The 55,584-nt window shown below is 43.5% G+C and overlaps 4 protein-coding genes and 1 long non-coding RNA gene across 9 annotated transcripts; 2 read left to right on the top strand and 3 right to left on the bottom strand.

The window, feature by feature from the left end:
* Window positions 1-16,654: 16,654 nt before the first annotated feature.
* LOC112890303 lies at window positions 16,655-17,155 on the bottom strand. The gene has a single exon (XM_025957217.1). It carries the CDS (start codon window positions 17,153-17,155, stop codon window positions 16,655-16,657), a length of 501 nt encoding a protein of 166 aa, XP_025813002.1.
* A 7,116-nt stretch (window positions 17,156-24,271) lies between these two features.
* LOC112888598 lies at window positions 24,272-32,338 on the top strand. 3 transcript variants are annotated; one of them, XM_025954851.1, is made up of 9 exons: window positions 24,272-24,607; window positions 25,360-25,411; window positions 28,159-28,232; window positions 28,356-28,445; window positions 28,741-28,884; window positions 29,589-29,640; window positions 30,458-30,531; window positions 31,823-31,912; window positions 32,039-32,281. In XM_025954851.1, the coding sequence occupies exons 1-9, from the start codon at window positions 24,480-24,482 to the stop codon at window positions 32,046-32,048; spliced, it is 714 nt and encodes a 237-aa protein (XP_025810636.1). In that variant the 5' UTR covers window positions 24,272-24,479; the 3' UTR covers window positions 32,049-32,281. The 3 variants fall into 3 exon arrangements, with proteins under 3 accessions (XP_025810636.1, XP_025810635.1, XP_025810634.1); XM_025954850.1 differs by having other exon boundaries at window positions 24,273-24,607; window positions 31,823-31,959; window positions 32,043-32,281; XM_025954849.1 differs by having other exon boundaries at window positions 24,277-24,607; window positions 31,823-31,959; window positions 32,039-32,338.
* Window positions 32,339-32,487: 149 nt separating this feature from the next.
* Window positions 32,488-36,767, bottom strand: LOC112888593 (receptor kinase-like protein Xa21). Its single transcript, XM_025954841.1, has 2 exons — window positions 33,485-36,767; window positions 32,488-33,352 (listed from the first exon to the last, which is right to left on the bottom strand). Exons 1-2 carry the CDS (start codon window positions 36,534-36,536, stop codon window positions 32,967-32,969), a joined length of 3,438 nt encoding a protein of 1,145 aa, XP_025810626.1. The 5' UTR covers window positions 36,537-36,767; the 3' UTR covers window positions 32,488-32,966.
* Window positions 36,768-38,178: 1,411 nt separating this feature from the next.
* On the top strand, window positions 38,179-40,527 carry LOC112888600. Its single transcript, XR_003227863.1, has 3 exons — window positions 38,179-38,442; window positions 39,615-39,870; window positions 40,427-40,527. It is a non-coding gene; the product is annotated as an uncharacterized LOC112888600 (long non-coding RNA).
* A 7,880-nt stretch (window positions 40,528-48,407) lies between these two features.
* LOC112888596 (histone deacetylase 1) lies at window positions 48,408-54,348 on the bottom strand. Of its 3 annotated transcripts, XM_025954847.1 has the most exons (8): window positions 53,659-54,348; window positions 53,127-53,567; window positions 52,061-52,291; window positions 50,748-50,839; window positions 50,581-50,644; window positions 49,923-50,003; window positions 48,976-49,033; window positions 48,408-48,544 (listed from the first exon to the last, which is right to left on the bottom strand). In XM_025954847.1, exons 1-8 carry the CDS (start codon window positions 54,196-54,198, stop codon window positions 48,537-48,539), a joined length of 1,515 nt encoding a protein of 504 aa, XP_025810632.1. In that variant the 5' UTR covers window positions 54,199-54,348; the 3' UTR covers window positions 48,408-48,536. The 3 variants fall into 3 exon arrangements, with proteins under 3 accessions (XP_025810632.1, XP_025810631.1, XP_025810630.1); XM_025954846.1 differs by lacking the exon at window positions 48,408-48,544 and having other exon boundaries at window positions 48,838-49,033; XM_025954845.1 differs by lacking the exons at window positions 48,408-48,544; window positions 48,976-49,033 and adding an exon at window positions 49,243-49,734 and having other exon boundaries at window positions 53,659-54,347.
* Window positions 54,349-55,584: the final 1,236 nt, after the last annotated feature.

Raw genomic sequence — 55,584 nt, 5'->3', positions numbered from 1 at the left:
AATAAGGCCATTTTGACACCATCATAATATTCAATGTAACTAGTGATTTAAACAAAATAATGTCAAAATATATAGAAAAAGTTAAATATCATGGAAACATCTTTCTGATGAATATATATTATATATATAACAACAACAATCTGGTGGTGGTGCGTGTCAGTTGTCAGTTCATATCAAATTTGATATATTGATGGCTAAAGCTAAAAAAGATGATCCACAACAAATCCTAAATTGTCGCATATGCTTACAGTTACAGAAAGTAGTATACATATATAGTAGGTTGGAACAAACGGACCAGCAGCCATGCTTGCTTGGTCGAGCGGACGACACACATCCAACAGACATGCACATTCTGTGCGATGGAACCATCTGGGCATCGGGTTTCATGGTCATCTCATAACGAGGAACACTTCCCCCTAACTGACCAGGCAGAGACTCTTGGCTCACAAAACAACACTTGCTCCTGCTCCTCTTACAGCCAGCCACTCCTCATGAGGTTATAAGCAAACCAACCAAGAACCTTTCGGATGCGTACTTGGTTGGGTGACTGACTCATGAGGTACAAGCAGCAACAGGTGCTGGACACTTGGGGTCCTCGCTCTCACCACTTGCACGGGTGGATCGATCACTAGCCGGTGGTCGTCGTTTACTAGTTTAATCCATTTTACTGCAACTGTGGCGTGTTTTGTGTGGCCATGCATCATGTTTTGGACACTGCTAATGGGTACGGGATAAATGCAAAGAGTGGAACTAATGAGGTTATTCTGGATGGGTCTTCCTTTCTGGTTAGTGGTTTGCATTCACTCCTCCCACCCCCTCACTATCAGAACTGGGGTGTGTTTTCTAGTGTGCCGGAAGCACAAGGGAAAGACCTGTAAATGCTCCTAAAATCACTTTCCTCGTGTATCTGCAGTTTTTTCCTTAAAAAACTTGTGTTTGTCTGAATAAATCTTATTGGGTTTTCAGGAGCCCTATATATCGACGTCTATCATTGACAATATGCGTCGAGGTAGTTTTCTCTAATAATAACAGCATATCAATCTTTCCAAGTGTCCTACACGCAGTCACACTTTTTAAAATTACAATGGTATAAGGTAATACATTTAGTCGCAAATTGGCATCTTATTGACTTTGAAAATTCAGAGCTGCGGAACCCCGTGTGGCAAAGAAACGAAAAAGGAATATTGTAGGGAAATGGATGGATACTTAATTCTTTCTGGACACAACTTTTTTCCCTTTCAAATGAGATGACTGCCCAGTTGAGTTAAATTTGCAAGCTACATGTCACCTCAACATTTTCAATGATTTTCATGCATGGGATACACAGACTTTTTTTTCTCTAAATAAAAGAATGACGACCTTTGATGTGCATTCAAAAAAAAAGTTGATGGCTTCCGCTTGGCTGCAGCTTGTCCCTGGTCGGTGCTGTCTTTGCTCCAAAATCCTTATCACTCGAGTTGTTTCCTAGACCAGTACAAGAGTAACTATTTTTTTTCTAACAATTTCTTCTTACAATGGCCAAAGGTTTTAGTATATTTGGTAATTAACTAACCATGAAACTGTGGGCAATGAGGTTGCGGATCGGAGGAGTATATGTTGTTGTTGGCAATTTGCCAAAAATGTTATTGTAGGGAAAAACTCTTAAATTAGCCAATTAAGAAAGTACTAATTGCTACCACTGTAGTAAGCCACTTTGTCAAAAGCTGACAACATCCTATACAATTTCAGGCGGGGAGGTGGCCATATGGCTGGGCATGGTTTGTCGAACAGTACCAGGCGAATACACACGACCATACAGATGTCAGGCGTGATCCTATCAACCGGCGTCGAAATGCCGAAGTGCACCAGATGGTTCCAGATGGGATCTACATGTGTCGCTCTACACATATTTCACGTAGTGGATCAGAAGAAAAGAAGGAACTGTGCTCTGCTCTCGTACGTTAAGACTCACTGTACATCATGTAGTCAATCAGCTCATTGTCGCCTCATGGAAACACCGAATATATATATGCGTCACATGAGCGACATGTGCAAATCTTTATCTTGTGTGTGCCTTGGTGTGCTACAGGAAAACAAAGATGCAGAAAAGGAGTGGTCGCAATGAATGGAGAATTGGAGATGCCTGCTATCAAGCTAGATGTCATGGGAGAATCCTTTGCAGTGTCCTCGGCAATTAGGTCACATCCAAGATAAGGGCATGGGAGGTATATTTCCAGGCATGTCGATAGATGGATCGGATATGCACCTGAATTTTTCAGTCATCTTTTTTTTTTCTCCAGCAAAAGGGAACTAACTCATCAGCTCATCATAAATGTAACGGTGTTGGTAGTTTCGTGCTGAAAATAAATGCATGCATGGTGTGCGCGTTCTACTATTCACACGCTGAGATGACAACACTGCCTGCTTAGATCATCTTCTTGCTGGTTGCTTGGATTGGTCATGCTCAAGCATGTGGTTAATACAGTAACAGTGATGCTATTGCATGGTGCAAAATGTGCCCCTGCAGCGAGGTAATCCGTTGCCTGGCCATGCAAACACCGTACCTATTTTTGCTCTGCCTGGCATGCACCAAGCTTTTAAGTACGTGCATGCATCCGATCCATCTGTCTCCAACCCCGGCCGAAAGCTAAACGTGTTAGGCGAGTAGCAGATTAGCAGAGACATTCAGTTGGTCTAGTCATGTTTCCACACCTAATGTGTCAACAAAGATACGGTTAAACTAATAAACACGAGACCGCTTTATCCCAGGAGAAACCTAGCCATAAACTAAGTTGAACCGTGGTCTTCCATGAATATACTTCTCTTTCCAAGCATATATAAAGGATATAGCTTTTGTGTTGACCTGGTCAAATAATAAAACTACGTTATGTTGCTAAAGGCAAATGCACATGAAACATTCAGCTAGCTAGACCAGAGAATTGCGTGTTTACTTTCCTGTACAATGTATAAGGAATGTTTATGATGTGTGGGGGCTAAGCAGGAGCCAGCGCCTTTCTAAGGGGGTGTTTGTTTCTCCCGAACTAAATTTTAGTTCCATCACATCGAATGTTTAGATACCAATTAGAAATATTGAATATAGGCTAATTATAAAACTAATTGTGTAAATAAAGGTTAGTTCCCGAGATGAATCCATTAGACCTAATTAGTCCATGATTTGACCATGTTGTACTACAGTAAACATGTAGTAATAATGATGGATTAATTAGGCTTAATAGATTTATCTTCTGAATTAGCACCGACTTATGCAACTAGTTTTATAGTTAGCTCATGTTTAATCCTACTATTTTAGCATCCAAACATCCAATGTGATTCGAACTAAAAATTAGGCTCTGTATCCAAATACCCCCTAAGCCACACTCAGAGGTATGCATGGGCGAGATGCCAGCAACTTTAGCTCACGAATAAGGTTCTCACAGCTAGCTGTGGCAGTTTCTCACTGCTTTCTTAATTCTATCTCCCCCAACATGTTTTGCTCTATCTTCTTTTCACCGTCACCGCCCGGAAGGATGGTGATGCCTGCCAGTACGTCTCTCCCTCCAGCCTCATTGGCCTTTCGCCATATACACACACATGTGCAGCACAGTTTGACAAATTTCGCACATTTTCTGTGCTATGAAAAAAGCACAAAACTGCTGCCAAACTGCAGGATTCTGTACTTGAGCTTTCTAGGAACTGTGTGCAGGCGTTTCCTCGAGCCCACTATATGTATTCAACCGCGCGCATTCAAATCCCAGGACGTACGTGCGTTGCGTCACGCTAGCATGTAGCCCACGATGATGCACGTCCGGCAGGCACCGTAATCTCCTCTTCGAACGGTTGTGGTCTGCCGATCGATTTGATTTGTGGCCAGGAGCACAGATGATCATCATGTGGTGAGAATATTATTCACCTTCATAATGCTATTGACTTGCATGTAGCGTCCAACAGTAGGCAATAGAAAATCGTGTGTAAATATTATTGATAAATCGGTTAGATATCTCCGTCTCCTACATATTTTTTCTAAAAACAAGTAAAAGAGCCGTCTATTGTACTAAAAAGGGAAGCGCAGCGCAGGATACATACTAAAACCGTTTAAAAAGGAAAATACAAGCTAAGAATACGTCTCTCTATCTTTTTTCTTAAAAAAATATAGTACAGATGCAGACACTTATAACACTTATAACATATACGCACACTCACCTCTAAGAATACACGCGCGCATATTTTCTTTGGGGCGTTCTTTGACTTCATAGACTTCGTCACTAATGCATGTAAAAGAGTTGTCTATTCCATTAAAAAAGAAAGGGCTGCGCAGGATACATACTAAAATCGTTCAAAAAAAAATACTCCTATCTTGTATTACTACTAGTGCTAGTTCAGCCCAAAAATATGGGGACACTTCGGCAAGCAGTATGGTAAGCAGCTACTGACCACCGACCCCATTTATTTGACTTCGCATGCTTGCAACCTCCAGTCTCCAGGTATTTTTAATTATTTATCATAGCAATCCCTTGAATTGCTGGCAGAAATCAGCAGAAAATCCTATAGGTTTGTACATATGCGCATGTGAGCTAGCTAGACTTTGATCCATGTTTTGTTCCATAACATACACGTTGTGGTTGAAGCAGTACACTTGTATTATTTATATACTCCCTCCATTTCAAATTGTAGGTCGTTATGATAAATTAAAATATATAAATTTTATTATGTATGTAAATATGATATACATCTAGATGCATAATAAAATCTATGAATCTGGATTGCAAATTAGAACGGAGGGAGTATATTCTTTGCGCTAGACAAGTACCTGTCAGCCAGTCAGCTAGTTGGAAGATGCCAGCCGGTTAACAGTCACTTCCGTGCACATGGTGATATCCCTGCAGGCCAAGACAAGCTTCGTTTTCAACGGAAGATGGAAGAACCAACAAGTTAAAAGATGGGAGTACACAGTCATGAGCATGCATGCTTCGTCTAAGACTCGTCGATTTTGCCGTTTGCTTCGATTTCTTTGGAATTACTCTCACTGCTACAAATGACCACCGGTTCAAAAATATCATCACAGCCGGTTCAATGATCCGTTGGATTAAGATCGATGGTGATAGGTTGAACTATCACCACCCGATCTAGAACTGACGGTGACGCTGTTTAAAAATAAAAAACTAAAAAATGTCCGCATGCCTCTGCCCACGCGCCGCTGCCAGCTCGCCCTGCTTGCCTCCGCCCACACGCTGCCGCTTGCTCGCCTCCGTCTACGCACCGCCACGTAATAGTAGATCATTTGATTCGTGGATCCTCAAAAAAGATAAGAAGCAAAGTTTCCCCTTTGAGTTTGAACAAAAATAAAAATTCAAAAAAAATTGTAATCCCTACCACGTAATAGTGCACATACACGCCTTCATCGACGTTGTTTTTTAACCGGAAAACCTAGAGCTAACTATCGAGACTTTGGACTATCCGGACACATACTTCGAGAAATGGTTTATGCATGTTTGTTATCGGGTGCAACAGGATCCAGTTGGTAAGGATAAAATACCCTTTATATTTCTTGAATTGATGACCGTAGAAGAGCTCTCTTTAACATTCTGTATAAATAGACTATTCTATTTGTATAGATATGGTAGAGGGGCGTATCCAACCCCCTTTTATCCACAAGTTCCTCACTCTTTAGTTTAAGAAGGTAGAGCAGTTTGGTAGCTCACAAAACTCATAACCTTGGGGTTACAGGTTCGATACTCACTATCCGCTCCATTTGTGTTCTTTATGATATATGTATCATCCATTTGTATATGGTATATGAATTTTTTTCTTTCCTAAAAGATTTTTGGTCTAACACTTTTTGATTTTTTCTCTTGTTCCTAGAAGAAAATTAAAAGAAAGAATAAAATACTAAAGAAAAACGTCCATTGTCTAATGGATAGGGCAGATGTGTTCTAAACCTTTGGTATAGATTCAAATCCTATTGGACGCAATCTTTTTTCTATCTATTCTTTAAATAACTATACTAAAAACTAAGAATTTTTTTTGCATGATTCAAATGAAAATTCTTTCTTAATGATTCCTCTTCTACTAACACGAGTTATACTAATAAGAGTAGACATGCTATATTTATGTTTGTTCCTGAAGGGAAAACCGTAAAAGCTGTTTCTGAATAGCTACCTTCAAAAGGGTTTCTGCTTGCTCGGTGAATATCTTGCTAGAATTGAGGTTTAGTATCTTTTAGGTGTTTACGTAACTCATCCAGAAATTTCTTTACCTGTTCAATTTCTAACGAATCAAGATATCCTCTCGTTCCGGTATAAATGGTAGCTACTTGCTCTTCCACTGGGAGAGGGTTTGGTTAGGATTGTTTAAGAAATTCCTGTAATCGTTGTAATCGTCGACCCCTTGCCAATTGATTCTGACTTGTTTTATCGAGAGCAGAGGTGAATTGTGCAAAGGCTTGTAACTCTGTGAATTGAGCTAATTCTAATTTTGATTTGCCAGCTACTTGTTTCATGGCTTTAATTTGAGCTGCGGATCCTACTCTGGAAATAGAAATACCCATATTAATAGCAGGTCGAATTCAGGCATTGAATAGATCTGCGGATAAGAATATTTGTCCATCTGTAATTGAGATTACATTTGTAGGAATATAGGCGGAAACGTCTCTGGATTGAGTCTCCACTATTGGTAAAGCGGTCATACTCCCTTCGCCTAAAAGAGAATTTAATTTAGCCGGTCTTTCTAAAAGACGTGAATGCAAATAAAAAACATCCCTTGGATAAGCTTCGCCGGCCGGGGGTCTTCTTAATAGAAGGGACATTTGGCGATAAGCTTGTGCCTTTGGAGAGATCATCATAAATTATTAAAGTATGCCATTCGCGATACATAAAATACTCAACCAGGACTGCTTCCGTATAAGAAGCGAGATATTGTAACGTAGCGGGTGAATCTGCCATTTCAGCTACTACAATAATGTATTCCATAGCCCCCACTCCGTGGAAAGTCGTTACTGCTTGAGCCATGGAGGATGCTCTTTGACCGATAGCTACGTAAACACATATTACATCTTGCCTTTTTTTATTGAGAATTGTATCTGAGGTTACTGCTGTTTTGCCGGTGTGTCTGTCCCCAATAACTAATTCTAGCTGGCCGTGCCCTATGGGGATCATTGAATCGATAGCAATAAGCCCTGTTTGAAGGGGTTCATGTACGGAATGCCTAGAAATTATACCCGAAGTAGGAGATTCAATTAAGCGAGATTCCGAAGCAACAATTTCGCCTCTCCCATCAATAGGTTTAGAGATAGCATTTATAACGCGACCCAAGTAAGCCTCGCTCACAGGTATCTGAGCAATTCTTCCTGTTGCTTTTACAAAACTTCCCTCTTGTATCATCAACCCATCGCCCATTAATACAATTCCAACATTTTTTTATTCCAAATTGAGAGAAATACCTCTCGTCCCTTCTGCAAATTCAACTAATTCACCTGACATTATTTCACCAAAACCTATAATACTAGCAATCCCATCCCCCACTTGAACTACGCGACTGATATTCTCAATCCCTACGTTCCTATTATATTGTTCAATGCGTTCGCGGAGAATTTATTAATTTTGTCAACTCGAAGGGTTGCCATTAGTGTTTCTCGAATTTTTTGAAGCAAGGGGAAAAATAATGCCTAAATTCTGAACGAAAGTAGAAGTTCAAAATCGAATAAATTTTTTTATATCTTCCATCACCGTCGGGTTGTATTATGACCCGGCGGTGATACCCACTATCACGGCCGGGTCTATTTGGAACCGGCGGTAATAGTAGACTATCACCACCGGTTTGCACCAAACCGGCTGTAATAGAGCGTTTGCTATAACAGGTTCGTTCTGTAGTAGTGTATGAGTCTATGAGAGGTGCTTTTCTTTGGAGGGCTATGTATTTGTCCGGGCTAACTCTCCCTGGTAGCTAGACTATGACCTTCGGACCACTAATAAGTAGTAAGTAATCAGCATGCGTTGGAGTATAACATGGTGAAAGGTAAAACGTATAGCTTATGGATGAAAGCAACACCTACGGAGCAAGAAAAAACGATGTTATTTCTTGAGGACGATACTACTCGTCATTTTCTTGAGGAGTGTTCATTGGAAAACCAATAGACTAATTCTCTCAAGACATAAGCTGACCCTACAAATGCATGTTCTGGGGGCGGCTAAGAGTGTGTTTGGTTGGGCTGTAGTTTTTGCAAAAGCTGTTATGAGCTGTGGGCTGTGGAAAATCTGCTGTGAAAAAACTGTTGTGCGAAAAGTAGAAGACTGTTTGTTAGAGCAGCTGTGAGCTGTGAAAAATTGTGTGCTGTGGGTGAAATACCTGTAATACCCCTGAAGATTTGTGAGACTGTCTATATACCAAAATATTCGTACAAATCTAATATGTTCACTATTTTGCATGTAAATGTATCTTTTGGAAAGGAAAATATTAAATTTTTTAAGTTTCTTATCCATATGGTCCACATAAATAGAACTGTAGCAATTACACAAGGTAAATGGCTCATAGAATTATAATATATGTCAACATAAGCTCAGTGTTTGACAATTTTGATTATTTTCGGCCGATTCTTTGAGGTGAGTGGTAAGATGTCTGAAGTGCCCCCGAGACTGATGATATCTTATTTTTTTACTAAATACAGGAAGATGTCAATAATTTCATCTTGAATAGGTATACAATACATTTACAAGAAATTAAAATAATAATTAGCAGCTAATCCATACATCAACTTTGCACAATGGTCCATTAACATATCTAAAATCTAATGAATCTTTACAGCACCAATTAAATGCAATAATCGCATCACAATATTGCTTGTATTGTCTGTTCAGGGAGGAGCAGCCAAGACGTGTTGGTGATTAGGGGATGAGCGGGCACAACAGGGCTGGGAGAGAGCATCCGGCCAGGGCTGACTGTGCGGGGTGGCGCCGGGGCAGGGTGGTGACAGACCGGGGCGGGGCGGGGCGGCGACGGACGGGCGGGGCGGCAGGTGGGGTGGGGCGGGAGGTGTGGGTGGGATGGGGGACGGGAGTCGGACGGGCGGGGGAATAGAAGAGAACCGGTTTTTTCATAACCAGAGGTAGGTGGGTAAATTTTTATCCTAAAAGCCACTGAAAGCAGGGGGAGAGGTGATTTTGCATTTGTACTACGGTGAAAGCTGCTTTTGGGCAAAAGCACTTAGGGCGTTTAAACCTTTTGGTTGGCTTTTGATTTTTGCAAAAGTAAAAGTAGGTTGGAAAGTCTAACCAAACACACCCTAAGCAGGTTCAAGAAAAGATTTTTATTTGCTGTAAGCAAGTTGCCATCTGAACTCCAGTACTTTGGGGGGAACCATTGACTTTCAGGCTGGAGTTGCCATTAGAATTTGGAACGTCTAAGATCGGACACATCATATCAGACAAGTCCTTGAAAATATTAATGGAACCGTGCAAAGGTGGCAAAATCAAAGTCATCTTCCCGTAGGAGCTAGATGAACTACAGAAAATGAGTTTTTTTCTGATTATATTTCTTTAATGCCTTTTGAATTGTCAATTTATTCTGTACTTGATACACAAATACAGTAAGTCAGAGATATATTCAGCCAGTAACTACAGATGAATCCTGCAGGCTGATATATGCATGCGCAGCCAGTCATTTCGTAATCGGTTGGCCCAAACGCAAGGTAAAACCCTTTGTGCGTCCACATGTTTTCCGGCAGGCGTGCGTGCGTGTTTCATCACCAGTGTTCGCACGGAAGATTGATTGGCTGGCTGGCTGGCTGGCTAGTCATGTGTAGTTTCGTTCGCGGTGAGATCTAATAGCTATCTAGCTTGAGCTGTCGATCTCCACCGCCGGTCAATTACCTCCGTCGACATCCGTGGAAAGTCGTCCGTCTTCACGAGCAATGCTCCCGCGTCCACAAATGAGATGCATGCATCAACTTGCATCGTGACCAACTTGTGTTTGACTCAACAGTACACCTACAGTTAGTGCCAAAGATTTACGGATGAACACGACATGATTTACACGTCGGCGTAAACCCTGGTCCAATGAATTGTGTTAATTTTAACCACGAGAGAGTTAAGTTAAATTAAAGGGCATGGACGATCACCACGACCACGAGGGAGAGACATGCGAGGTCGGAACAGGCGTCGTCGATCATACGGGAAGCGTGCGAGCCGGCAAGGTAGTGGTACGGTGGTAAGCCACCCTTGTCTGCACGCCACTGGCCTACACGTGTGCATGTTTCTGCTCGCTTTCCCTCCCCTTCCGGCCGGGCCGCCTCATTTGCCGCCTTTTGGGAAGGAGGATAGTAGTCTTTCCTATCGGTAAGTGGCTTCTCTTATCACGCGTCGATATAGAATGCGTACGGCCAGCAGCGGCAGTTATCTACCATCTTCACCGCAAGAGCTGTGAGAGAAGTGACACAAGAGAAAGAAATGTGGCTGCAGTTGATCGATCGGGATTGAAGTTACGTAGAGTAGCTAGCTACTGTAACAAATGGTGGTAGCTAGTTCGTTCAGTCCACAGTGTGTGCGCCAGTGCACGTGTGTTGACCACGGACCAGCAGCTAGCTAGCCTCGTCAAGAGCTACCTTAGCTACACGTTCGTGCCTACGTGTCCGGCGTACACGCGGCTCCCGTGCGTGACCTCTGATGACCTCACAGGCCCGCGATCGAGCTGGTCCAGTCCGGCTGGCCGCCTCAGCAGCCTTTTGGTCCAGCGGCCGTCGACGATCCGCGTACTATACGGAACCGAGGGAGGAGGTCGTGGTCGATCCGATCGGTCCTCCTCGACGCCACACCACGCGCGCGGACGTCGCCGGCGCCTTTCGGCACGAATTATCGCTTGATCGCCGCCGGTGTCGCCGGAGCTTGCTGGTCCGGATCACGCCCTGCATGCATGCGTGCTATGCTTTGGCCGTGGGCTCCCCAGGTGGCGGCCATGCGCTTGGCCAAATACGCATGGGCACCTGGGGTCCAGGTCCATATACCGAACGAAAGAAAAGAATGGGGAGCCCACCATTTTCTACGGCGTACTACTAGTAGCAATTAGCTAGCTAGGTGGTCAATAAGAACTAATAGCAATTAATCTAGCTAATGACTCCACCGAGACCCGTCTAGATCCTTCGAGTCCTCATCCGTGCATGTTTTCTCCTGATTCGATCCGCACGCATACATATATACAAGTCCAAAGGAGAAGCATAATTTCACCGCATACAATCATCCAGTGCATATACACATGCGTGACTCTACATTTTTTTTACAGTCTAGACCCGCCGGCCCCTTTTGAATTTTGTTACTTAAATTCATAGACACGCTCCTTCGCCGTCACTGCTACATAAACGATTTGCAGGGACGTCTCTTTTTTTCTAGGGGCGGACGAAAATATCACCCACTCCCAGTAAGAGGCGGCATGCACTGTAGCAAGCGCTCGCCCCTGGAAATGCCCACCCGCCCTGGAAACCACCTCCATTTCCAGGGGCGGGCAGTCCGCTGTACCCATCCTGAAAAGTTTTGAATGCAGCAAGCGGATTTAGAAAAATTTATGTGGGTCCCACAATGCACCTATCTTCTCCTCCTTATCCTATCTCATCCTTCTCACGTCCTCCATCCGGTACTTGTCCTCAGCTCTCTCTCAAACTCTCTGTCTCTCCTCTCCCCTCTTTCTCTGGAGAAGGTGGCACACGATCGCCCCCTGCCTAGCGAGCGTGGGCGGCCTCCTCCAGTGAGGGTGAGGCGCGGGACCGGCCCGGTGCACAGGCCAAGCGCCGCCTGGAGGCAGCCCCAGCCCTATCCCCTTGGCCGGCCTTGCCCCGGTGGCCACGCGCAGGAGGCAGCCCCCCAACCACCCCGGCGCGGAACTTCGGCGGCGGCGGCCTGCTCCGGTGGCCGCGCCCAGGAGGCAGTGGCTCGGCCGAGGGCCGGCCTGGGGGTCTCGGCCGGTGGAGCTGCTCCAGCGGCTGTGGGGTGCGGCTCGGTGGCCGGCCTCCTCCAGCGCGGGGGTGAAGTGCGGGCACCGGCTCCGGCACGCATGCAAAGCGCCGCCTAGAGGCAAGCTTGGAGCGAGGAGGCCGGAGCCCGCAGCTTTGGGGTGCGGCGGCGCGGCTTGCAGGAGCGGTGCACAGAGAGCCTGCAGCGGCAGCCCGTCGGCGTGGGGAGACTAAGCATGCGCAACGGCCCACCGGCGTGGGGAGACGGGGCCCACAGTGATTCTGCGTGTGGGGGCGCAGGCAGCGCCGCCGACGGCATGGCTGCGGCCGGCGCGGCGACCAACATTTTACTTTTTTTATTTTGTAAATCGGTTTTCAGGGCAGTTGAGAGTATTACCCCGCCCTTGAAAACGGCATTTGCAGGGCCGAACGTCCCGCCCGCCCCTGCAAACAGCTATTTTTAGCTGCGAAAAGTAAAGCGGGCGGGGCACCCTGCCCTGCAACTGCAAATGCCATTTCTCCCGACCCTCGAAACCTTTCGTGTGGTAGTGCGTGATACCGATTGATCGAAGCTAAGGCATCGGCCGACCTTGCTCCGTGGCGCTGTTTGGGGTAGCATCAATTCCTCCGACCGTGGACTATCACGTCAATACGGTGGCGCGGCGCTGGATGGATCACCCAGGCCCGGACAATAATAATAATCAATAGTAGCTGATGCGCTCGTACATACTGATGATGGTCCAAAAGGTATGAAGTGCTCCCGGTCGTGATTCCGATACCTTGCATGCAGCATTTGGTTCCTGTATGTAGCATCCATGTTACATATGCTACACGTATGTCCTTGGACAATGGTTAGTTGATAACCTATACCCGAGGTTGGTAACCTATACACATTGAAACAATAAACTAACTAAGGTCGCAGTTTTCTTTGAATTTAGTACTTATTCCCTCTGTCCCAAATTATATATAGTTCACTCGCTACCGGATTCAGGGGCTTTGCCGAGTGCCTGGGACACTCGGCAAAGCCCCGATTACACTCGGCAAAGGCTTTGCCGAGTGTAACACTCGGCAAAGGGTACTCGGCAAAGATTTCATCGGCAAAGACGTCTTTGCCGAGTGCCTTTTGTGGTAAAGGCTTTGCCGAGTGCCAAAAAGCACTCGGCAAAGAGAACCACTCGGCAAAATGTAAATCGGAAAAAATCCAAAAGATGAAACAGGAAAAAAAATATTTATTAGGAGAGGCATGCACAGCCAGCTAGTGACCCATCTATTGGGTTGCATATTTTTTTCAGCAATTTTTCATAAGTTGTCGATGATAGGATTTGAACTCACGACCTCCTGCACACAAACAACTCCTTCTACCACTGCACCATTGAACCACGTGTATCAATGTTACGTTTTTATTCTCCACATATTATAATTAACCGAGTGTAAATTATTTGTTTGAGATAGTAACTAAATTTAAATGAAAAAGTTGTTAACTACAAAGTGGCATAACTTTTCAAGATCTATAACTTTTATTTTGGTAGTTTCTTCATCCGAGATCGTTTACAAAATTTGAATTTCAAATTTGAAAACTTCAAACGTATTTTAATATGACACAATTATTACAAATTAAAAAGTTATCAACTACAAACTTTCACAACTTTTTGAGATCTACAACTTTAATTTTGATGGTTTTTCCATTCAAGGTCATTTGCAAAATTCGAATTGTAAATTTTCTATATTCAGATGTAGTTTTTGTTGATAAGATGACTTCAAATTAAAATGTTGCCAACTGTAAAATCTTATAACTTCTCAAGATCTACAAAGTTTATTTTGGTTGTTTTGTCATTTCTTCATCTAACATGATAATTCTAATATTGTTCACAAATCTTATATATCTCTCTTATAGTTTCATAAACTACGAGAGAGATATATATGTTTTGTGAACAAATTTATATTTATTTTGTCAAATGAAGAAATATCCAAAACAAGAATTGTGCATCTTGACGAGTTATACAACTTTGTAGTTGAAAATATTTTTATTTGAATTAATTTACTAATTCAAAATATGATTTGAAAATTATCTTTGTCGAGTGTCTGAAAAAGGCACTCGGCAAAGAGCTTCTTTGCCGAGTGCTTGAAAATAGACACTTGGCAAAGAGCTTCTTTGCCGAGTGTCTGAAAAAGGCACTCAGCAAATAAGCTCTTTGCCGAGTGTCTGAAAAAGGCGCTCGGCAAAAAAGTCTTTGCCGAGCGCTGAAAACGACACTCGGCAAAGACGCTCTTTGCCGAGTGCCCGAAAAAAAACACTCGGCAAAATACTTAACACTCGGCAAAGATCTTTTTTCCGGTAGTGACTTTATATTAGCTTGAACATGTTTCTACAAAAATATATTAGCATTTACAAGGTACCAAATATCAAAACATATTTCACGTTGTATTAAATGAAACTAATATGTACATCATCGGTCACTAAGGTTTCCAAATGCATCCTAATAATGCTGTTTTCTAATACATTAGAGAATTTCAAATAAAATTCTCATGTATATATAGATTGCAAGCGTTCAGTTTTTAAATAATTTTATGAATTTATATGTTTTTGTATTTTTAAAGAAGCACACATTTTAGGTTGACAAAAAAAGGAAATACAGTTTACCAAAATTATACCAGGCCGGATACAGGTGGCCAATAATTAGCATCACATGTTATATATTGTGAAGCTTATATTGTCTTTTAGGCGGCACAGGTTTAGTTCCTTCAAAGAGTATGCTCTAGACGTCCATCAGATCCCATTATTTAGGAACCCTATCTAGCTACCTGATAGATTAAGCTACAACGTAACTCTACATATACCACAAGATATTGCTTGGTCCTCTTAGTGTGGGCATACTTTCCTTTGATCCCCACATGTTTTGCTAACGGTTGCCGTCGAGTTGAGTTAGAACAGTGGAGAAACCCTGGATCTTGTTCCCCCCTTGTCCATACATGTAGGAGGAATATAATCTACTTTTCCGGGAGCTGTAAACGGAATGAATAAGGGCATGTGATTCTATTCCCACACCCTCCTTTAAGGATTACCATCCACATATAGAAGGGGCTAGCCTGCAAGGCTGAGGCCTCTCCGGGTAGGCTTAATTTAAGCGCGTCCTATCCCCGCGCAACAATATTCTTGGTAGGGTATGAGTTGTGTTACTAGAAACAAACCTGAAACACAGGTCTTTTGTGTAATCGATATCGTCAGCTACTATTCTTGGGACACCTAAAATGAGAATCTTGTGAAATATTGAATTCAGCTTGGGAATGTTTTTTTTTTCTTTGGGCGAATACAAACAGTTCTCATCTTTTCATTTTTGTAAGTGCTCTCCTTGGAAAAGGCAATACTATTGAACAAATTAGGTGCTTAACTGGATACACCGCAAATCTTTGGATATTTTTTCTTTTTTAAAAAAAACAGAACCTTTAGCTCCTATTCAAAACATAAAGGCAAGAAATTACGAAGTAAAAAGGATCTCTTTTAATTGCTATGGAAGAATATTGATAGTGCATCGAATCCAATCTATGTCATTGACAAGAATCTTATGTGCTGTTCTTCTTTCTGTAACTATGTTCAGATCACCACTCTCTTTTCAGTCCATAGGTGTAATAATCCTGCGCAAGTTATGAGAATATATGGTGAATGCTTTCCCCTCCACTCATCGACTCTCTTTATTATAGCCATCACTTTGATTTTAGGAAACTGTCTTGTAGTAGAAAGGTCTTCTAACTGCAAGCAATGGATAGCCAGAAAGTCTCTTTTGTACTAATCGTGATTTACTTCATTTGCATCAGGGTTGGCACCATCAGGTGTTGCATTATTGCAGCAAATCATTTGGATCACTAGTCGAAATCACGCAGATTTATTTGTTGACTATTGCACCCCTGTCTGGTCTTTCTTACCCTCAATTGCAAGTAGCCATCATATAGATGAGGTAGAGTTACTAACTTGGTAGTATAGGACAGAGCAAGGACGTACTAGTGAAGTAGTGATAGCTTTGCCCTACATGTAAACAGCACGTTCCCTTTGTAATAAACAACATAAAGGCTGTTCTTGGGAGAGGCAGCTAACCAAGCTATGATTGTTAGTGGCATCCAATGCACACACAACAAGATGGTCTCCTGGAATTGCTTTCATGAGCATTAGAAGAGTGGAGAAGGAGTTGTAGCTTTTTGTGCTATAGACTACTACAGCTTAAGGCTTAAGTTTCTAGCTTTCTTTTTCTTGTGAAAGCTATGTATAGGTGATCGAGTAAACTAGAGAAAACACAAGTGTACAACAGATGTAGTTATGTTAATCTTAAGATATAAGCAAGCAACTGAAGAGAGACTAGTTGAAATATATGGACATGCGTACAGTTTAACTTTTTTTTTGGGAACGAAACAGTTTAACTAATTTGTTTCTGGGTTCTCCGAATTCACATTTAGAAGTTAGCATAATTGATCATATGAAAAATTTGTTGTGGTCAGCAAGACTTTTTTTTTTGAGGGATGGTCAGACAAGACTTGAGAAAGAAAAGACACAGTAGGTCCTAATTATCAATCCAATCGTATAGTGAAGGCCGCAGCAGTTCACCTGTGGATATAGTAGCAGTCACACTGGAATCGGGTTGAGAGAGACAGGACTCACTTCAGTGGCGGAGGGCCCGGTATTGCTGGGTATTGCTCAGTCAATACCTCAGCCCAGCCCAACTTCACCCCGTAAAAAGAAAAATTAACCCTATCCGGCTATCCGCCGCCGGCCGCCGCACGACCTGCAGTCCTGCACGACGTCTTCGACCCGGACGACGCAGCACCGTCCTCGTCGGAGCCGTCCGCGACCGCCGCCGGCGCCTCGAAGCAGCACGACCGCGCGTCCTCGGCGTCGCCCTCGCAGCCACCGGTGGCCGCGCGGGGCGGCTGCAGGAGCTGCTCCAGCGTGGCGCGGAGGCCAGCTGCGACGGCCTCGTGGCTCCTGGCGACGCCCATCCACGCCTGGCACTCGGCGCCCGCCTGCTGGGCCTTCTCCTCCAGCTCCGCGTTGCGACGGAGCGCGCACCCCGCCTCGGCCTCCGCAGCGCGCAGCCGCCTCGACGCGGCGCGGGCATCGGCGCCGCTCCGGCTACCCCCGCCTCCAGCTCCAGCGGCTCCAGCCCGCCTCGCACCGTCGCACGCAGGCGCTGCTCCGCCTCCCCCCGCCTCCAGGGTCCAGCGGCTCCAGCCCGACGCCCGGCTGCCATCCTGCCGCATCCCGACTCGATGCCCAGCCGCCCTCCTGCCGCATCCCGGCGCCGCAGCTGCCGTCCGCCCGCATCCCGGTGCCCCGGCCGCCGTCCTTGCCGTCTTGCCGAGTGCCAGCGCCCCGCCGCCATCCTGCCTCCGTTCTTCTTCTTCTGAGACGCCCAGAGCCCCTGACCATGGTTGGAAATAGCAAGGGGAAGAAAAAAATTAACCAAAACGGTATATTTTTACTCATTGTCCAGTGTCTAGGCTCTAGGCCTCTAGCAATGTCTAGTAATTTATAGGTATATCTTGAACATCCGGATGACCAGTGACCATATTTAATTTCAGGGATCTATAGATATTTTACTTGTGGACAGAGTAGCACTCATGCTAGTGGAGTTCATCTTCATCATGAACCTGAAGTAGAAGTGGAAGCAAAAAATATTGCTCATCCAGATGTTCAAGATGACAACGGTGAAGCGGAAGAAGATGCACATGTTCAAGAGGATATTGAGGAAGAAAATGCACATGTTCAAGAAAACAATAGTGAAGAAGTTAATGGTCAAGAAGTGGAAGGTATAACTGAGTTCAACCCGGGCCACATTATTTCTAATCCAGGTCTTTGTATTCCAATTGATCGCTTTGTTTCTAATATTAGGCTATCTCCAGCGATATCCTCCAAATCCCATCCCCTATTTCCATCCTCCATATCAACTTCGTTCTCTATACTAAATTTTACTCCAACAACGTCCTCTATTTCCATCCTCTATACCCCACAATTTTATTTTTTTATCATTTCTTCCTAACCGTTTCCCCCGAGCGCCAATCCCCGCCGTGCCGCCCCGCGCGCCGCCCCGCAGCGCCCCTCCTCCTCCGCCCGCAGCGCCGGCCCTCCCCCGCCCCACAGCGCCGCCGCCCCGCCGCCCCGCGCCGCCCCGCCCTCCTCCTCCTCCTCCGCCGCCGCCCGCCTCCTCCTCCGCCTCCTTCTCCGCCGCCGCCCTCCCTCCTCCTCCCCCCTCTGCCGCCGCCCGCCCTCCTCCTCCGCCGCCGCCCGCCTCCTCCTCCTCCTCCTTCTCCGCCCGCCCCCCCCCTCCGCCGCCGCCCGCCCTCCTCCTCCCCCTCCTCCGCCGCCGCCCGCCCTCCTCCTCCCCCTCCTCCGCCGCCGCCCGCCCTCCTCCTCCCCCTCCTCCGCCGCCGCCCGCCCTCCTCCTCCCCCCTCTGCCGCCGCCCGCCCTCCTCCTCCCCCTCCTCCGCCGCCGCCCGCCCTCCTCCTCCCCCCTCTGCCGCCGCCCGCCCTCCTCCTCCTCCTCCTCCGCCGCCGCCCGCCCTCCTCCTCCCCCCTCTGCCGCCGCCCGCCCTCCTCCTCCTCCTCCGCCGCCGCCGCCCGCCCTCCTCCTCCCCCTCTGCCGCCGCCCGCCCTCCTCCTCCTCCTCCTCCGCCGCCGCCGCCCGCCCCCCTCCTCCCCCCTCTGCCTCCGCCCGCCCCCCCTCCTCCTCCGCCGCCGCCCGCCCCCCCTCCTCCTCCCTCTGCCTCCGCCCGCCCCTCCTCGGCCCCTCCTCCGCCCGCAGCGCCCCTCATCCGCCGCTCCTCCGCCGCCGCTCCCCCGCCCCTCCTCGGCCCCTCCTCCGCGCCCGCGCCGCCCCTCCGCGCCCCGCTGCCGCCGCTCCCGCGCCTCGCGCGCCCCACCGCGCCCTCCCGCGCGCGCGCCGCCCCTGCCCCGCCGGCCCGCGCCGCCCCTCCGCCCGCGCCGGCCCCCTCCTCCGCGCCCCGCCGACCGCGGCCCGCCGCCCCTCCTCCCGCGCGAGCCGCCTCCCCTGGCCGGCCGTTTCCTCCCGCGCGCGCGCGGAAGGGGCGACAGGCATGGAGGACGCCGGTCGCCCCTTCATCTGTGCCGGACGCAGTGGGAGTCCTCCATTTTAGCGATCCTTTTAGCGGGTACCGCTGGAGGTTTAGAGAAGCTACAGAATCCTCCAATTTACAGAATCGGGCCTTTTACAGGACACCGGTGGAGATAGCCTTAGAGATGAAGTTAGGAGGGATTTCATAGTTAAAGGTCCGATTCAACCAATTGGTCATAATTTTCCCAAATCCAATTATAAAAGAAGCTTTCAAAAACATTGGTTTAGACAACATAGTTGGTTGAAATATAGTTTGGAGAAGAATAAGCCTTATTGCTTCTATTGCTACCTTTTTAAACATGATCGAATGTGTCAGACCCGGGGCCACGGGACTGTTTACATAACGTAGTTTAAACAGGCTTGAGAGATAAAGTCCGTCTTATCTCTTATTTATCTTATTTATCTCATATGAATAGGAGATAAAACTAGTCGGTACAGAAGGAATCTAGTCGAGTTGTTTTCGGTTACGATTCCTTATCTAGTATTGATTAGGATTCTTGTAACCCTGACCTCTCGGATATATAAGGGAGGGCAGGGACCCATTCAAAATACAACATCAACACACAAGGCAATACAAACCACCACACAGAACGTAGGGTATTACGCACCTCGCAGCCCGAACCTGTCTAAGTTTTATGTTCCTTGCACCTTCGAGTTCCTGATCTCAGCGTCTCCTCACCTAAAACTTACCACCTTGGGCATATCTCTTGGTAGGCAGCCGGTTAAACACTGACAGAATGGATGATAAGTTTTGTTATGATGCATTCACAAAACTTGGCTTCTCACAGTGGAGGAATGCTTCCTTGGCATTTTCCAAACATGTTGGTGGGCCTAGTAGCATACACAATGTTGCAACAACAGCATTTTATGATTTTGATAACCAAAGGTAAAGTGTAAGACATAAGGTTTCAAGTTATAGTAGAGATGCATTGGTTAAATACGAGACTCGATTGGAAGCTTCCTTAAGTATTGTAAGTTATCTAGCATTGCAAGGTGAGCCATTTCGGGGACATGACGAGTCTGCTACTTCTTTGAATAAGGGAAATTTTTAAAAACTTCTTGATTGGTACAAACAAAGGAATGAGGAGGTCAGACAAGCTTTTGATAAGTTGTGTCCAAAAAATGCCAAAATGACTTCTGGAACAATTCAAAAAGAACTTGCAAACTGTTGTGCAGAAGCAGTCACAAAGGCAATAAAGGAAGAAATGGGGGACTGTCTATTTTCTGTTATTGCTGATGAATCCTGTGATATATCGGTCAAGGAACAAATGACAATAGTGGTGAGATTTGTCAACAAAAAAGGAGAAGTAATAGAAAGATTTTTGGGTATCAAGCATGTCAAGGACACAACATCAGAATCATTGAAGAAAGCATTGGTTGAGATGTTAAGTGACCATGGATTAGTTGTTGCAAGGTTTCGAGGGCAGGGGTATGATGGTGCTTCTAATATGAGAGGAGAGTTTAATGGTCTTCAGAAATTGATTCGTGATGAGAACCCATTTGCTTTCTATATACATTACTTTTCTCATTAGTTGCAATTGGTAGTTGCTGTCTCAAAATGTTGCTCATCTCTTGAGGATTTCTTCAACTACGTGACATTGATTTTGAGTAGCACTAGTGCTTCTTGCAAAAGGAAGGATTTACTGCTTCATAAGCATCGCTTAACTCTCTTGTCTAAGTTGGATAGCGGAGAAATTTCATCAGGAAGAGATAAACAACAAGAAACATCATTGGCAAGATACGGAGATACAAGATGGGGATCTCATTACAAGACTTTACTTCGTATTGACTCTATGTGGGATTCAGTAATTGAAGTTTTAGAAATTGTGCATCAGGATGAGCGCAATCCATCGGGTGCAGGAGGCTTGGTGGAAAAAATGGAGTGTTTCAGCTTTGTATTTAATATGAAGATGGTGTTGCAAATTCTCCGCATCACAAATGAGCTCTCTCTTCTCTTGCAAAAGAAGGATCAAAATATTGTTCAAGCTATGTCTTTGGTTGTTGATGTGAGAACACGTTTGCTTAATTTGAGAAGTGAAGGTTGGGAGCCATTGTTTGAAGAAACTAAAGTATTTTGCCTTGCAAATGATATCCCAATACCAAATATGAGTGATGCTTTACCACGATATGGTTGGTCAAGGAAAGGTGGGAGAAAAAATATCACTCAAGAGTATTATTATCGTGTTGATACCTTCTATGCTGCTATAGATTCTATTACCACTGAGTTGGATCATCGCTTTAATGAGCTATCCTCGGAGTTGCTTGTGTGTTTTTCTTATCTTGACCCAAGAAATTCATTCTCTAACTTTGATGTGGATAAGCTTGCTCAGATTACGAATATCTATTATGAAGACTTTTCTTTTGATGACTGTAAGACTATAAAAGATCAACTAAAAACTTTCATTATTCATGTGCGAAGAGTTGAAGAGTTCAAAGCTTGTTACGACCTTGCGAGCCTATCAAAGACAATGGTTCATCTAGAGAGACATATTGTATTTCTATTGGTGTATCGGCTTATCGAGTTGGCATTGTTATTACCAGTGGCGACCGCAACAGTTGAAAGAGCCTTCCCGGCTATGAAGATTATTAAGATAGAATTGCGCTAAGATGACCGATGGTTGGCTAAATGACTTGATGTTGTGCTACATTGAAAGAGAAATATACAAAGGACTAGATCTTCAACAAATAAAAAAAGGCATTTCAAAATAAGAAAAATAGGCAAATGCAATTGCCTAAGCCTCCTATACCTAGGCGCAACTAGAGGTATATTTTATTCCTCTTTTTAAACATTCTTCACTTAAATATATCATTATTAACTTATTTTTATCTTTTTTGCAGATTTTTAATTGCTATATTGTAATTGATATTTGGCTATTAATTTATCATGATCATGTCATCACGATGACCTCTTGATAAGGTATTTTTTTCGCTCTCATTTCAGTCTCATTTTACATTTGCTTGTTGTGAAAAACGTTTAAATTGCGGCATGTATTTTCTTAGCTTGTTGTCTCGGCAATACCTTGATTTTATCGCGTCCTCCGCCACTGACTCACTTGATCCTACTTATGTGTTGATCCGATCATAACAACATTAGAATCACAGCTTGTACTAACTTTGTTTGTGGTTATAGGCCATGTTCAGGTCAGCTTCAGCAATTCAGGTTGTTTATGTGATAGGTCCTGTTCAGGTCGGCTCCAACAATTAAGGTTTTTTGAACTAACGACGTTGCATCATGAATGAAACTGCATGAAAATATATAAAACACGTTGATTAGAGCATCAATGGACACCTCAAGTGGTTGACTTGGGATTAATGAACTTACATTGTCTCTTAGCGAAGCTAGTTTACAAGATCGATGCTAATAATACTGAAAACTCCTTGGATCATGGGAAGAAAGCCGCCTTCGTCGCTTGCTGGCCCATTATTCTGATTCTTCCAGCTAGTGGTTTCGTCTTAAGATGCTATGGTCAGCCAAGGAGTTGAGCGGGACAACTCATCAGGTCTTACTTATACACCAATCCAATCGTAAGTTCAAGATAGATACCTGCATTCAGCTTGTCTACAACGCTAGGCCATGTTCAGGTCGGCTGCAACAACAATCCAGGTGGTCCCGAACTAACTGCAGCAAGCGGCAGCATCGTCAAACCAATTATATGGGAAATAAACTGCATAGATCAGAGCACCTTTGGACGGCGCAAGCGGTTGACTTTGGACTAATCAACAGGTTTGTGTTGTTGCTAAGCGAGGTTAAGTTACAAGATCGATGCTGACAGAGTGGCAGTACTGAGGACGTCCTTTACTTGGATAATGTGAAGACAATGTGCTTCGCTTTGCTGGCCCTCTCTGATTCCTCCAGATGGCTGTGTTGATGATCTGATGATCCAACTGCAGTTTATCATTCTTTTTTACATCCGCGAGGCTGCGACGATGCAAACTGCAATGCCACTCGAGGGTAGGAATAAGTAATAATCAATCATTTGACTTGTACACACAGGAAAATCTTAAACCAGCAAAGATCTTCAACTCTTGGTAGGACCTATATATATATATATATTCCGTTACCCTTCGGATGCGTGTTTACTTTCAATCCCAACACTTCAACTGAAGAAACCATATGGGTTTTCTGAATTGCCGACTGCGCTCTACTAGCTAGTGCTCCAGCAGCCCAGTAAGCAGTGTCGTAGCCAACTCGATCTAGCCACGGGATAGAGCGATCAGCGATGCATTGCAGCGCATCCTGACCTGATACCCATCCAGAACTGAAAATGGCGTGCGATCCTTATCTCTTTTCGGGCACCAGATTAGGATCGCATCTATCCCTTGGCGTCACCGGTGTGGCCGTGCACTGACTGGTGCTTGCCGGCTGTCTGGTGGTGGCATCGCCGCCGACGGCATGGATGCGTCGGGATGCTGCCCACCTTGAGTTCAGTGACGAGCAATTGGGTGCTGTGGGGATGAGCGATCCGATCGAGTGCGCGCGTCAGGGGCTGCTATAAGATTTGGCCCGGGTACCCGACCATTCTCTGCTGCTGCTGCTGCAGCAGCAGCAGCAGCAACGTCGTTTCGCAATTTCGCTAGTGTTGCAAGCATATTGGCAGCACGGCCTCTCCAGGGGCAAGCTCCAACAATAATACTGCTCATCAGTTAGAAATGTCCACGTCGGATTCTTTACATGACAAAGAGAAAACAGCATCAGAATCTTGCTCGTATGACAGAGAAAGTACTTGGAGAGTGAAACCTGACTGTTGCTCTTGTCAAGATATATAAGCAACGGGTAAAACAATGTAACATGCAGGTAAATTCGACTGTATCTGTGTCATTAGTTCTAGGAGAGAAAAAAAATCAAATGATACCAGAATATAAGGGGCAAATCATACCAGTATATCAGATAATAGTCCGCTTTAGCTTTTCAAAAGGGCAAGCTGGGCGTAGCAAACACAGAAAGGATTCACTCGAAAAAAAAAAGAAAAAGGAAGCGGAAGCCAATGCAGCCGTTTCCTTCATGGGCCTCAAGCATCCAGGCCCAGTGTTTCTCCTTCTTTTTGGTAAGCCCAGTTTTCTTTGGACCTACCAATGGGCCATGGGCCATGGCGTCCTGGCCGTTGCCCCGCGCCAGGCGAACGAAATCCGGAAACCCGTTTTCTCCCCACGCACGCACGTTTCCGATCCCCCGCCGTCACCGCCCGTCGCCGCCGGCGACTCGATTCCGTCAACAAACCAACTCTACTCCCAACACGCGACCTCGGCACCCTCCAGTTCTCCACGACTTCCAAGTCGCGGGATGCGGCGGCGGCGGCGCCCGCGGCCTACGTGGCCGCGCCTCCACCTCCGCTCCCGCGGCGCCGACGTGTCAGCTTCCCGTCCACTCCCTATTCCTCCTATTACTTGGCTCCGCCGGCAACTGTTCGCCCCCCTCAACTAAATCCGCGGCCGTTTCCACTCGAGGGGTGATCATGGCGGCGCAGGGGTCCCTAATCGCTTGGAGGGCGGTGTTCGCGGCGCTGGGCGTGCTCATGGTGGGCACGCTGGTGTACACCTGCGCCACCGACGGCTCGCCGTTCCGCCCCGAGCTGCTTACGCCGTAAGTGCTGCTTCTGTTTCTCCCCGCCCCGCCTCCGTGGGGTCGGATGTTTTTGTAGGGGATTACTCAGTGGTTACTTCGGTGAACTCGGGCAACGTTGCTAGTTTCTTGTGTGCGTGCTCGCGGATTGGAAGGAAGCTTTTCCGTTATAGTTGAATTGGATGTTTGTACGGTCAACTAGCTATTATGAGTGTCATGAACTTGCTCGTTCCTCACAAGGAGGGTCATGGACTGTGTATTGCAACTTGCTTCGTTGGTAAGTTGCATATTTTTTGGTGGAGATTATTGTGAAATGGTAAGGAGACGTGATGAACTGGTGATGGAGTAGCACCTGCAAGGTCATCTAAGTTTCGTTGTGAAGTTAAATTTATTAATTGAACCTTACTACCGCAGTTAATGTATAACTTTGCACAATGCATGTTTTATAAGCACGTAAGTGTAGATTGTTTCTTGTATCTGGGTTTTCCTGGATCAGGACCAGTATGGAGGTGTTGGTGTGTTACCATATCTTATCATGAAAACTTAGGCTTGCTCAACAATGCTGCAAGTAGTATAACGCTACATTTGGAGTTACTGTGGAGTCATGATATATGCAGTAAAAATTTGTTCTTGAGAGAATCAGTACATTTTTATGAGTGAACTATTTGTTACATTAGAGTATGCATATCATAACTCTTCCCCTTGCTTACATGTACACAAGATACATACAGTCACTTCAAAATTGTGAATTTGTGATTGTATATTGTATGCAGATGGATGGTGGCAACACTGGTTGATTTTTATGTGAATGTAATTGCAATCTCGGTAATGCCTTTATTTTCCTGATTTCAATTCCTATGCAGTCACTTTTTTTTACTATGTTTTTTAACAAAAACCTCTGATGCTTACCATCTTATGAGGAAAAGTTAGCTGGAAGAGCCTTTTTTTACCATCCTTGGGAGGTAACAAGAGACATTGTCAAATTATAACTTGGGGAAGTACCAAAATACATAAAATATTTTGGTACATCCAATGTTTTCAAATTACTAATTGAGTCGCTGGGTCACAAGACTAGATGACTAATCGTGACTAGGCATCGATTAGTCGTGATTAGTTCTAGGCTAGTCAACCTAGTCGACCAGTCGGTCCATGGCAGTCTATAGCCTAGTTGGTTGCCTATCCCTGAGACCCTGATTGTAAATACAATAGAGAATAGATAGAGTAGAACATAGAGATCAGGAGCAGAAGTAGTTTGTTCTATTTCCATCTCAGCAGTTTGGGGGCTATTTAACTATTTGCCATCGTTACGGATGGCACCTCTTCGAAAGCCACTCTTTTGACTTCTACAGATTTGCCACTTCTCTATGTGCAAAGCTAATTAGGGCCTGTTCGGATCCAATGGAGAGAGAGAGAAAGTGCAAAACTTTTGCTCTTTTGCACATTTTTTGCACTTTTGGATCCAAACACCCCAAAGTGCAAAAGGGCAAATGCTACCGTAATTTTGCTAATTATGGATTAATTAGGCTTAATAGATTCGTCTCGTCATTTAGTCCTCATCTATGTAATTAGTTTTTTAATTAAACTATATTTAATACTTCTAATTAGCGTCCAAACAGGAGCAAAAATTTTACCATTTGCCCTTTTGCTATTTGCCCTTGGATCCGAACGCACCTTATTTGCCAATTTTGCCGACATGGCATGTCAAGTCAGCCAACGTGGAGGGGCACGCGAAAATACCATCATACCCTCTGTATATCTGAGTATACAATGCTCATTCTGGTTCTATCTCTAAATCATCTTCCACCTCCATCGTCTTCCTCCTCTATCCGCGCCACCCCCCTCCCCCGCTTCCCTCTCCGCGCCGCCACAGCATGCGCGCGCTGTTCGCCACGCTCCCCTTTCCCTCCGACCCCTCGGTCCCCGCCGCGGCGCTGCCGCTGTCCACGCGCTGCTCGCCGCGCTCCCCTTCCCCTCCGACCCAACCCCGCGCCTCCGCCGCGCGGCCCTCCTCCTCGCTGTCGACCAGGTCTCCACCTCCATGCCCGACATGCTCCACCTCCCCGCCCCCATCGCCACAACACACATCGCCGTCGCGGACTTCTTTCTCGCGGCCTGCACGCACGGCCGTGCCCCGACCTCCTCCCTACGCAGACGGGAACTTGACGCTCCTCCTGCAGAAGAAGTAGCCTCCACCGCCGCCCTCTCTGCTGCCTCCTCCGGCCGGCAGCAGGTCCCATGGCTCGGACCTGTAGAGGTCGACCACTCGACCTCGCAGACCACGGCAAGAGTGAAGCCGGCGTCAGCCTCCTTCGGTGTGAGGTAGTGCGTGAGCAGCTCCTCGTCAGTGGGCCGGAACCGGAGAACCGGCCCAAGCAGGATGCGACGGACGCGCTCGTGCGCCTGTACGCATCCTCCATCGCTGCCTCCTGCCAAGTCTCGTTGCGCCGTTGTTGTTGGTGGTGACCAGGGAGCTCGGAGGCGAGGGCATCCGGTGGACGATGGGCGATGGGGATGGGCAAAACGGATTCATCTTGTCGAGGGGATCATCGTGGTGGTGCTGGATTTGTCAATCGCGCGACGGACGCGATGAATCAAGCAACCGATGGCCATCGGCGGCGCTTGCTCCGGCGAGCACTGGCGATGCTACACAGGGAGGCGGACGAGGCGGCTCAGAGGTGCGGGGCGACGGTGAAACGGCTGCAGGGGCGGCGTGCTGCCCTTGATGCTGTTCCTCAGGGGCCTTGACGGCGCGGCCGCAGGAGGTCAACTTGCTTGCTGTTTTTCTTGGAACAGATAAGGGAGAAGCCGAGAAGTCATGGCGTGAAGAGAGAGAGCTGGAGGTAGAAGAACGGTGAATGGAAAAAGGCAGGGGCACTGAGGTCTTTTCGCATTTTCTCTCCATGCTGGCTGGCTGACTTGGGGTGCCACGTCGGCAAAATTGGCAAATAGTTAGCTTCGCGCGTAGAGGAGTGGCAAATCTATAGAAGCCAAAATAAAAGTGGCTTTTGAAGAGGTGCCATTGGTAAAGATGGCAAATAGCTAAATACCCCGTTTGTACCACTACCACTGAGGCCAGAGTACCTGCATCTGCAAGTCAAACCTTGGGAAATACAAGCAGTCAAGCAGAGCACCAAGTTGGATAAACTAGATATGGGACAGGCAATGAGGGTGCAGAGAGGACGGAGGAGACAGCAGCCAGCAACCAGAGAGCAAGGGACAGCAGCAGCTTAGCCGGCTGAGCCTTGAGTGGTGCTATAGGACTGAAGCCAGAGCTAGTCGCTCGACTAGAGATGCCTGATTAGTCGTGACTCGTGACTAATCAACTATTAGTCGACTGATCGGTCGACTATGTAATATAATTGAATCGAATTGCATGATCGATTTCCACTTTCCAGGGACCGATATCTCGATTAATCATAACTAAACAAGCGATTTGAAAACACTGGTACCTCTGAAGGTATTGCTTAATAGTATTTCTTGGTACCTCCCATGGATGGTAAAGGGACTCCTTTTTGAAAGATCAAATTTAATTTCTGACTCAAGTTAGAGATGTTTCTTTCATGGTGTTTTAGGCATGGGTTATCTACAAGGAAGCAAGCTGGGTTAGTTCTGCCGTGTGGGTGGTTCTGTTGTTTTGCTTTGGCAGGTATTTGATTCCTTCTCTAATATTTTGTAAACCTTTTAGTTTATGTCTTCTTTGTAGGCTTCTATGCTGAGTCCTATCAACTTAATGGTATCCACCTTTCTCCTTCTCTTTTTATCTTTTCAGTGCTGCTACTTGCGCTTATATTGTTATGAAGCTTTTTGAAGTAACACCTGCGGGACCATCCCAAGATCCACTTGATCTTCTGTTTATCAGGTAGAGTACCAAATTATTCACGATTGACCATTTAATCTGCTGTGCCTTCAGCTCATTAACTAACATACTGAGAGCTCAAGATTGGTTGCATCCTAGATGTTGAGTAACATATTAACACAGCAAACTTTGTTCCACCACATTCCTTGCTGCCACTCATGTCATAGCCACACTGATCTTGTTGATCCATCGAGATGTCCATGGAATGTTCTTTTGCATGCACTTGCTGTTAGTTGAATCTTTTATTTATTATATTGATGCCAATTTGTCTTGACTTGTATTCTCACAACATTTTCAGGCAAGGTAACCTATCCCAGAGAAAATGCTCTTATGTCATAATTGGAAGGATTATTTTCAGCATTTTGGGGATATTCATGGCTGCCGTTGTCACATATACTGTTATCACTGATGGACTTCCTTTTAGGAAGGAATTGTTGACACCGTAAGTGAATACATCATAATTCATACTTTGTTGCCTTGCTGGTTTCTAAATTCTAAGGGCCCATTGAGCTCAATGTAATGGACAAAAGATAAAAAGAGTAATTAGATGCAAGATTGCAGCAGCCTAGGAGCAATAACTGTGCAGCCATTGGTGATTTGGACTTTTCAAATATATAGAGCAAGCATGAGATGCGGGAATCCTACTAGAAGCCTGTACGCTGAAGTTACGGTCAACATTTAATTCGTACATTTATGTTGAGTAAATTCCATGAAGCTATAGGTATTTTTATCAAAACTATCCTCTGCACCAATTTGATAGTCTGTCTCCCCCTGCACTCACCACCCCACCAATCTGATTCAGATGCTCCTCCCAGCCCATTCCTGCAGTCGTTGCAGGTCATGGCAAAGGGTGGTAGTGATGCATTGATTTTTTGCTTGTCAAGTTGTGATGATTTCGGCAAGTTACATAAATTCAACAAGTTAGCAACTGCCTGTGCAATTTAATCCCTTGTTGAAAGAGAACTATTATTCTAAGTATCTATCTGTTAACATTGTTGACATTTAGGAGAATTGTTGTGTAAATATTTAATTTATCTGACAATTTAGATTGACGGTTAAATATATTAGTTCATCAGTTGAACTAAAAATAAAAGATTTCTTTATCAAATTGAAATCTAAAGTTCACTATTTCTATTGTGCACTTAGGTGGATGGCGGCAACCTTAATTGATTTCTACATAAATATCTTTGCAATATCGGTAAGACTTCTTGAACTTGGGCACTGTATTTAGTACAAACCATGAGATAGATGCAATCATGCAAACTTTTTGGGGCAAGCACCAAATCAACATGAATGATTTTTTTTGCAGGTTTAGTTGTTAATCAAAATGTCGTTCCCAACTAATTTTTGTCAGGAGAAATGCAATGGGAAATCTTGGAAGAATTATAAATAGAACGAAATTACAAAATAAAACAAACAATATTACTGTAAATAATAATATTTTTATCTTGAACTTCTTAAGCTAAAGTTGGTAGAGTTCAACATTCTTTAGGATAATTCTTAAGATTTTTTGGTGTCCATTTAATGCTTAGAGTAAAGTAGTTTGTTTTATTGCATCTAGATCATCTTTTGCACTAAATACACCCTCCTTTAAATTTTAGTATTTGTTGAACTAATTATCTGAAAGAGAGTAGGTTTTTTTTTTTTACATGAACATGATGTGAAAATTTTTACTCTTAATCTTTTAGTTTATCCAAAAAATGGAGACCCTCTTTTGGTAACTAGCTCCTGAATTTTTTATTTGAAATTTTCTGAGCTTTAATCATGTCATGCTGTTATTTATCAATCGTAGGGGAGGATGTCTTTTCAGAGGGAACATAACCAATTGAGTTTGTTCACTATATTTTCAGTGGATACCCTGATCTGCACATTACTTCTATCTCTTTTAGACTCTTTTATAAAATGTGCAGCAACAATTGTTTTGTATTACTTTGATGGTTATTATATTTGCCTGTTTAATAATTTCGGAAATCTTACCTGGTGAAGATGGTTAATCATTGATAACATGCCTGTAGGTTTGGGTTGCTCATAAGGAATCGTCTTGGATATCAACTACCATTTGGATTGTCTTGTTGATATGCTTTGGAAGGTAAATGAATCTTTTTTGAGGCTCCAAACATCAGTGTTCTTTTCAAAAAAAAAACATCAGTGTCTTACTCCTACCACTATTTTTGCTTAACAAATCCATTTACTGTCTGCTGATTTTACCGCAATACTTTATTAGCGAGTTATTGCCATGTTATCTTCAGTTGGTTAATTTGTTTGGTTTGTTAATTGGTTCAGTTTATTAATAGGTTTTAGTACATATCATTCTGTTGGAATCAGTATCTACTTATGAGCGATGGCTGTGTCATTCACGGCAGGCAATTGCTACCAACAAAGTTCTCCTCGTGCCAGCACCTTGGTCCAATGCAGCAGTCTGAATGTACAGCTGCTGGTGTGCGCTCTTTCTGTCATCTTGGCACTGATTTTGCACATATCCATGATATAAATGGGTCTCGCTCTTGCGTGCATGACATCCCCCTCCCCACCCACCACCACCACCACAAACACACCCCACCATTATTCCATCACTTAAGCACCAAAAAAATTTGTTAATTTGGTCCCTCCTATTCCTTGATTGGTCCCCTCTCATTCTCGGTCCAAGCTCTGCCACTGGTTCTGTTCAAGTGCATGCATTATTTTCTGTTCAGAGAGGGATTGGATGGATTTGTTTTGTTTGGATGTTTATCTTTCGTTAATTTTCATCCCATGTTAGAGATTACTTCTTAAGGGTCATCTGAACAAAACCAATGATAATCATCGAACCTAACCAAATCAATATAATCCCAAGCGAAAGCTAGTAATGCATGAACAATACTAGTAATCATTGTGCAATCACTTCTGTTGGCCCACATGACTGCATCAGGGGATTGTGGGGATATCCTGCCTATAAATCTTAACATATTACCGATTAATTTATATATCTAAATACTGTAATTAACTTGTTATATGGTAACTACCAAGGTAATTTTGTTCATTTTGGTAACCTTTTACCATGGTATGTATACACTTACATACTTTCTGAGTGTTGAATATTATCTAATGCTTCCTAGTAGTAGCTCCTGTTGGGATTATGCATGATTCATAGGCGGGTGGTGCTTTCCTACTTGCAAGAATATATACATTTACATTATGTAAAGCTGACAAGCTGCTGTAACCCCATCAGCTGAAGTGTGTGAAGGAACAATTGCATTCGGGGTACACGTAGATACATTTCCTCTTACAGTTATGGTGCATTCACATGAGTGGATATGTTGACTACAAAGTTGTGGTTCATATTGATGATTTTATGTGCTTAATTTATGAACCCTTATCCTTTTTTTCCTTCGTTGCTTTAGCATCACAACATGCGGATACATTGTTCTCCAACTTCTCCAAGTATCATATCAAGACCCAATCTACCACGTGCTATTGAACTCTCATAGCAAGTATGGAATTGCGACTTCCCTGTAATCCTTCATCTTCTATGAGCCTGGTTAGCTTACAGCTGTCAAACTTCTGCTTGATGTTTGGTTATTTATCTGCTATTCATAATTCACCTGTTTGAAATGTAGGAAGATTTGAAAATTCATTGAAGTGTTATGTTCAGCCTGGTTCGTAATAATACAAATGTTCCCTTGTATCTATATGTAAAGCTACCACAACTAAGGGTGTATCAGGATAGCAATTAGAGAAATTCCTTTAGTTGAGTGAAATGATGACTTCGCCAACTTCTCTGCAAAATGGACTGAAAGCTGAAGCTCTGTTATTGTACTTATTCAATTGCTTGGACAGTGATCTTTTCTTTTTTGTTGTCACTCTTATGGAAATCCAGAATTCCTGATCCATTCAATGCAAACGATTTCAAAAATCAAGTTAAAGTTTTATGTTTAAGAATGCAATGGGCGCTTGATGTTCCAAGCATTATTCTGATTGTCAATAAAGTTGCATAAAATAGCTGCTTGCTCTATGGCACATATCTCTCGAGTGGGTGAAGGAGCCTAAGTGTCCAGTGGGGAAGAGCTATATACACTAGATGATCTCCATGTTTCTTCAGTTAATAGATGGTTGCTGTACATGTCTCTTATTCCCTATAGTCCTTTTTGCTTTAGCTTAGTTGTACAAGTGACTACAGATCCCTAGGTTAATTCCGTGGCATATGGGTACCACTCTGGAAAACGAATTCTGGCCTATCGAGGTGCTTGATCTATGAAACCACCAATTAGCCAGGTCATTGCAAAGAAGGCTGCTGAGCTCGATGAACTCTAGGGCAAATGGTATTACAGAGGCGTGAGGTTGTACAGTGATGAAGGTATAAAATCGTCAACTTGATTGAAATTCGCATAGATGTAGAGAGAGCATTGAGCCTACTAGTTCTATTAGGAATGAGGCTGTGGTGTATTTTCTTTCAGAAAGAACATTGAGAAAGCGTAGGATGGAAGACTATCAGCCTGCTCTCATGGAGATCCAGGACTTAGGCTGCCATGCAACTAGAGAACATGCTCAACCATGTAGCGCTGCAAATGCTTCTTTGATTGTGATGACTTCAGCATAAACATCCTGCATTGTGGGTCGATCTTTTGGTGTCTCCATAGAGCACAGGAGACCGAGTTTAACAAGCTGCACAATGCAGCTCTTCACGCCATCTGTTGCATTATTTCCATGGTTCAAATTGTCGTGCACATCACCATCTTCAGAACTTGGAACGATGCAAGGATCTAGAACTTCAGTAATCTTTTGAGGAAATGCTTTTTCCACAAATGTGTGAAGGTTCAAACCATTAGTAAACATCTCATCTGTTGGACGCTTTCCCGTGAGCATTTCTAGGATGATAATTCCATAGCTGTAGACATCGCCTTCAGTTGAGAGTTTGCTCCCCAAGCCGTACTCTGTAATATTGATAAAAAAATTATCTCTTAGTTCTGACAAAAAAACATAAAAGGGCATTATTAAATAGTGGAAATGTAAAACATGACTAATTTAAAATGTCCAATTTTGAAGGAAAAGTTTTCAGTTTTCACCTGGCGCAATGTATCCTATTGATCCTCTTGGTCCCAGTAAGCTTGTAGAACTATGATGGCAAGAATGACTAAAACTTTGAAGAAACTTAGCTAACCCGAAGTCAGCAAGACGTGCAACCATAGCATCATCAAGAAGGATATTGCTGGGCTTCAAATCACAATGGACCACAGGCTGCACACAACGATTGTGTAGATAATCCAAAGCAGAAGCTATGTCCGTTGCTATTGTTATTCTGGAGCTCAAACTCAATGGTCTTTTCAATCCATAATTGTTCAGTTTAGGATAGAGCCAGCCCTCTAGGCTACCATTAGGCATATATTCAAGAATAAGAGCTTTGAATTCATGTCCTGATGTATCCAATGTTGAGCATGCAGTAATCACCCTTACAAGATTACGATGGCGAGTGTTCCTCAATACCTCACACTCAGTAAGGAAGCTCTTTGGTATTCCAAGTTGATCAAGTTTGAAAACCTTGATAGCAACCGTATTTTCTTCAAACTCAAATCTACCTTTGTAGACTGATCCAGATTTTCCAGAGCCAACCAAGTTGGCCAAAGAGAAGCCATTTGTTGCTTTGACTAAATCAGCATACGAGCACTGCAGCAACTCCTTGCAAGATGGATGAGATGACTGTGTAACTTTCTTTCTCTTCTTCAAAATAACAACGGCAAACAGTGATAGCAAGACCAAAGAAAGGACAGTAGATCCTACTATCTTCAGAATAACAGAGGCTCGCCATTTTTTGGATGCCTCTTTATTACATTGTGGCAGCTGTAGCAAAGGGATATTGGCGCATAGCAACTTGTTACCTTGAATGAACACCTCTCCTGTGTTCTGAAATATCCCACCTGTTGGTACTGGTCCCTGAAGGTTGTTGAATGACAAATTCAGAAGCTTCATAGATGTCAAAGACTCAAAGAACTCAGGGATTTCACCAGACAGGTTATTTTGAGAAAGATCCATCTCAGTGACGCCTCTCAAATTAATGAAAGGTTTAGGGATTGCCCCATGTAGAAGGTTCCCTTCCATGTGGAGGGACTCCAAGTGCATGCAGTCTCCTAGAGTGGAGGGGATTATTCCACTCAATTGGTTATTGGAAATATTCAGGGACTCGAGGTTGATCAAGCCTCCAATCTCGAGCGGTATTTCTCCAGATAGTTGGTTGTGAGACAAATCCAAACCTTCCGCAAGTGCGGAAAGAGTAAAGAGCTCCTTTGGTATGCTGCCACTGAAGCTATTATGGGAGAGGTTCAGTGCTTCCAATTTTTTGCAGTATCCCAAAGCTTTTGGGATTGAACCACTCAAATTATTTTCTTGTAAATTAAGCACATTTAGTTGACTGAGATTACTAATGGAATGCGGTATTTGTCCGGAAAGTTTGTTTTGGGATAAGCTAAGGGTAAACAAGTTTGGAAGATTTCCAATTGAGTCTGGGAGATTTCCAGCAAGTAAATTATGTTCCATGTAAAGAAGTGTAAGGTTTTTGAGGTGCTCTATCTCCTGCGGTATGGTTCCAGATATTTTGTTTGCTGTTAACAATAATACTTGTAAACTCCTTGGAAGGTGGCCAATGGAACTTGGTAGTGTTCCTTCAAGGATGTTCATGTCTAGGCATAAGTGAACCAACTGGTCGCAATTTCTCAGTGAGGATAAGAACGACCAGTCTCCGGCTCCGAGTTGATTTATTCCTAGATTGAGTTCAGTTAAGTAGGGAAGGTTCCTAAAAGAGGGAACAATTCCATGGAGTGCATTGTCACGGAGATTTATCACTTGAATATTTGTTGCGAGGGCCAGTGATAAAGGGATTTGACCGCTAAATTTATTTCCTTGTAAAATCAGTGTCTGAATATTTGGTAGGGTGTGTCCAATGTTATTTGGAATTTCCCCAACAAGGCTGTTCGTGCCCATGTGAAGGTATGTCAGTGTTGACATGTTGTAAAGAGAATCTGGAACAGTCCCTGACAGGTTGTTGAAACTCAGGTCTAATTGTTCTAATGTAGGAATGATGCTTAAACTCGATGGGATGGATCCTTGGATGCTGTTCTGCGAAAGCAAGAGCCAAGTAAGAGAGGAAAAGTTTCCTAGAGAGGAAGGCATGCAACCAGAGAGACTGTTTTCGGATAGGATTAGAATCTCTAGTGGTGAGGAGATACGCACGAGTGGTGGGATAGATCCAACAAAGTTGTTAACTCCAAGGGCTAATACTACAATTGATGAGCTATTAAAAAGGGCAGAAGGAATCTCCCCACTGAGATGATTGTTTGTCAAATCTAAAAATTGAAGTGATGAACTATTTGCAAGGAGAGGTGGGATGCCTCCGGTCAGCGTGTTGTTTGTGAGGATGACAGTACTGAGAATTGAATTGCTTCCAAGTGAAGAAGGAATGTCGCCGGTTAGATTGTTGTTGGCGAGAAATAAAACTGATAGTTTGGAGAGTGTACCTAACCCGTTTGGGATGATTCCATGTAGTTTGTTGTTGAACAGGTGGATCTTCTGAAGTTCTGAACATTCGCTGAGACTCGAGGGGATCTCACCGTCAAGAAAATTGTTCGCCAGATCAATGATCTGAAGGCGAGAGCAGGAAGACAGAGAGTTTGGTATGATGCCAGTGAGGCCGTTGTAGCTGAGGTTCAAATAGGTGAGGTGATTCAGGTTCCCCAGTTCAGGTGGAATTTGCCCATTCAGTTTATTATTCGGAAGGTGAATAGACCTAAGAAAAGTGAGGTTGCCAATACAAGGTGGTATCTGACCATGGAGGCTAGCTGAATCGAGAGCCAGGGAGACCACACGAGATGTGTGTCTCTTGCTGCAGGTGACACCAGGCCAGCTGCAGTACTGCGCTGAATCATTTCTCCATGAAGCCATGGCGCCGGTGGTGCCGGAGAGGCGGAGCTTGAGGCAAAGCAGCGCCTGGAGATCAGTGTCAGGTGTGTCGTGAGGTGGTGCACTGGGAGCTGAAGAAGATGCAATCGAGAGGAAGCAGGGTAAGCATGCGAGCGCGATGGCCGCAAGCACAGGGAAACCAGGGGTGCCCGCGTTCGCGGACGCCATCTATCTGCCAAGGTGGATTACAGCGCTGGTGCTGTTTTTTTCGTACTTCGATTGCAAACTTGAGTTGTGGTGCTTGTGAAGCTAGGGTACATGAATTTATAGAGAGCTGGCTCACCGTCACCCAAGCATGACCAAAATTCGAGAAACCGAAGAAGGTAATGCTTATTTCTGTATAGGATACAAAGGCCCACAATATGTTCTTAACCGTTGTTTCGGAACTGTACGTGGGTGCTGGGCACACATGGACATGGTTCATTTTCCTTCGTTTTCATTTGAGATGGATTCGTTTTCTTTGTGCTTATATAAATTACAATATGTACATAGATGCTGCAACTGCAATGCAAAAAGATTGTAAATTTGCTAAAGTCTGAGTGCGACATAACTAACTCGAGATGTCCAAGTGGACTAGTTAGTCAAAAGCTCAATTTTCAAAGTGCGACCTCTTTTTGCACCATATGATGGGATGGTGGCGTGACTTCTTGCACTATGGTGGGGTGGTCCGGGAAAATGCTAGCTATCATGAAAGCTATCTTGTAAAGCAAAACTATATATTGTTATGAATTTTTAAGCAATGCTTAGTTACAAACAGTCTATAACTAAAATGCTCTCAAGAAAATGATAATATCAAACATAACTATATATGGTGCTATGGTGGGGTGGACAGGGGGAAGCTCTATTAGCTATCAAGGAAAGCTATCTTGCGCGCTATCTTAGGATGAAGAACTATATTATAAAATTTAAGCAATATTAAAAGTCTGTTTGGCATGGCTCTAATTCTGTCTGGAGCTAACTCTGGGTGGAGTTAAAGCTGGCTAGATAGGATGTTTGGTACGGAGGGTGCTCCTAACTCCGAAAAAGATGATTTTGAGGGTGAATTGTCCTTTTTGCCTCCGGTTTGATTGATTTTGATTGACTATACCAATAATGAGATAAATGAAATGACTAGAACTTCTTTTGCCGTACATACAAGATAAAATATTTATAAAAAAATAAAAGATAAATATATTATAAGTCTATTGTCTCCAATCGAATATTCAAATATTCTATAAATCCAATATCCTCCACGGTCGGACTTCTTGCATGCTCGCTGGAGAAATTAGTCGCTCTTGGTGAGTCTCTGCTCAATTCCTCGGAATCGAAGGCTAGCTGCTATGATGTGAATCCATTTCAGCATCTGTCTTCGTGAACCAATGCCAAGGATGGCCGGAATCTTGGAATCCATGGCGTGAGGCTGGGAGCTCAAGCTCAACCTCCGGCCGGCTGGCCTCGCCTTCACCTACGCTCGCACGCCATCCGCCGCCCCGTCACTCGCGCAGAGCTCGCCCCTGCCGCCCGCTCGCCCTTGCCGCCTTGCGCGAGCTCGCCCCCGCCCGCCTCGCGCGCGCTCGTCCCCGGCCGGACGGAGCGGTGACAGTCTTCACCTCACTTGCGCCTTCCCCGTTGGCGACAGCATGAGGTGGGTGATCAATTATCAAATCGATCGATTGTTTCCCGGCTGCCTTCGTCTCAGATTGTTCGTTCCAGTCCTGAGGTGAACGACGACGCCACTTCTTGCTTGCACTTATTGGATCTTGGCTGGTTTGATTTGGACGCAGGTTGTGACCAACGGGGCGTTGAAGAGCGTGGAGAACCGCGCGGCGACCAACCCGGCGCGGGCGCGAACGTCGGTGGCAACGTTCGTCGGCCCGGCAGAGAAGTTCGTCGGCGAGGGCAGCCCGTCGTTCTAGGGTTAGGGCGCCGGATGGGAGGACAACCGGGGGAGGAGCCGCCGGAGGGGAAGGCGAGGGGCAGGAGACCCCCTCCCGGCGGCGGGGTGGCTCGACCCGGCAGGTGCCGGCGGAGGGAGCCGAGACGCTGGCGTCGGGAGGGAGGCATCGGGGGCTTGGGGGAAAGGAAAAACGAAACGGTACGTGTGTAATCAGCGGGTAATTTCACCCTGAGGATAGCAACGGGCATGAAATATTCGCGTACCCGCGGATATTAAACCCGGTACGTGTGGGTACGGATTTGATTTGTGCCCTTAGGTATGGACGTAGGTACGGATCTAAACCCAACGGATATTTTCTAACGGGTTTGAAAAATTAATACCCGAACCTGCAAACCCGCCAGCCCCGCTGATATGTGGACGTGAGTAGTTATATATATACACAATTTTAGGGTTTCGTACTTCCCATCCCCGACTCCCCACCCCGACCTCCCAGTTGGCCACTTCCCAGCCGCCACCCCGTCTCCCATCCACCATTCCGCCCCGCCGCCTGCCCCCATCCCGCCGCCGGCCGCCCGCCCATCCCCATCCGCCCGCCTGCCCCCATCCCCGCCGCCGGCCGCCCGCCCGTCCCCATCCGCCCCGCCGCCGCCCGCCCGCCCCATCCCCACACCCGCCTGCCCACCCCCATCCCCGCCGCCGCCCGCCCGTCCCCATCCGTCGAGCCACCGCCCGCCCGCCCGTCCCCATCCGCCCCGCCGCCGGCCGGCCGGCCGCCCCATCCCCGCCGCCGCCCACCCGTCCCCATCCGCCCCGCCGCTAGCCGCCCGCCCATCACCATCCAGCTCGAGCCATACTGGTAGAAACAGATATGGCCCTTGTTCTTCATGACATTTATGGTGTTTTTGCTTGATGCGTTAAGAACCATATTATTTACATGATGTACTTTATGATGCGCGTGATATGCATTTTGATGTGGTATATTGAACAAGCGTGGAAGGACCATTTCAAATTAGCCTTGTTCTGTTCTTTGTCTTTGGTTTCATGAACGACTTACTGGATGCACAATTGGTACTCGTGACACATATTCTTTAGATAGATGCCGAATTATTTAGTTAGATTTGCTTGTTGGTTCAAGTGGACTTTCAGTTATGGTTGGCTACTAGTGCCACTCTGAGTATAAATATCCACATATTGTGCAAAGAGCAAACTTTTAGTTGATATTATGGATAGTCATATCAGACCTTTCTCATTGATGTGAGGCTGTGAGCTACTCTGAAATAGCTCGAGCTATTTAATTTAAGATCATGTACCTTTCATGCTTGGTCTTTTAGCTAGATATCTAACTTAAGAACATGTTAATTGTTCTACAGTTGTGATGGCTAGTGCTCCTAGTAGCTCCCAAGTTCCAAGTTCCCAAGCATCAGGTGTTGTAGTGGCTGCAGCTGATACAACAGAAGATAATGTTGTGCACATTTCGGATGGGGAGGAAGAAGCTCCTGCTGCTCCTGGTAAAAGGAGGAAACTTTTCTAAAGTGTGGAATGACTTCGTTCAAGTTTGTGTTGATGGAGAATGGAAGGCCAAACGCAATCATTGTAGCAAGAAACTTTCAGCCGTCTCAAGGAATGGTACAACCCATCTGAAAACCCATCTGAAATCTTGTCCTTTAAATAATAAGAAGGTAGGAGATAAAATTCAAAGTAATTTGCGGTTTGCAACCACTGAAAAAGGGGCAATGACTGTAGAAAACTATATGCTTGATCAAGAAGTAGCTAGGAAAACTCTTTATTTCATGATCATATTGCATGAGTACCCATTGTCCATTGTTGACCACTATGATTTTCGTAAGTTTGTTAGTGCCCTGCAACCTTTGTTTAAAATGGGTACTAGAAACACTATTAGAAGGGACATAATGTATTTCTATGAGGGTGAGAAAAGGAAAGCTAGGATATTGTTGCAAAGGACCAATTGCCGTGTTGCTGTTACAACTGACCTTTGGACAGCTGATAGTAAAAAAAGGAGCTATATGGTTGTGAGTGGACATTTTATTGATGAGTCATGGACGCTTAAAAGCTGCATTTTGAGGTGATTATCTTTTTTTCATAAATTGTTGTTTGCTGTTCAGCTTTCAAATTTCTATAAATTATGAACTTTACATCTGAACTATTGCTTTGTTATGTGTAGGTTTATGTATGTGCCGTGCCCCCATACCACTGAAGTTATTTGTGATGCATTGCACAAGTGCCTCCAGAGCTGGGATATTGATCGGAGGGTATCAACCGTGACTCTTGATAATTGCAGCACCAATGATAATATGATTGGCTTAATGGAGACAAGGCTTGGTGCAGCTAATATGCTTTTGAGGGGTAAATGGCTACATATGCGGTGCTGCGCACATATTCTCAACCTCATCGTCAAAGATGGCATGGACGTCATTGGAAGTGCCGTTTCAAACATCCGAGACAGTATTGCTTATTGGGTTGCTACACCAAAGAGGTATGAAAAGTTTGAGAAAACCGTTTTAGATGAAAATGTTGAATTGGTCAAGAAGTTGCAACTAGATTGCAAAACTAGATGGAACTCAACCTATGTCATGCTTAGAATTGCTATACCCTATAGAAAGATTTTTGAACGCTTGGATGAGCTTGATAGGAACTATATTTGTCCACCACCAAATGATTTGATATTTGCTAGAATAGTTTGTGAGAAATTAGAATTATTCTATGACCTCACTGAGTTGTTTTCTGGGACTAAATATGTGACATCCAACCTTTTTTCCCCTAAAGTATGTGAGATTAAACTTAAGATCAAATCTTGGGAGCATGATGAGTACGAAACAATTAGAAAAATGCCTGCTGCCATGATAGAAAAGTATGACAAGTATTGGACTGATATACATGGTCTTATGGCTGTTGCTGTCATTCTTGATCCACGTCTTAAGATGACAATGTTACATGCTTGCTATATTGCCCTTTTTGGTGAAGAACATGCTGAAATTTATGTGACAGAGGCCCATGAATTGCTATCTAATTTGATGAAACAATACCATATTAAGGAACAAGACTTTGTTAGTATATCATCTAGTGGTGCTAGTTCTTCAGTTGATGCAGCTGGTGTGTTGTCTATTTTTAAAATCCTTGCTGCAAATAAGAAGACTACTAGCTTTGTTAGAAGTAAGAATGAGATAGATAGCTATTTGGATGAAGAAACTCTTCCTCATGATGAGAATGAATATTTTGATATCCTTGGTTGGTGGAAGTTGGAGGGGACTCGGTATCCCATTTTGAGGCAAATTGCTCGTGACATCTTAGCTATTCCAATCACAACAGTAGCTTCGGAATCAGCTTTTAGCACTAGTGGAAGGGTTTTGAGTGAGCATCGCAGTCGTCTTACTCCTAAAATGTTGGAGGCTTTGATGTGTAGTCAAAGTTGGCTTCGTCATACTCTAACGGTAGTACTCTAGAGTGTATTTTTATACAAGACCTGTAAATTGTAGCTACTAATGAAACTTGTTTGTAGATGACGGTGATGGGAGGGTCACTAGCTTCTAGTCATGTCTTGAAGACATTCAAGAAGAAATGAAGGTGAATTCTTGCATCAGCACTGGTGATTCCGACTAATGATTTCTAATATTTGCTCAATTGGACTTTTATGTAATAATGGTTTTGAACACAGACTCTTGTATGGTTGTATACGTTTGTTTCTATTAATGTGTGATGTATCATGTATTCATATATGAGACCAGTTTATTTATTTGCTCAGATTTATTTATCTCGTTAAATAAATGGTGTTTATTTGCTGTTGAAATATAATATGTGCTTGATTTTCTAAAGTTTGCGTGTACATGGGCGTGCCCGCGGGTACGCGGATATCCGCGGATAGCGGATACGGGCGTCGTTTCGTGCCCGTGGCGGGTTGCGGGTGCGGGTGCGGGTGCGGGTATAGATTTTAGTACACGGATACGGATATACAAAGTTAATATCCGCGAGGATATTACCCGTTGTCATCTATATTTCACCTGAATCGTTCATATTTGATGGTTCTAGAACTGCAAAAGAAGTGTTCTAAAACTCCAAGTTTATTTAAGCAGAGTTTGAGAGCCCCTATAGAGTTTTGGAGTTGGGGTGTCCGGGCTATAAAATTGTTTGGAGTTGATGGAGTTCAGCTCCAAAGTCATACCAAACATATCCTAAGTTGGAAACCGTGTATAACTAAAAATTCTCTCAAGAAAATGATGATCTTAAATATTGTAGAAAACAAAATAGTACGACAATCAGAGGACTCGGACATAATAAAAAACTAATATTTATTAAATCAAGTAACATAACAAATAAGAGAAATACTCTACAAAACAACATTAGAAAATTATGACAGGCACTTTCATGAATTAGTAGCAAAGTAAATATCTACTATCAATATTTAGATAGTTGTAAATAATTAGTTGTGGAGCTTGATATGATCAACAAAATTGACACAACATGACGAGAAAAAATAGAAAAATTTAGCATCACAAAAGTTAGCATTTTAGAACACCAACATAATCTCTAATACACTACTTTGACCCAGAATATCTATAAAAATGAACTATTTGAAATAGAAATAATTACATATCATAATAGTCGGTTTCACAATGAATCTAGGAACATCATTTTCAAGTTATCAATCTTTATAAATTTTTTATTATTGGTAGTCAAAGTTAAATAATTGACTTAGGTCAAATCTAGAAATGCTGACATTTGTGAACTGATGGAGGATCCTAGTTAAGCAAAAACGACAGTCTAATTATATTCGTGGCTTTTTGGAAATAATAAAAATGGCATGACATAGTGCATTATTACAGGTAATATCTACACGCAAAAAATTATTACAGGTAATATCGCACAACACAAGATTCTACCACCACGGATTGATTTCTTGACCCGCGGTGCACGTAGGAAATCCTAGTTGCAGCTCGAAAACGACGTCTCACATCCCATCTTATCACTTCCAAACAATGTTATTGCTTTTTCGAAGATTCCTGCACGCTGTGTAGACTTCAGTAGCCACATGTTCACAGGGGATCGGCAAGATTTCCGCGCGCTGTAGTTTTTTCTGGTATGAGTTCCACGACGTTGGCAAGAAGTTTATTTACTCTTGTAGGTCGCATGAACTTTTACCGTCACACGTGTTTCACTATTACTACTTGGCTCTTTGGTTATCTAATTTGTTCAGGTTATTGTCTCATTATTAGACTTGGAAAGTCATATGCATGTATTGCACTCCCTCCATTCCAAATTATAGATTATTTTAGCTTTTCTAGATACATAATATTATTTTCTATACACCTAGATATACAATACGTCTAGTTACATTAAAAAAACTATCACTGCTAGAAAAAAGACTATCGGTCCATCTTAAAAGTACCGGTATAAATTAGACCCGGTAAGCATCAGTACCGAATCTATTTCATACCGGTACTTTTAAGGTGGATCGAAGCTATGGAATTCTTAGTATCGGGTGGTAACACCACCCGGTACTAAAAGTCCACATTAGTACCGTTGGTGTTACCACTCGGTACTAAAGGCTCCAGTCATATTAGTACCAGTTGGTAACACACCAACCGGTAGTTTTACCAACCAGTACTAAAGGATCATCCACGGATTAATTTAAAAGGAAAGCATCCTCTTTCTATCACAAGTGCTGTGTAAGTGAGATGGTAAGGAGGTACCGCGCGAGGCAAGAGGTCCTGAGTTCAAATTCATGCACCGCACATGTGACTCTCCTTCATGTGGAATCTTCACCCGGTACTAAAAGTTTCCTTCAGTACCGAGTGTTTTACCCGGTGACGAAGATTGAGACTTTTAGTCTCGGCTTCATAGTACCGGTTGCACCTGGTCCTTTTTTTTCTAGTAGTGTATATATCTAGAAAAGATAAAACAACATATACTTAGAAACGGATTTTTTTCTAGTAGTGTATGTATCTAGAAAAGATAAAATAACATATAATTAGAAACTGACGGAGGAGGTTTCTGTTATGTCAATGAATGAAATGAGTCTCTATTTGCTACAAATGAAATATTCTAATGCCTATATTGAAGCACAGTCGTATTTGTAGTCCTAGTTAATCCAAATTAATTTTATAGTTTGTTTGATTAAATAAATGGTATAATTTTTTATATCAGAGATCCAGCCTCAAGTATGGAGCTAATATATATATAGTTCCCTGCACGATTTTTTTTCTAGTAAAAAAATGCAAAAGCCTCCCATGAAGTGCACATGGCTGGTTTTGGCAACTGGCAAGGTTAGGTAGCTTGGTATAGGCTGGAGGCAAGGGTTATTTGCCTAGCTAGAGAAGTTAGGAACATGAGGCTTGCACTGACAAACAGCGCTCAGGACTGAGGGGCATCTTCTCCTCCAGCCTCGCTTTGATGACGCTAGGGGATTCATAATATGGTAGTTTTCGAGAGTTCTGGTGAGGGGAAAGCAGGCTCTTGAGGATTTATATATATGGGCCTCTGATATTTTACTGTTTTCTGTAAAAAGGGTTTAAGATTGCAGTCAATTTATTTATACCAACTGCGTACTTTTCCAAACTTTTAATTTGGTCGTATTTGATGGTCCAATTCAAGAGGTGTGCATGATATGGAACCATAGAGGATTAGAGGTGGATGGGCACCAAACCGTGCTCCACTCGTCCCATTTTTTCCCGTGCATGCCGGCAAGGCGTTGACCCACACAAGACCCGGCAGACCTAATGTGTTGTGTTCCATCACGAGAAAAATGGAGCACATTACCGGCTTGTAGAAAACGTGGTCAAAGTCATCCACTCCCAACCTTGCCTGCCAATCTATAAGTGGAGCAAGAGGCTGGCAGCAGATCGTGGCCTTGCATTTGTCCATCGTGTTAGCAAGCACCATCTCCCCTCTTGAACCCCTACTAGAAACCTCATCCATGTCGCCGAGCATTTGGCAAGTTTGGACGAGGTCCTTGGTGGTTTGTATCATTTTCCTGGGGCTTGTGATGATCTGCAGTGGCGACAGCAGCGACCGCCTAGGCTACGCGGGACTGGAACCTGATAGGCCTAGTTGCCCACCATCACTACAGTGCTCTCCTGGCAAAAGCCATCCCTATTGTAAGTGTCCACCACCCCTAGCTAATTTTTTTTTCTTTCCCCATTATTTTTTTATCAGGACCCATTTACACTAAGAGTATGATAACACGATACAAAGACTTGGGACCTCCCATTCTAAAGTACAAGCTTGTAATTCCCTGGCAAGCTACGAAGAAAGAGTGAATACAACGGTTCGTACAGATGTGCTCATTATCACTTATAGAGCGATCTAGATATTAGAAAAATGATCTTTTGTAGCAAATACAGGTGATGTCTTCGTCAGGGACGTTGGGCCTTGAGAGAGAAGTGGCCACAATGGAAACATCGGGGATTGTTAGGCTGTGACTGCCAGAGCTTCGTAGCAGCTTCCAGGCTCAATTCAGAAAAAGCCTGCCAAATAGTTTTTTTCGAGAAAAGTGATTCTATGGTGATTCTGTAGAGTGATTTTCTAAAATCAACAAAGAAGCTGGGAGCTAAAAAAGTAGTTTCTCCTGATTCAATTCTTACACTGATCTATTTTTTATAAAGTTAATCTTAGAGAATTATAGAGATCACTTTCAGCTAGTGAATCATTTGTCTTATAGAATCATTTCTTTTAGAGATCAGCTCCCATAGAGAATCAGAATGAGTTGGAGCTCCACCAAACTAACCCTTATTCTTGCACTCTGGTAATACAGCTGGCGTTTTCTCAAGAATTTGTGATTTTAAGCTATAGATATAGCTAGAGTAAATTTCAACAGACTCGAGAGATTGGCGCCATACCTGACAACGTTAAATCTGAGGATAATTATGAATGAATGCGATAGATACGGGCAATTTGCATTAGCTAACTTTTGGGGAGGAACAATTAAAATTCTGAATTAGGTAATCGATTATTGGTAGAGGCTACGATGATTACATGCTCCAATTACATGCTAACTTCATTAAACCAGATTGTCTCCGTGTCGAAGAAAACAGACATATTAATTGAGTCCTGTAGGAGTAACTTATAGCACACATTAAGAAACATATAGAGCTTTATTGATAAATTATAATAATGTCTGTTCTGTGTTACACCTAGAAAAAAATCATATCAACTCCTAACATGCATAGAAAAATGAAATTTTATACAGTTTATTATGCAAAAATAAATTAATCTGTTGCCTTCCTGTTGTGCCATCTTCTCATTTATGCAGCTAGTCGGTCTGGAACTGATAGTCATAAGCCTATGTGTACACCATCAGTACGGTGCGTAGTCAATCGCCACCGTGAGTGCCCACCGCCCCTGATTTTTTTTCTTTCCCCAATCTTTTTTTTAATTATAAGTGCCCATTTACACTAAGACTACGACAACACGATACAAAGATTTGAGACCTCCCGTTCTAAAGTCCAAGCTTGTAACTCCCTAGCTAGCTACAAAGAAAGAGTTAATACAATGGCTCGTACGTACAGATGTGCCCTTTATGACGTAGCGCGGTACCCATACATTACAACAGGTAATACAAATTTTATCTAGACTTATATAACACCACCAACTTTATATTCTTTCACTCCGTGTATAGGTTGTATCGTGACGGCGCTAGCATTGATTGTCCAGGTTCCGATTAGATTCCGATTGATTTGTCCATGTTCCGAACCTCCGATTAGGATTCTAATTAATTTATCTGGATCTGGATTCCGATTAGAATTCCGATTGACGGATCAAGAAATCATTACTTACTTTACTAAAAAATAGTAGAGATATAACGATCTAGATATATATTAGAAAATAGATCTTTTGTAGAAAAAACACCGGTAATGTCTCGGTCAGGGACGTTAGGCCTCGAGAGAGAAGTGGCCACCACAAAAACATCGGGAATTCTTATTCTTGCACTCTAATAGTACAGTCGGCATTTCTCTCGAGAATTTGTGATTTTAAGCTAGATATAGAGTAGAACCTGTTTTGTTAATTGAGACTTATTATAAGCCTATAAGTCTCTCACATGGAGAGGTTTATAATAAGCTTAAATAGATGTTTGGTTGTAAATAGGTGTTTGGTGTATGGGTTTATAATAAACCTGTGTAGTAGCAAAAGACTTTTACGCCCCTCGTTAATATCCTTAAAGGGGCTGAATTGATAGGATTGTGGAGGGTTAGGGGTTGGAAAGTACTTTTTTCTGGTGGGACCCACGGGAGATAAGCCTCGTAACCCCTTAAAGGGGCTTATGGGCTTATGGAGAGGCTTATAATAAGCCTCACCTTTAAGTCTAGGTGTTTGGATGGATGTGGCTTATTTGGAGCTTATTGGATGGGGTTTATTATAAGTCTCAGATAACCAAACACCCCTTAAGTTTCAACAGATTCGAGAAACACCCCCTAAATTTCAACGAACTCGAGAAACACCCCTTAAGTTTCAACGCACTCGAGAGATTGGCACCATACCTAACAACGTTAAATCTGAGGATAATTATGGACGAATGCAATAGACGCGGATAATTTGCATTAGCTAACTTTTCGGGGAGGAACAATTAAAATTCTAAATTTTAGGTAATCAATTACTGCAGAGGCCACGATGATTACATGTTCCAATTATATGCTAACTTTATTAAGCCAGATTGTCTCCGTGTACAAGCAAACATACATATTGAGTTTTGTAGGAGTAACTTATAGCACACATTAAGAAAAAAGAAAACCCACTTTAGTACGTGTTAGTGAAACCAACAAGTGCTAAATGAACCCCTAGCTACGCAGCGGCTCCTTTAGCACCGGCTGGTCTTTTCAAGAAGGCTTTTTAAGTACCGATCGTTTTACATGGTACTAAAGACCGAGTCTAAAAGTCTCGGTTGCTGGTTTCAACCGGTACTAACGAGCGTTTCCAACCGGTACTACAGGCTCTTTTTCTGATAGTGGCACATTAAGAAACATATAGAGCTTTATTGATAAACTATAACCATGTTTGTTTGTTCTGTAACACCTAGAAAGCAAAAAATCATATCAACTCCTAACATGCATAGAAAAATGAAATGTTATACAGTTTATCATGCAAAATAATTAATCCGTTGCCTTCCTGTTGTGCCATCTACTCATTTATGCAGCTCGTCCGTCTGGAACTGGTCCTCCCAGACCTCACTCTCCGTACTTGAACTACCCAAGGCCATAAATATCCCGGTGGAGAAATCAACAGGTGGTGTGTCAATGCAGCGGCAAGGGACGCCACAGGTGTTTATTGGGACGCCGCTAAGCTTATTAAGTTCCTGCAAGGGATGCCACAGCTTATAGATACTCTCTTTATTCCTTTCAAATTTAGCTCATTATGATTTTTCTAGATATATAGATTTTTCTATGCATCTAAACATACACTATGTTTAAACATACAATATGTTTTGATAAATAGTAAAATTTATGTATGAAATCCACGTAATTTGAAATGGATGGAGTAGTGCAGTCAAAATTAATCAGATGCTGCATGAACATTTTGGACACGAAAACCAACTTTTGAGGCCTTTCAGTAATATTTTAAGATGCCGCAGAATATTTTGGATACGAAAACCAACTTTTGAGACCTTTCAGTAATACTTTAAGTTGTGGAACCGTAAAATAATTGTAAGACAAAGAGTATATTCTACTTTCTAAACTAGCATATCTTAAAGTTGTAAAAATGTAAATCTGGATCAAGATTGACAACCATGCGTTCCATCATCGATCCCTCTGCCCTCTTCTCCTGGCCGTTCAGTGGATGGGACCTGCACTTTCCCATACGAAGATCCAAAGGCAGCATATAGAAGAAATTACGACATCATCAATAAGCAAATCAAAACTTCATCAATAAGAATGCAACCGAGGGCAAAATAAGACAAGCTGTGACCGGCGCCCCAAAGCATTTGTTGAACAATATTTTTCCCATTAATAGGCTACCACAAGCTCTGATCCAGGCAATTAGAGCATGAAGATATCAGAGAGAAGACGGCCCCCACCAAAAGAGCTTTCGCCGAGCTACAACAGATTACAGAGTCACATGCGCCAAAAGTGTCATCTACGTCAAAAACACTGCTTACTTAGTCCACACTATTTAATAACATCAATTCCTCTGCAACAGCTAGGGGTTTAGTATAAAGCTTCCATGATGAAAAAACCATCATTTGCACATGTTGGAAACACAAATGTAATGAACAAAACATGATGGGCCCAGATGCATAATCTGTTCGAGTCACATTTGTTTCAGCTCCCTGCTTCAGCTTTTCAACGGTCATGGCTTGCCTACGGTCAATGAACTTGCACAAAAAGAATCTACAGGCTACAGATGCAATGGCATCTGGTACTAAGTTAAGGTGCCTGATCATGGTTTCTGTTGCATCGTTGGTTGTTCCTGCAATTTGTTTGAGCTCTCTGTTTCAACTTTCTGAGCACCTTGTTCATCTATGGCCATTGGACTTGCATCATTAGGCTACAACAATAATAACCGGAGAAAAACGCTTTGGTTAGGGACTAGAGTACAGGACAATACTTATACAGAGGAAAAGGCAGCTGTGCTTTGGGACTCAAGTACAGATTCTGCACGTACTCTGAGCATGCCCCCTGTAACTTTTGATTTGTTGATAGATTCAATGTTCACACAGACAAAAGCACACTTACCAGTGTTGGTTTTGAGGACCCAACTCCATCAGCCACAGGTCCACTACCTCTTGAATGTTCTGCAGCCACACTATTAACATCCTATATGCCACAAAAAGAAAACAAGAATGTCACTAACAGATAATGATATGTACCTAAGGAAATAAAAGTTAACACACGCATCATATTCTTGCAAAAAAATCCTAATATTGTTTCAACAAAAAGTCCTCTAGTAAAATAGATTGTACAGAATCTTGACAAGCTCACCCAGAAATCACATGGGAATTACTAAAGCACATGGAGAGAAAAAGATATTCCCTCTGTTTGAAATTATAGGGCATATTTCGTTTCATTAGGACAAGGTCTTGAGCAAGAATTACTCTATTAATATTTCATTTGTGATACAAAAGTATACTCATAGGAGTATTCCTGAATACAAATATAATGACATCAAATTTGTGTCACGAAAACTATTTATTCAAGTTAGCTAATTCCAACTGTCCAACATGTAGTAAGAACTACCGTACCTGTACCATGTGCACTAGCATGCTATGCCAACACATCACCCAGCAGAAGTGCTTATATATCCTCCAATTCAAGTACAAATTGCATAACAAAAAATTGAAATTCACGCTCATAGATCATGTAAATTAACACAAGCAAAAAAAATGAAAAATACCAGATCAGTTCCCTCTGTCTCAGCAGGTTCCTTCTTCATTCTTACACCTTGTATGCTGCTTCTCCTATGATAGAAAATGATGCATGGTATAAACACACAATATAACTACCTGATGCGGTTGCTGCTATAATCACATTAATGTTGAAGAAACAAGTAAAAATAATAACCTTCCAGAGTCCTCCAAAGGCTTGGCATCATTCATTTCCACATCAGAATCAGCATCACCTCTTTCATCAGCATTCTCTTTATCTTCATCTTGCTGTACGAAACAAGAACACAGATTAGCCATAATATTATGATGAATCATTTATCTATTGCATGCAGCAGCAGAAAAAGCAGCAGAACCCTCCTTATGTCACATCTCCCACCATAGTGGCAGACAGATGGGATGAAGCTTTCGCTGAATTCTGCATTTGTACACACCATGGAATTGCATCTCTTATTGAGCTGCATTTTTTGAGTTTGGGGTTGCATTATTCAACTTTTGGGTGTTGTGCTTTTTGTGATTGCACTTCATGATAAGTTGGATTTGGTGTTGGCGTATTGTGCTTTTCATGTTTAGGGCTTGTTGTTATTTTCGTATTTTGTTTCTGAGCATTGTCATTTCTCATTTCAAGGTGTTTGTAGTTTCTTCATATGGATGTCTCTTTGCAACCCAGGCTGCAACTTTTAAGGTGGTATAGAGTTCATCAGAACCTACTCTGTGTGTTGCATGTAAGCTTCACAGAACCGGTGAACCCACATCTTTACACGGTTTCTTTCTCATTTGTTCCAGCTTTTGCAGTTCAACTAGTAGTTCAGTCTGATTTTAAATCAGAAAAATACAAAACAAGTGCCAATATTTTTCTAAAAAAGTAACATATCTGTTGGTAATCTACTTGTCAGTTTATTCGGATCCAAGTTTTTCCTATTCCTGGTAAATGTTTGCTTGTATTTATGCCTGTTATTGTTGAATAATAAGATTCAAATAGAGCATCAACAGATAAGTTACATTTTTTAGAAAAAATTTGATACCAGTTTCATATTTTTCTGATTTAAAATGAATTAGATTTGTTTTTTAGATTTAATCAGATTTTTTTAATTTTCAAAAAAATATAAGACCACCTTCGAAACCACTCAAAGGGCAAAATTTGTCCGGTTTCAGCAGTTGGATGACCCCCGATGTCCGGTTTTGTAGTTCAAGGTTGAATATCGGACTATTGTGTTAGTTCGAGGGTGGAAATTGGACAAGTAGCAAGCAGTGTCACTCCCGAAGTAATTGAACATTGAGGTGCCATTTAAGTCACAACTTTCAATGATTATTTCTCATCATCAGTTACTAGGGAGCTGCTCGCCCAGTTATACCAAGAGGCAATCTGAAATTCAGAGTGGTCATGCTCACAGCAACTCTATTAAACGGCTCTTATCTTTGTACCTGACCTATTTTAAAGGATAAAACAACAGAATGCAACTAATTTATTGCTTGTAACAGAATGCTCACCTCAGGTAACTCAGTCTCTGGAGGTCGCTCTTGAAATTGGACACTAGGAGCGTGTCGCAGTTTTGATAGATTATCAAGAAGTTTTGATCTTATATCATCCAATTGATGCCGTGTGTTTTTGTTCTCCATGTTACTTGGAGCAACATGTAGAGTGTAATCTGGACCAAAGTACTCATAGTACTCATTAGCGGGCATCTTGTCAGTGAGCTCATGACCCAGGGCAACTCCTGTCTGCTCAAAAAAATATGAAGGAAAGAAGGATCAATCAAAAAAATGCAGATAACTAATCATATTAAGCAAAGCAATATTAGCCCCCAAGCACTCAACAATAGTTGCATAGTCTTATCCAATTTCATTGATAAGAGCACAATCTACTATATAATTGGGTGAATGAATTGGAACTTGGAAGAGCTAGTCTTCGAAGAAAAAGGGGGGAAAGTATTCAGTTCAGACATAAGTTATTAACATACAACTAAACTTCTACTTTATTACATAGTAAATAGCGAAAATCAAATTCTTATGGAATCTCAGTAGACTCAAAACACTTCATGTGAACTATAGGAAAACGACACTAGTTAGCACTCAGCAAGTAAAAAATTGGGTAACAACATTGCAAAATAACTTCTGTAAAAGAAAGATGCTTCATGCCAATGCAGGCAAAAAAGTTAGCAGAATCTATCATACTTTGTAGATTAGTTCAAAAAAACTAATCTGATATTTCAAATATTGCTCTAAAATATCCTAATAAATCAAAACTAAGTTATAACAGAATTAGGAACACAGGCAGCAGTCAAAAAATGTGTTTTTTACTTTTGCACAAAGGTAGACTGAAGCCAAGGGGCTTTACTGGGTCTACAGAAAAGTTGATGTCAGAGGACAAGGGGAGTACATGGAAACTGAAAAATACTTATAGCTTTTAAAAAGAAAAAATAAATATTAGCAAATTAGTTAGCTACATTGTTAAAAACTGACAGCACACAATACTGAAAATAAGTATAATAACAAACAAATGAAACATATTACAAAATGTGTTTTCCTCCATGAAGGAAACACCCTTGTTACATACCTCATAGCACCAACATCGTGCAACATTTCTTATGGTATACCCGCCACCACCAAGCAGCAATAGCGGGACATTGAAAGACCTCATGAATCTCACGCATTCAGCATGCCCCTTAATAGACAGGTTGAAACAGCCCAACCTGTCACCTGATAAGGAATCGGCACCGCACTGAAGCACGACAGCACCAGGGTTGAAGACCTCCATCACCTTGCCCATTATCGGCTTGAACAATGACTGGTAGCTCTCATCATCAATACCATCATCCAACGGGACATTCAGTGAGTAGTACTTCCCCTTCGAGTGTCCAACGTCACGAATGTCCCCTGTCCCAGGGAAATAATCCCCAAACTTATGGAACGAGACCGTCATCACCCGGTCCGTGGTGTAAAATGCCTCCTCCACGCCATCACCGTGGTGGATATCAATATCCACGTACAGAACGCGCTACAATGCAATTACAGAATACTGGTAATTCCATCCATCCTATTGTTGATTTTTGAGGAAAAAAACAAAAATCCAAGAGGGTTTGGCATACCTGGTGGTACTTGAGGAGCTCGAGGATGGCGAGGACGATGTCATTGACATAGCAGAACCCGGAGGCCTCGCACTTCTTGGCGTGGTGGAGTCCGCCGGCCCAGTTGATGGCGATGTCGTGGCCGTGGTTGAGCTTGACGGCGCCGCCGACGGATCCCCCCGCGTAGGTCTGGCAGAAGCTGTAGAGCCCGTCGAAGACGGGGCAGTCCTCGCCGACGTTGAACCTCTTGAGCGCGCGGATCTGGTCCTGCTGCGTCTCGGGGGTGACGGAGCGGAGGAAGGCGACGTAGTCGTCGGCGTGGAAGCGGCAGAGGTCGCGGTCGCGGGCGGGGTGGGGCCGGAGCACCTGCATCTGGTCGAGGAGGCCGTAGCGGCCGAGCAGCGCGTGGGTCATGCGGATGCGGTGCGGCTTCATCGGGTGGCCCTGCCCGTAGTAGTAGTTGCCCACCTCCGCGTCGTAGAAGTAGCAGACGCGCCGCTTCGAGCCGTCCGCGCCGGTGGTCGGCAGGGAGTTGCCGCCGCCGCCGGCCGACGCGTCCATCCTCCTGCCGGATTCGCGGCGGCGCCCTCTCTCCTGCCGGCGCTTTTGGGCTGGGTTTCGACGGGGCGCTCGGCGCTCGGCGGCGGCGTTTGAGTTGGGGGCTCGGGGACGGTAGGACCGACGGGGGTCCGTCCGGGTGGGGTGAGAATTTGGGGAGGTGTAGCCGTTTATCTTGCCCGCAACGACGAGTGCTACCGTTTCTTTCGTAGATGTGCTTTAAGATCCGCGCCTTTTGACCTTTAGCTGGATTCTACTGTTCTACTACTCCTTTGTGTATGACTAGGGTTACCGAATACCGAGTTCGATCTTAACAAAGAAATGTTTTATAGGGTAGTAAATAGTAAAATGATTTTTTAATTTGTATCCTAATAATATTCTAGGTAGTAAATGGGAGAAGATGAAAGTCGTGACCGAATAATAGGTGTTACTTGTCGTCTAGCTCCAACCATCATGCTCGCTTGCTACAGTAGGTGCGTTTGGTTCAACTGTGAGCTATGAAAAAACTGTTGTCAGATGTCTGCTGTGAAAAAACTGTTGTGAGATACCTGCTGTGAAAAAGCTGAAAGTCGTTTGGGTCAAACTGCTGCGAGTTGTCGACTATAAAAAAGTTATATATCTTTATGCAAATTGACAGTATACAATATTTTTTTTAATAACCAATTTTTTTCCTTTAAATATTTATTTATATATATATATGAAAATATTTGGAGTTAACTTTTTGTATTCTTTTTTATTTTTATTTTCCTATATATGAAAATCTTTATTTTCTTATATATAAAAAAGAATTGAAGAGGTATATATGTGATCAATAGTAGGTGTGTAGTTTTTACAAATTCGGAAAAGTTGCAAAAGCAGGGTTCAATCTGCTTCAAAGCAGCTATAGAAAAGCTGAATTCCTTTGATTTAGCTTCTGATTTTTGAAAACAGAAGCAGGTTTAGAAAGCTGAACTAAATACACCCTTTATGTCTCGGCCCTTCCTCACCTCTTAGGTGCATCCAGTGTGAGGATAAATCGAACCGTGCATCAAGAAAACCAAACAGAATACATAGTGGCAGCTTGTTTGTGTGTCAAAACAGAGCCGCATTATGCAGAAACGTCGAACCAAGATGAATAAAAAAACGGTGTGCACAGCAAAAACAATTACGATCCAGGAGCGGGGTCACGGAGAGCGCACGACCTGACATGTGGATAGAGATGTGCGGTTGTCTGTTGAGTGGTAGGCCCCATCAACGGATGCGCACACTGTGAACGGCAAATGCTGTGACAGCTTACAGATTTTAAAGAGCAAAATCGCTGAGACACTGGAGGTGAAACGAACCGGATTCCCGTATCGAGGAATCCGACTCCCTATATCGTCGTGATAGTCCCTGGATCAAGCGCTATCA

This window comes from Panicum hallii, chromosome 4 (genome assembly GCF_002211085.1).
Source record: "Panicum hallii strain FIL2 chromosome 4, PHallii_v3.1, whole genome shotgun sequence".
Classification (NCBI taxonomy): Eukaryota; Viridiplantae; Streptophyta; class Magnoliopsida; order Poales; family Poaceae; genus Panicum; species Panicum hallii.
This window is presented reverse-complemented; position numbering and strand designations above follow the sequence as displayed.

What these genes read in the sequence shown, in the direction of transcription:
- LOC112890303 (XM_025957217.1), bottom strand. Translation starts at nt 17,155, where the DNA reads ATGCGGCAGGATGGCAGCCGGGCGTCGGGCTGGAGCCGCTGGACCCTG.
- LOC112888593 (XM_025954841.1), bottom strand. Translation starts at nt 36,536, where the DNA reads ATGGCGTCCGCGAACGCGGGCACCCCTGGTTTCCCTGTGCTTGCGGCC. An exon ending in AATAGGATACATTGCGCCAG is followed by an intron (nt 33,353 to 33,484) that starts GTGAAAACTGAA and finishes TCAATATTACAG; the next exon opens with AGTACGGCTTGGGGAGCAAA.
- LOC112888598 (XM_025954849.1), top strand. Translation starts at nt 24,480, where the DNA reads ATGGCGGCGCAGGGGTCCCTAATCGCTTGGAGGGCGGTGTTCGCGGCG. An exon ending in CTTGATCTTCTGTTTATCAG is followed by an intron (nt 28,446 to 28,740) that starts GTAGAGTACCAA and finishes CAACATTTTCAG; the next exon opens with GCAAGGTAACCTATCCCAGA. An exon ending in AGGAAGGAATTGTTGACACC is followed by an intron (nt 28,885 to 29,588) that starts GTAAGTGAATAC and finishes TTGTGCACTTAG; the next exon opens with GTGGATGGCGGCAACCTTAA.
- LOC112888596 (XM_025954845.1), bottom strand. Translation starts at nt 54,198, where the DNA reads ATGGACGCGTCGGCCGGCGGCGGCGGCAACTCCCTGCCGACCACCGGC. An exon ending in AGACAGAGGGAACTGATCTG is followed by an intron (nt 50,004 to 50,580) that starts GTATTTTTCATT and finishes TGTGGCATATAG; the next exon opens with GATGTTAATAGTGTGGCTGC. An exon ending in GGTCCTCAAAACCAACACTG is followed by an intron (nt 49,735 to 49,922) that starts GTAAGTGTGCTT and finishes TTATTGTTGTAG; the next exon opens with CCTAATGATGCAAGTCCAAT.